Genomic DNA, 72,089 nt, shown 5'->3' with positions numbered 1-72,089 from the left:
GCGTCTCAAAAGAGCGCTTCGCTTGCATCCCGCGCGAGGCTGGGGTTCCTTATCCTGAACCACGTATAAAGCCACAGGCGGTGTTGTACTGCAAAATCGACTCGCACTCCGTTTCATAACTTAGCGTGCAACGCTCCCTAAGAAAGCCTGTCTTTCGCAAGGAAGGTATCTTCACTGCGGCAGCATAGTCCGTAGCCTGTTCAAAGCAAAGGACTGAAAACTCTGCAGTAACGCTTGTAGCGATGATTAAACTCTCCGCATTACTGACACAGCAAGTATAACCTCACGACAAAGCATCATGCGGTATTGTCTGCCCTCAATTTGCTGCTTGTGTTGCTTCAGCACCGTTGCATGTCAAATATGAAACGGAGGTTAAACCATGGACGGCTAAGTCGAGGGACAGATGAAAGGACGCCTCCTGATTTACTCGTTCTCTTGCACAGAAACCAAGAAAAAAGACTTGGAAGACGTGCTCCAGGAGAGCGTCAAGCGAGGGGCAACATTTTATAACCTACAGTAGATCCTTTACATCCTCCGATACTGTGGCGATTGCGTTGTACGAGCAAGGCTTTCAGTTCTTTCATCTCAGAGACGAACTGCGGAATCAATTCTCGAGCGTAGCGCTTCTTTGATTGAAGCAGTGGTGCGGATGCACCCACTTTGGCAGAACTGAATAATGTAAAGGCGATGAGAATGTCTTTCTCCGCCATCTGTTTTCGCTGTTTCGTCCACATATATGTTTAGTACAGTTAGTCAATCGGTTAGCTTAGTTTAAACTGTTTAGATAGCTAGTTATTTGATAGACAGTCGCCCAGCTCGTTAGTTTATTAGCTATTTAGTTGATCAGTTAGCAAAATATCTTGTAAGCTAGGCATTTACGCTTGTTTATTAGTAAATTTCTTTAGTCAGTAAGTTTTGTTTAGGTAGTTTGTAAGTTTGTTTGTTTGGTTAGTTAGTAAGTTTGTTTGTTTATTTGTTTAGTTAGTTTGTTTATTTAGTAAGTTTGTTTAGTTAGTTTTTTGTTTGTTTAGTTAGTAAGTTTGTTTGTTTAGTTAGTTTGTTTAGTTAGTCACTAAGTTTTTGTTTAGTTTGTTTGTTGAATTAGTAAGTTTGCTTGTTTAGTTCATTAATTAGTAAGTTTGTTTGTTCAGTTAGTTTGCTTAGTTAGTTAGTTAGTTAGTTAGTTAGTTAGTTAGTTAGTTAGTTAGTTAGTTAGTTAGTTAGTTAGTTAGTTAGTTAGTTAGTTAGTTAGTTAGTTAGTTAGTTAGTTAGTTAGTTAGTTAGTTAGTTAGTTAGTTAGTTAGTTAGTTAGTTAGTTAGTTAGTTATAGAATGGCGATGACGCATTATTGAGCAGAGCTGCAGTAGCAACCAGCCTCATGCATTACTGAAAAGCCCAGTGTAAGCAAGCTGACTAATGAGACGCTGGTGAGAATGAGACAGCAGTGGTTGAGCTGGTTGACAAAATAAACAGTTGTCTTTCGGGTTTGGACATATGCACGACACTGTGTCAGCCTGCCCGAAGACAATACACCAAAAAGAAAAGTACGAACACGCGTGTTGTTCAAGCGTATTCCTCTGAGGTCTAAGCAGAGAAGCCAGAGCCGAGGACATCTGATGTTTCCACTGATTTCGAGCTTGCGCTGCATTACACAGTGGGAGCGAAGTTCAATGAATACTAATTTCTTTGCATCTTTGATATGTTTGGTTCAGTTTCCTGTTCATGCGACTCTGCTCCCAAAAGACCGAAACTCTGAAACGTGCCTGTGCACAAGGCACTTCGAGGGACGCGCAGTATATTTTTCTAGTTCTGGACAGTCTAATAATACCAGTTCGCTGTTTTTCGTTTTTCAAGCGTTGCTGCCGGACGTAATAATGCGTCATTATCTGCGCTTGAGCAAACACAAGCGCAAACATGACAATGTATTTTATAGCGCATAAACTGCCTGCCTGTTATCATTCTCTCGTATTTAGGCACTAAGTAATATACCTTACACGAAAGTTTACAAACTAGCCCTCCTGAACGCCTTAGCATCCTAAGTTCAGTGATCATGCGTTCAGTTAAAAAAATTGTTTGAAATTGCAATTAGCAGAGCAGATAGGGCCAGCGTAACAAACAAACGTAAAACTGACGCGGTGACATTCTACAGCACTGTTAGAAAAAGAAAGAAAGCTTGCCCACGTATCAAGAAGAATGGCTTGCACAATAAAATGTTTATAGTTGAAATGTCACTAATGAAGTCAGAGCACCTGTATTTTTGCTTTATTAAAAATCCTGAGATAAAGCCAGAACAAACACGTCCTCGGTTGAACGATTGCGACCTTAATAACTGCGTGATCGAAAATTAACAAAATGTAGGGTGGGAAGACGCGTTTTGTTTTGTTTTGTTTTGTTTTATTCTCGGTCGGTAGGCATGATGGGGAAGCGCCGCCGTGCAAATATTGAGCGCCGAAATTAAAGGAGAACATTCCGACGCTTTGCGTGCTCTTCATTTCGCGGCTAGATAGAAACAAGCGAGAGATGCGCTGAGCTACCCATGGTCGCTGATTTTTTTTTTTTTCCGGCATAAGTCTGGCATACCACTCGCTTGTTTCGACCTGCTTTTCAACAAAATTTATTCATTGTTTTATCGCCTAGCGACTTTTTGAATTTCTGCTACTGCTTCTCTTTCCTGATGAGAAGAATTTTGAAAGAGTCATTGCTCCAGCTCGGCCTCGGCTTGACCAGTTCTGTTTTGCTATCTTTTGGAGCATCCACGATTTAGCCGAGGGTAAACGGCTATAGGGAGTTATCGTCTCAGCACAAGTCGCGCTGTTAAACCCCTGTCGCATCTAATCCCGTTAAGGATTAAAGAAAACAGGGCTTTGCCCCCAAGACGCGTGGTTGCGTCACTTTGGTTGCCTCAGTTCCTTCCTCTTACTTGCACAGCGGCCACTGCCTTCCAAGTGTAGCTTTAACACATCTTTCTGTTAGCTCTGCGCAATGCATCTAGTCGGAGCCTTCCAAGTTCAGTACATACATCAGCGTAACGCAAGCGGCCTGACCACCTCTTAATCCGCGGCTAATCTCTCTCAGTCTCAGATGTTAATCCTTCGCCTTCTCTGCCGACGCTCAGGCTTGCAGTGACAGGCGAAGCACGAGACATATGTTCGGCGGTCCACGCTGAAGGCGAGGCGAGCTCACCATGACAGCCACTGCTGATCTCCAGGGTAGTGAACTTTTCTGTCCAGAGTGGCGCAAGGTCTCGCTAGTTCATCTCTGGACTTCCCTGAGTTGTTGGTTAATGTTGGCCTTCGAGTGCTGCCCAGATAGGCCTGATGGGGTGTATTAGTCAACGCGTACAAATGGCGGTCCATTTAGTGGGATCTATTGCTTCTATTCTGTTATGCATCCTGTTGTACTTCGTGACACGAAAAAAAATTGTTGCACGGAGGATTCTTCGATGGCCATAGCAGGAGTACGGGTAGAAGAAATACGGTAGGTATTTTGGAGATAAAGTCGCTGAGCCAATTTTCGGCAGCATTAAATCACGAGTAACAAAATTCTTGTCCATTAATTTTTTGTTTTCACTTTCTCCTCATCTCGCTGTAAGCCACTTGTGAACCTAAGAATACATGTTCGAAACCAATGAAAAAATTCATGACTGATTAAACGCTAGCATACCATGCATGGGTATCTTTCCCTTTTATTTCTTTGCTCTATTCTCCATTTGGAGACAAAATTTCTCTTGCAGCACATAAGTACAACAGCTCGCCATCTCTTTGTTGTTGTTTTTTTCAACATTGAGTTTTGAATGTCTTTTTTTAAGAAAGGATGATTGGGTTAAAACAGAAAAAAAAGTCAAGAAAATCTGGACAAACGCTTTTAGTCATCCCGCCACGTGCTGCATAGCGCATAACAAAAAAAAATTACGGCGGAAATTTTTAATTCGCGATACACCCCGTTTATTTCTTTTTACAGTGAGAACTGGACGGTGGAACGCAAGAAGCACTCAATTAGTCAGTTTCAGCAGTACATAGGAAGAATAGGTCATTGGTTGCAACATATTTGCGCGCAATCTCACCGCGCAGTTTAGTTTTTTCTCAAATACGTAGTAGCGATGTTCGCTACTGGCAGCTGACAGATGGCAATGATTGCTGATATCCAGGAAATCTGGGCATCAGTTCAGACATTTCGGCATTATCTTCGTGCCCTTTCTCTAGCAGAAAGGTTTCGTGATACCCTTTTCATTCAGTAAACATTACTACTATTGCAGCGTTTTCGACCCGCCACTGTAGCTCATTTCATTTGGCATTCGGAATTCAGCTGCTGAGCCGAAGGTCACGAGGTCTAATCCCAGCCGGGGAAGGGGCAGTTAGAGTGAGGTGAAATTTAAAAATCTCCGTGTGCTGTGTGATGTCAGCGCACGTAAAAAAAATGAAAGGAGAAGAATTCATGCGGAGAACTGATGATGAAGAGATTTTTATGGCGCAAGAGAATTTCTAGCCAAAGAGCGCCATGCCACAGGGTATTTTTTTTTCTACTCAAGGAGGGGTCAAACATCTATTATTGCGAAGCAATACTACTTTAGGTCGCACTTCAGCCCGTTCCGTGGCAAGGCGGTGGTAGGCACCATTGACATTTAGCGTGACCTCGCTGCGTGACGTCACACCACGTGACCTAGAGTGACGTCACACCAGCTGCGCAAAAACGGGGCCCCGTCTCACGCCGTCGCGGGGCGAGGCGGTAGCCACCAACGGCGGACGCTACCGCAAGCACCGAATGGGCATATCTTACGACGCGGGGAAAATGGAGTGTTATCGCACCGTCGGCCCATCGATACTGGAAGATTTTGTAATGGGCACGCTGGTGAGGGAAATGTTTGTCGGCATACACGGATTCGACGGATGACTTCCTCTTAGATGATTCACTGTAAGCCGTAACACTAGCATAACCCAAGACTACCACCAGCCATACTACCAGCTGATCCGAGAATAACACACTATTGCTTCGCAATCACCAGGCTTAACCAAGCCAAGCCACGGCCGTTTTTCTTAAGCATTTCACCCTAAATAAGCCGAGCACCAGAACAGGAGAAGGCTTGTTCCCATTGTATCACCGGTGGGTGCCAGGTGGCACTGGGATCAAACCCCACACCTCCCGCATGCGAGGCAGATGCTCAGACCACTAGGCCACCGCGGGATCATGCAGATAACTCCACTGCGGTGTCTCTCAGAGCCCTTGTGCAGAGTCCGGACGTTACGAACCTCACAAACCACACCCACCACTACTTTTTTCGAACGTAACATGAATGTCGCTTGCATTTACCTGGTCCATACTGCCACCAGACTTCCGCCTGGTGGCATTCAAAGATAAAATATCCAATTCAATGCGTACGGCAAAAATATTTCCCTTCTATTTCCGGCACATATTCAGCATCATTTATAAACTCTAACCCTGAAAGACTTTGCATGCCGCCTCAACTTTGCCGATTTTAGGTCGGGGCTCTCACGAAAGTCTTGCGATGAAAGTGGCGTAGGGGGCGAACTAAAGTGAAGTATAGAACAGGAACCACAGCAGAGCACAGCACTCAGCCGCTGAAAACAGTCGCTGCTGCCTGCGGCATCTGCACCTGGCAGTGACGTGCGAGTGCGCGTGTGTACCAAATTTACCACTCTGTTTTTCAAGACTCGATGACAGAAGCGATTGGCCGCTTCCTGCCATTCAAAAAACGCTTTTTCGATGTCGCAGTGTTGCTTCTGTTACTAACAGGCGCTTTTTTTTAACATTTAGGCGCGGGCATCTTTTTTTTGTATATGCGCGAATATAATCTGATAATACGTTCGTCTCCCATTTTTTTATTTTCATGGCCCATTTTACCTTCCTCTCCCATTTTGATACACGCATGCTTTCTCTTGCAGGCATCTATGAAGATGTGACGTGACGGCTTCACCTATTGCAGCATATCTCAACGTCCACTGTCGCCTTAAAAAGAAAATTGTAGCCAGATCCACAAATTTGCTCTCAATTTTAAGAGTACGTGCGATTGGTACGCGCGGTTTTATAAGGCTGTAGTAATTTGGCATGGCGTCTCATTCTGCACCAAGCATCGCCAACAACGGGGGCAAACAAAAATTAAGAAGTGCTTTTACCCAAGAAGTCTTGTTTTGACAGCAAATTTCTACCTTGCCGACCGTGCACACCCATGCAGAGGTAGCTTTGACGAAGTTCATGTGTAAAAACTCAGTAAGTTTTGCTTTATATCTTGAATTTTTGTATTAAACCTCGTAAGCTGTGAACAAACTCCGTCAACGATAAAAGGGAGCAAAATGAAAGAGCGTTAAAGGGGAAGGGTGAGGAGGTAAACCCAATGAGAAAATAATTCGAAAACGTCCACTTCAAGAGAATAAAAATTAGTTTTACGTAAACTGCCTAAAATCACACCATGCTATTACGAAAGCCAAAGAGGTCAAATTATTTCAACCATAACATGAACCAAGCTTAATCACAAAATGAACAAGGAAGGAAAACCGTCAGGGTGCTCTGCAACGCTCCGACAAGAGAACTTGTCTTCGTCAGGGAAAGAACTCAAACCCAACAGTGCGGAGAAATAGTAAATGTAGTTAACATAAAGGCAGAAAGCTTAAACGTTAAGAATTGGCGGAAGAAGGTTGGACGTAATGGCCACAAATGCCCACCGATGTGCGTAAAATCCATACTACACGAGTCATTTCCCGGATTCTTTTAAGACTAGTTCGGTCACGATCAACACAAGATCGTCGTTGCTTATTCCTACCGTATATTTCTTCAGGTGATGTCACTTTTGTAACGTTCGTCCACTCAGGTAGGAAAGTCCAGAAGGCTCCAATGCAGCTATCTAGTGTTAGCGTATCTCAGCACTCCACTTTTCGAAAGTACTTAGTTTTTTTTTCTTTTTTCTATTGGTTGGCTCGCAAGCCAAGTCTCAGGACCTTCCGTCTTCTCGTTACGTTCGCCCCGTGTTCGTTCGACACTGAAAACGTGGAACGAAACCATTAGTGCGGGCCCTGCAAGAAACGTCACCGCCGCCGTTATTAATCGCCTTAGGGTCGCCGATCCCATTTCGTCCTTCCTGCCGTTGGTGCGGGACGCCCTGATGGATGGCATTCTTCGCTGGCACCGGACACGTCAGGTGCACGTGCCGGTAAAGCCGTTATATAACGTCGTTTCTGTTTAAGTCGCGGCGCTCTTGGCTTCTTGCAGTCTTGATGTTTTCCTTTTACATCACTTCGTGCCCTTCTTCATACCCTGTTTTAGTCGTCGGAGCGGAAATAATACTTTTTCGAATCAATCATACACCGAGCTGCAAACCTTTCAGCAAAGAAAAAAAAAACCTGGCGTGATCGCCTTTCAGCTGACCTCAGTCAACGTAGATTAATGCGGGCCGTGATAGCTGATGTTGACATTCGCAAGAAGGAAACTGCAGTGCTTGTCATGGCTTGTAAACAGGCCACCTGCACGATTCTTCCATGAGTGAGCACATTCGCAACAAATTTTCCAAGGCGGCCGCGTATATCATATCTAAAGCGCGCTCCTAGGAGTTCAATTCAATAAATATTTTACAATTACCGTTCCACCCGATGGTTACGTATTGAAGCGAATGACGCTGTCGTGTATATTGCAGTTTGTCATTAGTTTAGCACATAAGGCAGGACCGGAGCAATCTTCACTAAGCAGTGGGAGCCTGGCGATGGTCATAAGTCATGCATACAGCTGCAAATAAAAAATGTGGGGCTTTCAACAGTGTGTCCGGGTAAATTAATCTGCTATGAATTAGAACCCAGATAACAATCGCCACCGCTGTTCTCCATGTAGTACTGTGTATTAATTATCAAGCCCTGGTGATGGCTGTAAACTGAAAACAAACTTCTATATTTTCAAAAGACGCTTTCGTAGATGATGTTAAAGCACGCTTCTCGCGGTGTGCGATGTACAGTCTAGCTTCCAAAAGCCAACCAGCACCGAAGAACTTAAAGGTGAATTCAGCTTATCGCGATACGAATTCATAAACCTCTTCCCCAAGAATGGCTTTTCACTGCAGGGTGAACCCCTCGTGCAAACCCTTGAAGACCTCTTGGTCTTTAGCCGACCTGTAAAGGCTGAACTATTCAACTAGAAAGCAAATCATGCGGCCTGAAGACTTTTGAGCGGCAGTGTATGTGTGGTGCATATACATCCAAGCTCGGAAGATCTAATTTGACTACGTGCGGCACAAGCAAGTGGATAAAGCAGCCAGAAGGCTTGAGCTTTAGGAGCGCCTGCAGTGTAGAAAGAATTACCCTCAGCGGAGGGATGTGCAGGCGCGCAGGGCAATGTCTGGAAATCGCGAAACAGCTGCAGCCTTGGCGGCAGTAGGCGCTACGGAGCCAAGACAGGCTTGGAGGCTGCTTTAACGTTTGCGTCCTCTCTGGCTGTCTCTTAGGACAACACGTTACTTCCACCTGCCAGCAATGGCAGGTGACGTCTGAAGAGCTGTGCCAGAATTTCGCGTTAACGACTATCGTAGGCGTCTGTGAATTTTTTCAGAGCTGTTTGGATGCTTGAATGCGAGAGCAACGAATGTGTTATTAATATAGGAAGAACGTACATAACAGTCGGAAATACTGCCTAAATGTTTGTTCCAAGCACCTTTTATGCATGCCAAACCTTTTCGATACACCTTCACGGTCGCATTCCAGTGTTTAGGTTGCAAGGCAATACATAACGGGTGCAAGAAACATGGAAGTGTGGTTTCTCAGATTAAACACATCATCCGTACTCATTTTCAGGTAAAGTACTTCGTCCCACTTCGTGGAGGCATCCGAAAATATAAGCAACTTTTCAAATCAAACGCGAAGATATATCACTATAGCCTACAGCAGTTACAGGGTTTCAAACGTTTTGCAATAAACGACAAACCGTGCAACCCCTGAGAAAAAACCAGGATGGGAAAAAGGAGGCGCGGGAGGTACAATGTGCAAGAAAGGTTTTCTTGCAATCAACTCAACAACCACGCTACCAAAGCTAGATGCACTTTTACCAAAAACCCAACCCATGGATACACAACAAAAGAGAAAACTGTTGCTGCCGTCAAAATTTTTGATGCAAAAAAAAATCTTCTTAACTAGATTTCCAAAAATAAAATGAATGTATGAAACATTCATATGGCTCACTTTGTGGAAGGTGTGTCAGGAAGACGACCGGTGATGTTTTTTAGCCCGAGTCATACAGTTGGGAAGAGACATGCGGCTTTTTATACAGCCGCAGGCATTGTCTGTGTCACGCATCGTGGGCTGGCATTTTCGCAAAGACCACGCCGCTTGCATCTCGCCGTAAGCGAGCAGAAAATAGCGGCGGGAAGATGAAGAGGCGCAGAGAGACATCAAAATGCTCCAGCCTTCAGAGACCTTGGGGCGAAATATGGCCACGGCTGTCAGACAAGTTCCAGACCACCCTCCTCCGGTCTGAGCTGCGCAACAATGGAAGCTGTGGTGTCGTTCTTCCCCGTCGTTTTTTTTCTATTTTTAGAGATTTACTCAAGATCAATGAAGCTCATTAAATGGGCAAAATGAACTCGATTCCCCTCACATGAGGTAGGCGTTCTCCCCCAAAGCCACAGCAGCAGCTTCAGCTACGATAGTGAGCTCTACAGCACCGAGCACAGAAATTCAATGAACCAAAGGCAGGATGCAAAGTACTGTGCCCTTTGCTGCACTCAATTTTTCCCTAAGATACATATTTGTGTTATTACTAGACATGGCTGTGAGTATATTCGAACTTGGTCGCAATTAGTGGTGGGTTTTCTCATATATTTTTTTATCTTTCTCTTTAGTTGCACTGTAACTCTCAGTGGCCACTTACGTACGTCACCGCAGTTTCATGTGCATTGTTCAAAGCTACGCCCCCCCCCCCCCCCCCCACTCCAACTTGACTAGCACATGTAAGCTACATGGAACGAGAAATCGCATGACGCCACCCGGAACGCTGGACGACAAACGGTGGCGTCACAATTTTAATGCTATGTGGTCGAGAAAACTGGTGCTACATTGAGGTCGGATATAAGGGTACTCCCCAATATATGATTGTCTGAAATGGCGGTGCTTGGCTTGCTGTGTGCGTCATACGGCCGCTTGATGACGTCATTTTATTTTTCTTGCCGTAACTGGGATTCCCTGCATCATCTGCGAGTACACTAACACACACACGCCTCCGGCTTTTGTCTTGATGGGACTAACAAAGAGTGGGCAAAACACAGACAATAAACTCCGCCTTAGGAGTATGACGTGATAGCGATAATATATGCCCATGTATTCGAATTGGTCATTTTCTACTTTACATTCATTGATCGGTGGGGGTCCTAGTGACAATCCTGGCGCAGTGGTTGCGCCACGGCCCCTGCGATGGCAGACGCTGCCACCGGTGGGGCTTGTGCACCCACATTGCTCTTCCCGAGCAGCAACTTCTCGCGACCAGTGATTATAATTCAACACCCACCTGCCACACTGGTCCTTTTGCTCACAATCCGATGGGCAGTTTGCGATGATGTCACGTGGTCACGTGACCTCGGTGGCCCACTTAGGTTGCCGGAGCAACTGGTTGCGCCGACCGCTCCGGGTGCGAGGCTTCAAACCGTCGCCGCCGACGCCGGACTACTTTTTCTGACACGAGGGTACAGCGCCCTCTCGTTAAAATGCGGAGCGGAAATTTATCACTATTTATTTCTACTGAACGTCATGTCGAAAGATATACGAAAGAAAGCTCTACATAGTCAGCCTAAAATCGAATGGTGTGTGCATGTGTGCGTGCGTGTGCGTGCGTGTGCATGCGTTTGTGTGTGCATGTGTGTGCGTGACCCACGGTAAGGCACCGAAGGCACCGTCTCCTCCTGCAAGTGGCAGGTTCTACACTGCCGCATTACAAGATTGTCCACGAGGGAGCTCGCTTTCCAAAAACAAGATGAAACGAATACATGAAAAGCACTCACCATTTCCTGTTATTGGAGAAGGAAGCCCCTGGTATTGCCAAAAAGCCAGGAGCCAAAGTCCCACAGTTCTTGGCGTGTTATAACAGCACATCATGACGGCCGGCAGTTTCACTATCATACGTCGGTCTGTTACACTTGCTTGAGTCATTTGTTCATCGGGTGCTTTAGCTGCTGCGCGCCTCGTACCCGCCGTTAACTAAACCTAACAGCCGTTTTCTCTGCAGTAATGCCCATTTGTAGATTTTTTCCTTTTTTCGACGCCAGCTATATTTCTTGCCGTTTCGTGGGGCCTCCGGACTCTGCTGGTTACTCGCTGAAGTCAGTCCGGGCCAGGCCGCAACTTGCATTACGTCGCCCGCCAGGCACACGTGAAGTCCAGCAATGGGAATCAACAAGTGCAGTGCGCACGACAGCTGAAATCACGCCATGGCGAGGAGGAGCGACATCCGAAGCAGCAGCGGCGCGCTTGGCGTGACGTCATACCAGCTGTGCTATCACACTGGCACTGATAAGGCAGCAGCCACTGCTGTTCAGCATAACTGCATAAGGCTGCTTACTGCTTGTGCGCATGACCGTGAGACAAGTCCCAGCCGTGCTCGCCACTGAACGAGAATGCGATTTACGCCGAGACCAGACTGAACACCTCCACCAGATGAAAGCCGAGCGACGCATGCCGAGCAGAAGCCGACCGGCATAGGATTAAGGATCGAACAGTTCGAAAACGGCGTCCTGAAGACTTCCGCCAGAGGCTGGTATCTAAGCAGAATCAGAAAAGCGCTCATCCCATCGTTCCGCTTCGTCCGTGTCCATGTTTTGCGCACAAGCATCTTTTCCTCAACAAGTCCAGTAGCAAGTATACTGCTAAGCAGAATCTTTTAGACGCAGTTTCTTTTCATTGCAGTAGCATCATTTTTTGCGTAATCGTCGCATGCTAGCAAGCTCTGCATTTCTGAATCACTCCTTTGTGTAATGTCGTTTAATTATTCATTGAACATTGGCTCTGATCATAGAAAACATATAAAGCGCACTCAGGACAACGGACAAGGAAGACCAAAGAACACAAGGCATATTGGCCCTAAAACTGGGTGTTAAGAAAATATTCACGAATTTACAGAAAGTTTCAAGAATAATTTTTTTTTCTGTCTAAGGGTAATACAAATTCGATAGATAAATTGCTGCTTATTTTGTGCGACATTATCAGTGCAATGGACGTTTACGTTGTATGCCAAACACTATAAGAAGGAAAAGCAGGCGGTTCTCTCATCCTCCCTCGCGTGTCTTCGCGCTCATCTTTGCAATGGCCGGGCGAGACGGCCAGTGATACCTGAACCAACAGATTCGATCGGAAAAACGGCCATTTCTTCATCAGCAGGGCAACAAGTATTCCTAAGAGCATTTATGATTCATTCGATTTCATATATTGAAGTAGGTGACAAAAATATGGAGTCATTACTTCTGGAAAGTATCTGTGAGTCTGCCGTTGTAGTTTCATGAGAATGAACAGCCCCATGATGAGCTCCAGATACTATGAAACGATCGTTGAGTTTATTGGCAAGTGAAACCCCCACGTAATTAACTCCATTATTTTTTCGCAGTTAGGAGGGAAGATCCTTTTCGTTATTCCCTGCTATTGAATTAATACCTTGCCATATCAATTTGGTTTGAAGATACGTTTAGTTTGAAGATCAATTTGAAAGATCATATCAAATTGGTTTCAATATATTATGCTTTGTGAGTGCATAAGCGTTCTTTATAGTCAAATGTGCTTTGGTTGTGGGCACTTCAGCTGTTAAGGCTGTCACGCGCAAAAGCAAAAGGCGCTAAAATACGCTTTGGCTAATGGCGCGACAACTGGTGCTCTTGGGTGCTGTTTTCTACTTTAAATCGTCATTGCAAAAGGGTTTGTCGCACCAACCCCCGTCCAACAACGACCGCAAAACCGCCTTAGTTCCGCGCTCGCGAGCAACCAGCAAACGGTACTGATGTCGCCGCCTATCGGAAGCAACCATAGTTACTTGTTCACGTGCGTTTCCTCTGAGATCGGGGTAATGATATTTATATCATGCTTCGCGCAGCTTGTCATAAAGCTTAGCCGTATTGTTTGCTTCCAAGTATCCTGAGCTGCCAACCTCCCGGCAGGTAGGGCCAGACACTCGCTCAGATCAGACCCCTGTTTCTTTTTTTTAGCAGTGCGTCGCAATGCTGTTCAGGCTGTTGCTCTGTGGGCTCCGAAAGCTTTGACGACTGAAGCTCCTTGTGTCGACGAAACGAGAGGGCGCCACTAGATGCATTGTCTGTGGGGTGTGGGTGGCGTGCCTTAAATACGCTCTATGCATGGCTATCGGCACAATTCGCGCAGAGATGAGTTTGAAAGAGCAAGACTAAAAGAAGAATTTTGTCTGCAATTTTGTCTCTTTATGGAGATATTTGTCTTTCTACCGTAGGCATCAATAATCAGGTGTCTCGCATCTCACCAGTTCTTGGCAAAAAATGCCAGAAGGTGGCTCCTTTATGTCTCAAAGCCCGGCCGCATACATTAGCGACTTCACTGTAAGGAACATGGAGTGCTCAGAAAGAAAAAAGAAAACGAAACAAAAAATTACTGCCAACGTCGCTGCACTCTCTCCTATTTAAACGGGACACTCCTGGGCGCATTTACACGAAACGAGAATTATGACATTAGTACTAAGCTGTTTACGGCTCATTGAGCACACAGACGCCGTCCGCAATAAGAAAACAAGCTCGGAGAGATGCCGAGTCTATGTCCACAAAGCGACCAAAGTGATTTTTTTTACCATGCTAGGATGCGTTAGCATAGAGCTGGCAATTGATATTGGCCCTGCACTGCAGAGCTTTAAGTCCCCGGAATCCGCCTGCCATGCATGGTCGCCTTCAGAGCATCAAGAATGCAAACACTGACATGAAGAAGATAAAAAGCCTGCCAATCCTAAACAGCAATTAATTTATTTTAGAAACAACAAACACACTGAAAGATAAGTGCAGTTGCGAACAGTTGCCAATAGTGGGTTGTCAAAATTTCAAGAAGCTAAACACTAGGATGTCGTGTGAAAATAATATAAACTTGCGAAAGCAAAACGTAAAGTGAAGCGCAGACAGCGCTAGTAAAGAATGTATTGTTGGCTATTAAGGGGACAAAGAATACAAACTTAAGTTGGCCTGTAGCCGTAGGCTACGGCCTTCCAACGGCAAAGAGACGACGCTGACCGAAAATGTACTTTTATCAGTTAGACAAGACCCCGGCACCGAAATTTTTGCACGAATCCCAGAGGCTATGCTACAGCGCCAGCCACTTCAAAACGATTGAAGCCAGTCCTTCCCTGTGTACATGTCACGAGTTTAAATCTAGAGGCGGGGAAATTTACGAATTCAATTTTCTAAGCCGTAAAGGCACATCCCGCTGCCGGACATTTGTTACCGTACCCAGAAAAAGCCAGAGAACGAATTTTCACTGCCAGCATATAATTCGATGGAGGGGTCTTCAGGGTCCCTTTAAGTAAAACTATAGGAAAACGGGGGTAGGGGTGGGGGGGGGAGGGGGGAGGGGGGTGTTGTTTATCGATCTTCCATGGGCTGGAGCTCACTTTACCCGCCTCCTGGTAATGGGAGAAAAAAATGTGGTGCCAAGGGGAAGAAAAAGCAATAGTGGAAAGAGTGTGGGAATAAGGAGAGGGGGCACGCAGGAAAGAGAGCCCAGGGTTGAGGCCGGGTAAATAGATACAAGGAGAGAGAGAAAAGGGGGGGGGGGGTCCCGTTGTTGGTCCCGGAGCAGGAAAAACACGCCGTACTGCTGCATTTTACAAAGACAGCAGTACGGCGTGTTTTTCCTGCTGCCAGGTGAAAACGGGGTGAGACTGCATGGTAGCAGTCATGGCTGCGGACATGAAACAGGCTGCACGGTCAGTCGCGTAAGCCACGCAAGGAAGAGGGGTTGGGAAGCACGTGATGTTTGGCTGCCATTTGACAACTAACTTTTGCCAGGCCAGCTGACGTCTCTGCGTGCTGGGCAGGAGCCGCAGCACGCTTAAGAGAGCTCCTCGGGGAGCTCGGGAGACAGTAAGTGCCCTTGGAGCACAAATGGAACTGCCTGGCGTGGTAGGATGATGTTAAGTGAAGAGGTGAGGGTTTCGCAATGCTAGCCGGTGCCTCTGTGCATGTTGTTCTGACTTACTGAAAAAGTTCGGGCCAGCTCGGAGGAAGAACGAGTGTTCCATGTGAAGAACAATGTCGAACGGCGTGCACACAGAAAACCCGACTAAGGTAATAATAAGATACACATTAAAAGCACTTCTTTTAGGGGGACTACCTGACTGCTGCATAAAATTAAAGTATCTCAATCAGCTCGGGGGGGGGGGGGGGGGGGTCCTTTAGAATTTAGAGCCCTGTCGAAAAGCCTGCACACAAGAACCACCACTGAGACAAGAATAACCTACACGTCAAAAACACTTACCTTCAACAAAATTAACTGTATTCTGCCTGAAATTCAAGAAGCTCAGCCATCATGAGAGTCCTTTTCAAGAATGTGTGATACTGCCGGCACACAGAGAAGTCCCACCAAGGCAAAAATCAGCTACATACTAAAAATGCTTACCCTCAAGAAGACTATATGGCTGCCGAGATTTTTTACTAAGCAGTAGCAACTTGACGCTGCGAGAAAGCCGGTATAAGACCGGAACGTCGCAAGAAGACTTATGGCTCTGGGTGCTGGTGCTAGCCCCAGATTGAGTTTTGTCGGAAGCGCAGCGTGACGAGTTTAACTGTGAATATACATGTCCAGCTTTCTCGGGGAAAAATTTTAAAGATTGAGAAATTGTAAGACACAGCTATGAAACCATTGGAGGTAATGGCCCATTATTCTGATAAGTAGCAAAATCTTTCTTTTAATCTGTTTCCTTCGACCACATCGAACAGTGAAGACTGCATAGAAAACTAATGGGGAACTTTTTGACGATAGCAAAAACGTGAATAGAAGAAAAAATACATGACTGCCGTCGGATGAACTGCCGATATAATGATTGTTATATTGTAATCATACATTATATGAACAATTTACGTTCATAACCGGTTTTTCGCTCAAAAATGCTTTCTTCCAGATCTGCTGGGCATGTATGGGCCGCTGGAAACGGTCGTGGCATGTTGTACTTGCGAGGAGTACACTGCTGTTCTCGACGTGATTCTAAGATACGTGTTCACCACGGCACTACCTCTCAGTGATCCAACTTGTGTTTCTCCAATGACACGATCACATTACAATAACACGTTTGGGTTCATGTAAATATCATTAATCGCACGTGTTATCTCGACGTGACCTGGAGATAGACGTTTCAGAGAAGTTTCAAAGTAAATGTTTAGATGTGCAAGTCATCGGCAAGTTTATGAATAATCTTCCCAATGCGCACGGTGCACGTCGCTGAGACGTTTAGGCCAATCCTATAAGACATCTGCATACATTTGGAGCTGTTTCAAGACGTTTCAAAAACGTTGTGTGTGTTATAAGTTAGAGGTTTCGCTGAGTTCGTCACATCACGCAGCAGGGTGTAAACATTAGCCAGATTTATTTTTTCTGATATAGCCTAACTTCTGACAAGAAATAAATGTAATGCAAAGTGATACGATGAAAAGGAAAAGACACAGGCGGAAATACATTGACTTGTTTCACTCCTCTGCGGCTAAGCACGACGCTTTCTTTGAAGGTAAAGAAAGAGACGAAACGTTAGCACAAAGACCATCTACGTTTCTATACCTAAGGCCCCAAAAATTTCTCGCCTAAGCTGCCCAGCAGCTCATCTGTGATCTCGAAACTACCAGACTGCGAAGCACAACTGCAGTTCTTGTAACGAAGTCCTAGACGGCTCTAAATTTGTTTTATTTAGCTCTATACATGCTCTTTTATTAGTTTGTTTGAGCACCTCATCACCATATGTCAGCTCAAGGAGTAACGTAACTGTGTTGACAACCTTTTCAACATAGTCGAACAAATCAGTCGCATTGTTCCCACTAATTTACATCGTTTGATAATTAACAATAATTGGCTCACACATCCAGGGAGCCATTCGGGAGCAGAAAAGCCTGTTTCAACTCCATCCTATCCCTTGCCCTTTTTTGTCCTGACTGTAGGAACCAACTGTCGGGTTTGATCAACACAATCATCAACATTGCGCAAGCTCTGCTGATTCTCTTAACTTATCCGTCCGGCAATGTTACTAGAATCAGTTGTACTAAAAACGGGAAATTTCTGCTTAACAGCCAACTATTCCTATTCTTTCTTTTTTTTCTGGGGGGGGGGGGGGGGGGGGGGTCGTTGGGCAAAACGCCTCTCACTTTGCGGCGACGGCGACATATAGTAGTTCGTGGGGCTGGGTCTAATACGCTGTTTAAGTCTACCATAATTACAACGAACTGTCACAGTCGAGTAGAACCCCATTAGTATCAAAGCACGCTGCTCGCAACGCCCGGTCATTGAAAGCATTTACGTTGATCAGCCTCCGCGATTCGCCCTACAACTGAAATTCGCAACATATATAAGGCACCTATCTTCGCCAACCCGGTGTGTAAGGTCAGGAAAAAGAAGATTCTTTTTCCAGAATTAGAAAGCAACCTACAGGAAGATCCACCGAGTGTCACACACAGACACTATAATCTGCGAAGAACGGCAGCAGGGCTCTCTCTGTGTCCTCGTCACTTTCTATCTTGGTCTCTTGCACGGCGAAAAACTGTAGCCGATTGTCCGGGAACAACCGGCGCAGCTGTAGCTGTTTTTGTCTAGGCCGGGGTCCAGGGACGACATTCAATGTCGCGATAATCAGCTGCTGGGCGTTCGCCATGGTGACCAACTCGCAATTAGGTCAGGCATCCACGATGTCTGGCGACGATCACGGCTATCGCGTTCCGGCGATAGCCGCAACGCCCTTACGTATGTTTGCAGGAGGCATTCCTTATTGCAAAACTTAGTGGCCTACGTTGAGCTTCGACAACCACTTCTTCGTGGCCGGAAAGCAGCAGGCAAGAACGAGAAATGGAGCTAAGAGGCACGATTAAGGACGAATGATGCATGAACCACGATAAAAAGAAGTTGGCGGCGTGTATGAATAAAATAAAAGAAGGCGGGGTGAGAAAAAGCGCAAGAGAATTCGTGGGGCGATTTCACTCGGCTCCACGAACAACCAGGCCAAACTACAGCACCCTTGTGGTAGAAAACCGGAGTGCAGTATCGATAAATGGAGTCAAGAGACAAAGCCCATAGGACAGATGCTACCTGAGCCGCGATAAAAAGAAGATGGCCGCGTCCATGACAATAAAAAAAATTCTGAGAGCACTTAAGTCCGCTTACGTGAAGAAATGCAATTTTAAGCATGTGTTTTGAGGAAAGGAAAGATTTTTCAGGAAAGGAAAAGAAGCAGTAGTTCTCAGATCTCGACATCTCGATGGACACATCAACCGCGCCTTGAAGCAAGCAACTGAAGGTGCATATGCCATTGGTCCGAACCCTTGTCGCAAGTTTCACTAAGCATGCAGCTTAAGATGCACATGTCATTCGTCCGATTCCCTGTCGCTAGTTTGCCTCCAACTTGACTAAAACATGTATGGCATATGCAACTAGAAATGCTATAACGCCAATCAGGATGCTGTACGCCGAACGGTTGCTCAAAAATTTAAAAGTCAAGTGGTGCGACACCATTGCGGACCACATATGTGGTAAGACCTATCGCCACACTTGACCTCTGGCTCACTTGGAGGTCAACCGGCAACGCACGGCGAAATCGGCTTTACCTAGCGTATAGTGAAGCTTTCGCTCCAAAATAAAGACAAACTAACAGCAAGTCTGAGCTTTTGCCGCGGCAAAGCACACGCAGGATCGCCTTCGCAAGCAGTAGGCTAGTTCCAAAAAGCCACGAAAATCTTACAAAGTGATGTTGTCAGCACGTACACGTACAGTTGGCGACAAAAGTTTCAAAGACACATGAGCAGCAAACAAAGGCTACAGCTCTATTACTAGCCGTCGGATTGATACCACACTTGAACTCACTCACGTTATTTAATCAGTGTTAGTGAAATGATGTAATCATGGACCATCACAACGCCTATTGGCCTAAATCGCTTTCCGAGCGTTCTCGAGAGGTTGTCCCCGACATTAGTTTAGCCAAGCGTTCTCGGCGGCCCTGGATACTCGGCCGCGGAGAAACTTGACCGGGAGACGAGGTCGCTCTTGAAGTTGAAGTTGATCGCTTGGTCGCCGCCCTCGGCAACGGCACGAGAGACAAGAACTAAACGAGTTCATTACAATGTGTTTACTGACAACGCTAGGTGTTCATGCAGGACAAAATGATTGCCAGCACGCTTTTATTCGTGAAGTGTGGCAGTCCAGAAGTATAGTACAGACTAGACAGTAAATTTTTATAGAGATGAATCGGCACGGCTCTACAGCGCATTTTACTGACTCAGTCTCTTACATATCAATGGCAAGCCACTATAATGATGCTACCCCGTGCTTGTCTTAAAATTTTGGGTGAACGTTAATAATACAATGGCAAATAAACGTGGCACACGTACTTCGATCTATTATTCCGAGTTCAATGGATTCGACAAATAAAGCAGAACCACAAGAGATAAAGCAGTGAACAAGGAATAAAGCAGCAATATAAAGCAAGAAAAACATAAAGCTGACCCATATTCGCCCTATCGTAGTTGCCATCACCCTATCCTGCGCATTATGCTAGCTACTGTGCATGCATTCCTCTAAGACCCAGCGGACAATGCTGGAATCAGCCGACTGCCAAAGGGACCGTGTTTAATATTGTCAAATGCTAGCGTTGACTTTGGCACTTATAGCCAGTGCCGCTCTTGTATGTTGAAGGTAATGTTTTCCATAACAGTGTAGACGCATGACATTAATTATGTCTGTCTCAGGGCAATGAAAGAATCAGGCCATTTATCCTGCTTTTATGCGCTGACCGCGGAATTTTTTTAATCTTTTGAGAGTTTGTTATTTTGCCGGACCTTTAAGAAGGTACCGCAATTAGAAAAAATAATTGGTCTCGTGTTTTTAGGTCATCAGATTGTCTCATCAGTTGCACAATTAAATGAACTTCTCGAGGTTGCTCATAACATGGATGAAGCGCCGTTTAACACTGATGTACGAGCACTTGAAATGAGGCAGCGCTTTCTTCTGCTCGCTTTCAGAGGTTGACCAAATGCATACCTTCATTTTGAACCATGCATGAAATTACGGCCATTGAAGTCAATTTCTTGGTACTGAATATTTGGTACTAAAATTTTTACTCTACCCTAGTTTTCTTCCCGTGGTATTCTAGGGGTGTGTGTGCACAGTGCCTCCCCGTCAAACACAACCTCCCCTTTAAGGTGCAACTACCGTCTCGCACATGTGAAAGAAAGTAGTTGCATTGTGCCTTACTGCAATATGTACATAGACAACTCATTACTTACTCTGTACAGTTTTGGCATGTCGCTTTCGTCGGTGTGGGTAGGTCATTGTGCAGTCACCGAGACGTACTGTTACCACACTCGATCGCAGGAACTGCCTACAAGAACAAACACGTGTTAAACCATGTGACATGTCTTTCATATCTGGCTGTTGTTTCTGTAGGAGGTCATTTTTACAAGACACATCGTAAAACTGCTCAGCTGTGAATAAATAGACGTACTTTATTTGGTCCAAGGTACAACTGAAGAAAAACATTTAACAGCAGCTTAACGTGCGACAAGATGTCACAGTGTGACACTACGTGTTCGTTTTATATTTTCTGTTACACGAGTGAACTTTCGACAACCACTCAAGAGGAGCCATTCAAAACTCCATGATTATGTGATGTAACCGCTCCCCTTGCCGCTTTCAAACGTATTCATAATTTAAATGGGCATACAGAGGATAGACTTCGACTTGGAGCCACGACAACAAAACAGTGTGTTCTCTTATACCTTTCCCACAGTCTTGCTAGGGGCATTCGCTCAACACTGCAGTCACCAGTCCCAACAACACAACGCCACCTCAGTTTGATGAGCGATTAAATGTTGTTTTCTCTCCCTTGCCTCGTGCAGTTCTGTTTACGCGGGCACAAAATCTCCCGGAACGCGGCTCTGAAGTCCTTCGCCTTCCAGCCGTAAATCACAGGGTTCAGAGCCGACTTTCCGAAGAACAGACAGATGACGTAGGGCTTAACGTTGACCGCCAAGTTCGTGTTTGGCCCGACGAAAAATGGAATCAGTATGATCACGGAATAGGGCACGTATCCCAGGATGCACACAGCCAGCACCATGGCCATGGTGCACGCTGTCCTGACCTCTTGACGCACCCGGTGATGGGCGTCGCTGTTGGAAGTCACCGCCTTCCTCTGTTTCAGAGAAGCCCGGAACACGAAGAAGTACAGGGCAAGTGTCCCGATCGTGCCAATGCTCGATATGCCGGCCGTCACCAGAATGTAGACGCGCGAGTAGACGTAGCTGAGATCGCAGACGACCGACACGACGTCCAGGCCCAGAGGGTAGTCCCTGACATCGCCGATGCCCATATATGGCAGCAGGCTGAACAGTAGGAAGAAGATCCATACGAACACAATGTAGCCGACCGCCATCCGATACCTCATCAGGCGGTAGTACGATATGCCGTGTACCACGGACACGTAGCGGTCCACGGCGACGCCCAGGTGACTGAAAGTGGAGCAGGCCGTCGAGTACGTGGCGAACCAGTAGCGCAAAAGGCAAAGCCTCCGGCGGCATGACATTCGCTCGATGAAGTAGAAGGCGTCGTAAAAAGGGACGTTCAGGGCGACCAGCAAGTCGGCGCAGGCGAGGCTCAGCACAAAGTAGTTGGTGATTGTCCGAAGGCGCGCGCAGCGACACACGGACAGGATGACCAGGAGGTTACCCAAGAGAGCCACTACCGCGAGGGAACACTGTACAGCGGACACCCAGATTATGCTGCTGGCATTGTACTTGGCGGGGTTGCAGATTGTCCGGTTGGCCTCCATGCTCAGCGGGAAGGAGGTCCGCCTGTGAAGACCGCTCCGCGCCGAGTTTCCAGGCCGCTCTCAGTCATCTCGCCCTCACGTCGAGAGACACGAGTGGCCTCTGCGAGAAACAATAAAACACACAACTGTGGTGGCAGCCTTAACCTTGATTGATTACGGACCGTCCGGATAAAATCCCTAAAATCCCGAACAATAAAGTATGTTGTTGTTGTTTTTTGTCAACTCCACACTCGCAGCGAATCTTTTCGTGCTCGTTTCAAAAAGAGCAGATTTTAAAGCAACTGCTTGACTCCTGAAAGCCCGTAAACCCGTTCATCAAAGTAAACAGACATTGTTGATTGTGTACGCGTTGCCACCGAAAACAGTTTCACCACGTGACCTCGCGAGCAAGAAACGCACAGGGGCTTAGGCGATTCTGGGTTTTCATCTTGTAGTGGCTGAAGTGTAGCTTAGAGACAACTCAAGCGTTGTGTTTGGGATGAAAGCCCTCGAAACTTTTTCCACACGTGTCAGACAATCTGACGAAAGAAGAGCACATGCTTTGCTAACTTGCTAGTTGTGTTACTGTAACAATGTTGCGAGAGAGCAGATTTTACTGAAATGACGTTTGTTTTAGAACGTCTCTAGTATCATACCAAATCACCTGCCTGGGTGGAACTGCGTATCACCCATTCTTAGAGCTTTTGTATCTTCTCTATAAACTCGTCTCATTTCTCTATACTTCTGCGACAATGCCCCAGAGATACGCTGTCAACAGTATTTGTTGGACGGTAGTGACGAGAGAGAAGAATTTTTATTATGATCACACACACACACACACACACACACACACACACACACACACACACACACACACACACACACACACACACACACACACACACACACACACACACACACACACACACACACACACGCACACGCACACGCACACACACACACACACACACGCACGCACGCGCACACACACACACACACACACACACACACACACACACACACACACACACACACGTCATCAAGGAAAAACACGATCAAGCACTGCACAAAAATTTAGCGACACGTTCCCCTTACTTAGCTCGCAAAGGCCAGGACAAGTAGAAAGAAGGTGAACACGGGCGCTTGTTCCAACTTGTTGTCCTGTCCCAAATAAGATTATTATCATGTCAAAACAGCAACTTGCTCAACAGTCAACTCTTTTTGAAATGTGGCGAGAGACGCGAGATTGAAGGAAGGGCTGCTAAATTATTTCAACCACCAAAGGCGCTTTAGTTTGCGAGAGTGAACTCGCGTGTTCTGTTTATCCTCCATCGCGACGCACCAGCTGGCCGGCATTCGAACCCCGACATCGTGTTCAGCGGTGGAAAGTCACAGCCTTCTTGTGACCGGGACAGGCACACGTGCATACCGCAGTGCCTTGACTTCCAAATATAGCGTTTAAATTCGAAAATTCGCACTAGAGCATAACACACAAAACTTCAATTTCTGGCTCTTTGTTTTCTGTTAATTCGCAACGTTTTGTACCCCAAGTGGCAGTGCTTAGTTTTGGCAGCGAAGAGAGCCCAAAAATTACCGGGAGAGCTTAAGGAGCACTTAAGCATTTAAGCTCCATAGAATGTGGTCGTATCCGGCTATCTCGCCGCATTGTTTGCAAGTAGAATTGTATTGCGTTGGATGCATGTGTGCTAGTCTCGACGGGTTAAAGAAGGCTCGCGTCTGGAGCCGACGCTACCTTACCTCCTGGAATTTCTCGAGCTTTTTGTCTTGTGGCGGAGAGATCCTCCTTTCCCGTTTAAACTGATTGGTGTAGTCGTGAAAGGATACCAATGCATGGGGACTCAACCCGGCTCACTGCTCGGCTGACATAACCTCGAGCAATATTGTGAGTTAACTCGTTTCCCGTGTTCCTCGAGTGTGCCGGCACCCATATTAGTTCCACCCCTCTTTGGTTCCAGTTTTGATGTCTTAGGATTCGTTCTGCCTCCTGGGAGAGAAATATTTCGCGATCCAAAATCTCTCCTCTCCTATGTATTCGTCTTGGGTTGCGCTTTTTTTTTTTCATATCATGCCGCTTCAACTAAACGAAATGGCCATAATTTGCCAAAAGTACTGTGCATAAGCCAACGCCATTTCTGTCGTTCCGCTGCTGAGGTGAAATGCAAGTCAGAATTTTTGAACATGCACTTATAATCTCTCATCACAAAAACATCTTCGGCCTATGTTCTCAAGTCCCGCTGTTCTCTGTTCCCACTTAACGCCTCTCTAAATGTAAGGAAGATGGCTGGAACTAAGCCGGTTCGAAAGCGTTGTTTTTTAGGAAAGCCGGAAACTTGCACCACGAAAGTGTGCCAGTGCAAATCTGCCAATGCTGCTAATTACTAGCGCTTACTAGGTGCTTATGAAACGTGGCTGAAAGAAAAATATTTGTGACATTTCACACGATGTTATAAAGAGCTAGTTCTCTCGCCAAGTTTTGAAAAATTCTATATAAGCAAGTTAGTTGTTTTATTCGCAATCAGAGGGTTGCTCGACTCTGTGAAAATAAATAAATAGCAAATAAATAAGATGGCTCCTGCTACTCGGACACGGAGCAGTGAATATCTTTACATTTCGATTGCTATCTTTCTGAGCTACTAAGCGTGTGCTTGCTTTGTGTCAACATATGCCGCCTGAATTCGCTGTTTCAGCAGTCAAGTGCAGTGTTCATCAATGATACGTGAACAACACGTATCTGATGACGATTTCCCTCCTGTCTGAAGAGTCTTATTGTGACTGCGGGAAACGGGGCCTGCTTACGCTTGCTCCAATATACGTAGATTGAGCTGTCCGGCTGCTGAGGGCGCGTTCGCTTCGCAAAGCCGAGGGAATTTTTTTCGTACGATAACCCCGCAAACGAACAAGGGGCAACAAATGGGAAAAAAAAGCATCGGTGCATAGCTGAGCCGCCGCTCAACCTTGTTTTCCTCAAGTGAGAGATCAATCAAGAAGAAGAAATATACGGAACTCTCCACACCGACGAAGACATAACGCACTGAGACCAGCAGAGACGTGAGCGGAATGTTTACAGAAAAAAAAACGTTTAAATAAAAAACCAAAAGGCTTCCGCACTCAAGATACTCGCTCTCTGAAAACAAGCTCTTTCATGTAAACTTCTACGCGCGTGCACTAAACATCATGTTTGTTTGTTCGGTTGACTGGTTCCGCATGTTCGTACGTGTGTGCGTGCGTTTGTGTGTATGTGTGCGCGCAAGCGCAATCTGCGTTGTGTCAATTGTGGCAGCAGTTGTCATTGTGAATATACGTCAGGACACGCATACCCAAAACTTTGTTTCTGGTGGAAAATTTTGAACCCAAGCACCGCTGTGTGAAACCGCAGGAGCGCAAGCGCTGGCCCGTCCGAACAGGTTCGCAAAAACCAGCCCTTGTCGTGTATTTCTCATGCTATTGTTAGACACCACATTATTTATACACTGGCGCACTCACTCTTTCCAAGCATCGTTTTCGGCTTATCTTTTTTTTTTCTATCCGATAATGGTTTAAATGAAAACATGTCGCTTTCAACAGAGGCACCAATTTTTAAAAAAAAAACTTTTTCTTTTTTTAGATGCGGGTTTCGTGACCCTGCTCTTTTTTTTTTTTAGTGTTCGCAGTTTTATTCTTCCTCCTTCGATATATCCCAACCAGCCTTGAAATTACCATTGTTACGAGCCTGAACACCTGTTTCTACTCCCTCAACACCTCTTTTCCCTTGCTTCGAACTGTGTGCACACCTGCTTCCCTCGTCCTTTCCCGTCTTTATCCAAATCCCTCTGGTCTCGTGATTTATTCTGCATGAAAACCTCTTGCTCTCGCTTCTCCTGCACTCAGTCTCGCTAAAACCGTGCAGCGCTGTGGGAGCCACAGGGGGCGCGCCAGACAACTTGGGGCCGAATTGTTAATCTACGCTCGTAAATCAGACACACGATTGGCTGGCTCGACTACCTCGATCGTCCTGCGCACCTGGCGTCGACCAATTTGGGAATCAGTCTTTCGAGCAAAGTGCTTTCTGAATACGGCCCCTGGTTGGCTGGCAAGCCAGTCCTATGTTCCACATGCTGCGCGCTCTTTGCTAGGCGACACGTAGCGGTCCGTGCGCGTGGCACTGCGCTAAAATGGAGGAGAAGCCAGTGCAGCGCAAAGCTTTATTATACAAGACACGTCGGCGGCCCATCGGAGCGTACACAAATCGAGCAAAAGAGTAAGGCGGGCAACAGGATAGAAAGGACAAGAAGACAAGCGTGTGGAGGTGCCGAAATAAGAGATAAGAAAAAAAAACAAGAGGAAGTCGTTCTCTTGATGCCAACTATTTCCAACCTGCTCTCGGCGTACGAATTCAACGACCTCGCCCTAACACAAGGTGGACACTGCCCTAAAGAGGCGAGTGTGGCACACGGGGAATGTATATGGGCTCGGCAGTATCGAAGGAAGACGGAAACGACAACGCCCCCTCTCGCGAAGCCCAAACAAGACGAGAAGAAGCAGGCAAGAGAGACACTCGCGGGCGGCTGCGATGGGGCTGCAGCGCTACTCTGCAGCGGTACTCACGCGCCTTGCCGAGCCGTCCAGAAACAAGAGCCAAGCAATACGCCTGCCCGCTAGCGATATGTGCAAGGAAAGACAAGACGCGCTTGCCTGCTAGCGCGTGTCTCGTTCGCGTATACACGTTGCCTTGCTGGTGGTTTTGAATCCAATCCAATCCACGGAGCTGTGCTGACGTGTCTCGCATGGGCTCCCGCCTCGAAGCCACTTTTCGGCAGAAAGAGTCAGCCTTCGGGCTCGAATATTTTGGACGACATCCGGGCCATTGTCCAGTGCCTGCTGCAGCCGGATTTTGCCAATCTACGGACACCTAGGCATATTGCCGGCTGACTGCCGGCCTAGCCATCGAGCTCGACCTAGCTCGTCACCTCTCCGCCGGGAACTGAGCGCCCAGGGACCCGCACAGATGGAGTACGCCGTGGAAGGCGAGAAAATATCACCGTCGGAGCTCGAGGCCGGAAAATGGGAAACCATTCTTCGTTACCGCGACCGACAACGAGGCCTGAAGAATAAAGGGCCCGCATCAACCGACGACGAGCCTGCGCAGGGGCACGGCCAAGGCAAGTCTAATTCCAATTTTCCATCGCGAAAGAACGGGAAGAAGCTATTTGCACTCAGCAAGAAAGCCCTTCTCCCGCGCTTACCGACCGACGACTACAAAATCGTCTGCCGACCACAAGGTTGGAATCTGAGGGACTTTGCGCCCGGACTACTACTCTTCTGCGCCTGCGAGGTGGCCAGGCTGCCGTATGATACGGTGAAGAATGAAGACATTATCAGAGTCAATACGGCCAACAACACCTTTACGCTATGCACGCCCGATCGTCAACGGGCGACTGCATACGCCAATATTGAAAAACTGAACCTCCAAGATCAAACCTACAACGTAACGTCGTACGTGGCGGCGCCCGAAGACTCGGTAAAAGGGGTCATTTACAACGCCTACGCGGGAGACTCGCCCGAAGCGGTTCGCCAAGGCTTCGGAAACCGAAACGAAGGAATAGAAGTTGTGGATGCCCGAAGGATCGGGAAATCCAGAACAATACAAATCACCTTTTTTGGAAAGAAGCTACCCAGCCAAGTAATCTATCAGTGCGGCGTCTTTCGGGTCCACCCCTTCAGGGAGCAACATGAGGTATGCTACAACTGCAGGAGAGTAGGACACCGGGCCGATGTCTGCTACAAACCTACAACGAACCTTTGCCGCCGCTGCGGAGAAAATCACTCGCCTCCACCTGAGGGAGAACAGCCAACCTGCCAACCCGTATGCATCGTCTGCAACGGGGGCCACAACACAGGCAGCCGGAACTGCAAATTCCGGCTGATCAACAAGAACAAACAAGGAACGCCCCATGGCAACCAGACACCCAAGCAAGGGGACAACGACTCATCACTACACGGACACCAGTCTAGGCCCAGGAAGAAGGAACACGGTGCTACCGGAAAAGGAGGAAGCCACAGCCGGAACAACTCCAGCTCCTTCCCGCCCCTGGGGAACCCTGCAGGGAAAGACAAGAGGAGCTCAAGCCGCGGACGCAGCGATAGCCGCTCCAATAAAAAGGTGAGCTGGCCAGCAGAGGCCTCCCAATCTATTGACGCTCGAGAGAAGGAGTTTCAGATCCAACTACAATCCCGAGACAGAGAAATTGCCAGCCTTAAAAAAGAGTTGGCTGACATTAAACGCCTGTTACAAGCGCATCAGGTACAGAATGCCACTGCGGCTAGAATGCCACCCACCGCGTCCCAGGATTCGACCAATAATGCGATGGAAACAGACGCTATTTGCCACACTCCCTCCAACGCGTCCCAGTCTTCAGCCCATAACGCGACGGACACAGACGCCAGAATAGCAACTAAAAGACCGCATCCTACAAAAGAAGGCGAGGAATCCAAAAGAAAGGCCGAGGCTTCGGAATCCGACACCCCGCAGCCGTCGAAAGCGCCTACCAAACTCAGGGCAGACATCAATACTCTGTCAGAGAGAACTAGCGCTATATCAACAGAACAAGCTACCTTCCAAGGCCTCGTTACTACCAAATTTGCAGAGATAGATATTCGCTTTGCAACACTAGAGGGACAGGTATCCCAAATAGCCACCTGCATGCAGCAAATAATGGATAGGCTTACAACTATCGAGGCCCGCCTGCCCCCCACCGTGGATCTGTCCACGACGCCACAACCATCTATAACCCAACATGGCACCACGCCAAAAATTTGAAATTTGGCAATGGAACTGCAGAGGCTTCCGCCGCAAGCGGGCCCACTTGCAGCTCCACATCCAACAAGCACCGTCTGTTCCAACCCCAGACGTGATTGCATTGCAAGAAGCTAGCGGCAGGGCTACACTGCCAGGCTATAAAGCATATCTGCCACCTCATTATGATACTAGTAACGCAGCCGGCTCCTTCACAGCCACTCTGGTGCATAGAAATATCACCGCAATTCAACATTTTATAAATGATTCGGAAGAAGATTACACCCTACTTGAAATAGTACCAAGGCAAAAAGGAGGCTCAAATCTCTTCATCCTTAATGTATACAACCCTCCCAGAAACAAAGGCAATGGACTCCCACACTTGTTGATAAACACAGTAAAGCTGGCTGCTAGGGCTCAACTATTAATTGTGGGAGACTTCAACGCTCAACACCCAGCATGGGGATATACCAAAGCAACTCCGAAAGGGAACCTGCTCTGGCAAATCATACAGTCACTAGGGCTCACAACGCTAAACAACCCGAGCGACCACACACGCATGGGTAACAGTGTATGTGTAGACACATCTCCAGACTTATCCCTCTCTAAAAACGTCAAGGACGCAAAGTGGGTCAACACCGGGCAAAACCTTGGCAGTGATCACTTCATCCTTAGCATCACGTTCCCCACGACAAAACTTAAAAACAAAGCAAAAGAAATACGAACCACGGATTGGGACAAGTTCAGGCAACTTCGCGACAAAACAGCTCCAAAGGAGATCTCTAACCTTAGCGACTGGGTTATCGCCCTGAATGAGGATGTCAGCTCCACTAGCGTTGTGGTGCCAGTTGAGAAGGAGGAGCAGATTGCAGACTCAAAACTGTTACACCTGTGGCAGGCACAAAAAGGCCTCCAAAAACGCTGGAAGCAGCAAAAACACAACAAGCGACTACGCAAAAAGATTGCTGAAATCGAGAGGCGAATCGAGGAACATACACTTACTCTCCAAACACAACAATGGAACCAAATATGTGAAAGCGTCAATGGACAGCTCGGAAATAAGAAGACATGGCATCTTCTAAGACACCTGCTCGATCCAGAACAAACACGTCCCGTGCAACAAAGTCAACTGTACAGACTCATACATAAATATGAGGGTACAACTGAAGACCTAATCAAAGAGCTAGCAGAACGTTATCTAAACACGGATGATAGTACCACACAACCAGACTACCGGGGGACTCCTAATCCAAATTTAGACGCAGACATCACAGACGCAGAGGTCTGGTACGCAATTGGAAAACTGCGGACAACATCTGCGGCAGGACCAGACAAAGTTACAAATAAGACTCTCAGGAACTTAGACGCAACGTCGATCGCGGCGGTTACAGACCTTATGAACAAATACTGGCATGCAGGCAACATACCACCAGAGTGGAAACACGCGAAAATCACTTTTATTCCTAAAGCGGGTAAGAAACTCAGCACTGAGAATCTACGGCCAATTTCATTAACTTCATGCCTAGGCAAACTCATGGAGCATGTCATCCTCAATAGGCTCCAAAACTATGCGGAGGACATGAACCTCCTACCTGAAACAATGTTAGGATTCAGGGCCCAACTATCTACCCAGGACATTCTCTTGCAGCTTAACAAGGACATAATTGAAGCTGACGAGGGAACAGGAACGAAAGCAATATTGGGTTTAGACCTTGTTAAAGCTTTCGACAACGTCACCCACAAAGCCATCTTGACAAACTTGTCAGAAATCAACCCCGGAGAAAGGACGTACAACTACATCCGATCCTTCCTCACTAACAGAACAGCAGTGATAACGGTCGGAACAATAGAGTCTGCCCCAATCAAACTAGGAAGTAAAGGAACGCCACAGGGCTCCGTCCTGTCCCCTTTCCTTTTTAACCTCTCCCTCATCAAAATTCCCCCCAAACTGGCACAAATACCAGACCTACATCACACGTTCTATGCAGATGACATCACACTTTGGGTAACCAAAGGATGCGAAGGCTACATAGAAGACACACTCCAAGCAGCAGTGGACATCATCGAGGCATGCGCATGGGATTCTGGCCTCACTTGTTCTGAGCAAAAATCTGAACTCTTCGTGATCCGTCGTAAACAAAGCGGTAGGCGTACCACGACATCCCCCCCGCAAATAAACGTCTATGTTAATGGACGATCTGTCAAAGAGGTACAGACCATGAGAATACTGGGGTTGTATTTACAAACAAATGGAAAAAATACTGACACACTCACTAAGCTAAAACGCACGGTAGAAGCGACGGCGCGATTACTCCGCCGCATAGCTAACCGCAGACAAGGGGTGAGGGAAAGAGATTTATGCCGCCTAGTGCAGGCCTTTGCGCTGAGCAGGATACTCTATGCCACCCCTTATCTGAAATTTTCGAAAGCAGAAAAGGACAAATTGGATAGCATGATACGGCAGGCCTATAAGGCTGCGTTAGGACTCCCACTAAATGCCTCAACCGAAAGGCTTATGAGGTTAGGAATACATAACACCTACAATGAACTGAAAGAAGCCCATTTAATGGCTCAAACAGCGCGATTAGCCAATTCCAGAACTGGCAGGAGTATTCTTACCAGGCTCGGAATTAACTTTCAACCTACGAATAACGATGCTAAAGTAGACTTACCCCGCGCCTATAGGACGGCCCTACTAATCAAACCACTCCCCAAAAACATGCACCCCTTACACCATGAGGGTAGAAGACAAGCACGAGCCAAAGCCTTGTATAAGAAATACAGACAGTGTGCTACAACACTTTATGTAGATGCGGCAGAATACAAAAATACCAATGCCTTTGCAGTTGTGGTTGTGAACGAGAATGGTGACCACATCGTCTCGGCGACAATCAAAACGAAATCCTCTGAAACGGCAGAAGAGGCGGCTATAGCCCTCGCCCTAGCACATACCCAAGGGAGCATCATCCTCAGCGATTCCAAAATGGGTATCAATAATTTCGCTAAAGGGCGAATTACAAACACCTCCCTTAGAATCCTTAACGCAACCAAATTCTCACCAAATTATTCCGAATTGATATGGGTCCCAGCCCATTCGGGGAATCCGGGGAACGAGGCAGCCCACAATAAAGCCCGAGGTTTCGTCGACCGGGCAGTGGATGAGTCTGGCTCCCTGAATTTCACGAAGGACTCAATGATCACATATCATGATCTCACCAATCATTTTAAACTAGAGAGGAGAATTTTCCCCCCTCCAGACAAAAGCCTTACTAAAGAACAAGAGGTTACGTGGCGTCGTCTACAGACGAGATCGATACGCACCCCATCACTCCTCGCGCACATTTATCCAGATCTTTACAACCCAAACTGCCAACACTGTGGCCAACGTGCTACTTACGATCACATCCTGTGGGACTGCAAAATAGAGCCACCTCCGGGTGATCTAGTTACAGCCCCTTCTCTCGAGCGGTGGGAGACCGTGCTGGCTAGCTCTGACCCCAGAACGCAAGTTTTGGCGGTGGAGTGGGCTGACAAAGTCGTCGAGGGCTATGTACTCTCGACCACTTAACGCGACTTCTTGCCAAGCTCTTCCCGGCGAATAAAATGTTTTACAATCAATCTGGTGGTTTTTCCTAGTTGACGTTTGGAGCGGAAGTACGCGGATTTGAGCCACCAGCAGTACTCTGATGACTGCCGGTTACTAAGTGTGATATGCTTTTTGTTTCCATCCTGGGCGATCTTAGCTTAACATCGTCCCGAAACCGGTGCAAAGTTAATTGACGCCGAAACTGAAACCAAAAAATAAGACGCAACGCATGGCAAAATTAACACGATTCTCCATGTGCTATAGCACCCATCTTGTTCTACTGCGCAAACACACGAGAGACGGCTCGGAGAAGTGACACACCAGAAGCACTTTTGGCGTCTCTGTTCGCGTTTTGTCAGAATCGGAAATCAGCTTACAGTCTTGAATAAGTCTTGAATAAGCTTACAGTCTTGAATAAACAGCTTGCCAAATCTTACTCTTAGGCTGCCGTAAGGCTTCTTTCGCTGCTAGCTCGCAGAGAGTTGGAACACCTCTCTAGCATGTGTTTGGGGCTCGAATAGCGTTGCAGAAGTCGCGAAGCACCACTGCAATGCTCTTCCACTCGTTCAAATAGAGACGCACGTATTGACTAGGCTTATACGTCGACTCCCAGTAGTACCTCCAAAGAACCTCAGTGCGCAAGGCTGCGTAAAGTTTTCAGGAAAACATTTGTCAAGGTCACCGTGCGATGCGTTTTCGAGATTGATTTTACTCTGTCCATGTCTCTTTGCAGAATTAATCAAAACATAGATGGTAATTTATACGTCATAAACTGATCTCGAAAAGTTGGTGTGCGCAACGCCGCTTCACCTTACGTTGTGATGTCGTGGATACTATGACCTCTAGCACTGGCACTGGCACAATCCTCTGTGCATTTCCTTCGGGTCCAAGTGAGTACCATAACGAGATAGTACTGCTCTTTGCCGCACATAAGGGATCTGTAAAGAATCCCTCTTTTATGACCTCTTAAGCTCCTGTGCTAGCCTATTAAGCCCCGGCGTAACGTATACGTGCTTTGAATGTGTGTATCGTGCCGTTGGCTTGCACTCGGTAAGCGCCTAACGAATACTAGCTGTGAGGCGAGTCTGCGCACGTGCCCCTGGAAGGCGTCCAATGATGGAAACCGGTCGGGTAGAGAGCTGGGTATTTCGTCACAATTTCCAAGCCCGACTTAAACGCGATGCGCGTTATATTTCTCTTATATTGCTACTTGTTGCTTCTGGTTTTCCTGGGTCTTTTGTCACGCGCAAATGAAAGGTCTTACAAAATCTTTGAGTCCGTTTTTCTTCTTGCACTGCATAGAGAAATATACACGGATATGTGATGCAATGACAGGTGGTCTCTTTCAGCCCTGGCTAACGCATTATCTAAGCGCATACGAACAGCAAGTAATATTTGCTTTGAGGTTGAATATTATCCTAACACTTTTGTGCCCACATTACGTACGAATCAACAAATAAAATTATCACCGCCACATAGTGCTATCTAATGACACCCAAATTTAAAACAGAACATAAAAAAATTGTTAGCGCCAAAAAAATTTCAGAGGTTGGTATCAGAACGGGAGCTAGTGGAAATGTAGTCCGTTTTATATAGATTCTTAGTTGTGCAAAGATCAACTCGAATGCCGCTAACAAATTACAAGGCCCGGAGACATTAAGCAATCATTTATCCAACAAACTTCTATTTTTCAAAAAATCGTTGTCAGATACTTGATGAGAGAGCATGTTGTTGAACGCTGGCTGAAAGTCGCAAATTCGTGTCCCCTTTTTCTTCACATACCTTTCTCAAACGGACTCCAAACATAGTGACATAAAAGCGCTGACTATACTGATAAAATGTTGACATCGATTTTTTTGTGACAGTTCCATGCAATAAGGACACGGCATGCAAACAGTACGTTGCGAATTCGCAACCCTGAGCGTTAAAGCATTAAGCAAACTATGCCTGACTATGAATGAGGCTTAAAAACTATTTTGAAAATTCCAGCAATGAAAATACCGGCGCAGACACGTTAGTTGCAAAGCTGTAAAAACTAAGCTGGTCAATTCCATTCTAACGCAATCTAAAGGCGACTAGAATTACTTCTGTAAACTAGAAACTTAGTTCAGAAAAGACTTTCAAATTCGCATGAAGGGAACAGTTATTGCTAAACGCGAAAATATCGGCCATTATCACAAAAGACCGTACGCACTAACTATAATCCGCCAGCCCGTTTGTCAGCTCTAAATGTTTCTATCAGCGCTCCGTACGTCAAAATCGCTTACCAAGTCGAATTGCTGACATATTGTTCACGACAACATGATGCACTCTTGAAAGTGCTGGCAAAAAATACACTAACTCTGCAACTTTTACACGCAGTCATCCTGTAATTCTTAGCAGGCTTCAGAGCTATATGGACGTGATTTAATCGCTGAGTTCATATGTAAAGCACCTATCTTTCATACTTCGCGTTCACGCCGATGATTGTGACAGCTCAAATGATCACAACCACAAGTCCATAAAACATAAGATTCCGGGAAAATTCTCGCCACAGCTGCGTCTTTGCTTCCCGTAATTCGCACCCACACTTCCCAATGTGGGTCGCTGCAGTCAGAAAACACCTGTTAGGAAGTGTTGTTTGGCTAAGCGCTACGCCGCGTTTACCTTGTGCCTGGTCGCCGTTGATAAAGTGCCTGTCAACACCCGGGGTTTGCGCTTGGGCAAACATCCTAGCGTCCCGGTCGAGTGCGTAGCCGAGATGTCGGCTCACTCGCACCCAGAGCTAATGAAAAAACATGAGCTCCTTTGAGGCAGGCGCAGGTTACCGTACAGCGCGTCGTATTGCAGGTAACACTGTGCTTATACATAGTTGGGCTACCTTGTCGCGTGGCTCACGAAAGCTCGTTGGCACTGCGCATGACTGACCTCAGTTGCGGTACAGAGAAGCCCAGTTATGCTTCCTGTGAGCTCAAGCACCATTAATACACGCAGCCGCTTTGCAGAAACAAAGAAAAAGCACTGCGCAATTGCATCGATGTCAGTGCAATACCCACCCCGTATAGTGCTAATATCGGCAGCTTTAATACTTATAGTGTTCAGACCAGTTTTGTTACTACCCGCAGTGTCGACGCCCTACCAACTTGGCTCAATGTTCAATGTTGTTACACTGATAAGAAAAGACAGCGGGTTTGATGCATATATCTTTACAGAACAAAACTAAAAAAACTCTTGAGATGTAGTATTTCGGCGCATGCTAAAGAGCACACGGGTAACTATTTATAAACAAGAGTCCGGCATACGCTATATGACGTTCCTTGTGGTAGCAGTTGGTTCTGGCGCATTATGAATGCATTTGCGCTCTGAAGCGCTTTCTGAACGAGAAACAAAATAAACAACTATCGGGCCTTGTTTTCAGAACAAAATTTCAAGTTGTTCTGCAAGATCTCTTGACATTGAACAGGCCCACGCCTAAACTACGAAATGCCACACAGGTGTGAATTGCAAGAATAACCGTGTCGCCATACAAAAGAGAATGAGCGAAGACCGAGGATGAACTGCACCTAATTACCCACATTCAGGGTGCCAGGTGTACCCGCCTCACGCTCCTAACCGGTATTCGTCCTCAAAGTGAAAGCCCTGTTTAACCCCCGCCAATGATTTACGCATGCCACAGTCGAAGACAAGTTCTCTTGTCGAAACGTTGTTGGCTCGCGGTCTGAGGCTCTTCCTTGATACTGGACGTCTCCTTCTGTGTTGTCAACAATCCTATCCTCCTACCTTTCTCTACCGAGCTGTTAGTAGGTTGTAGTAGGAAACACTGCTACAAAGGCTTAAATACCTTCAACATGGCCCTGTAAATTACGGACGCTCGCACGCTCAGTTGAATATTAAATAATGGTTGCCGGTGCCACGAAGATAAGCGATACGGGCCCGTATTTATTATTTACCTATACATATAGTTACAAATCGTACCCTTGCCGAGAAGACAATACGCAGTTTGCCACCATTGTCAAACAGAGCGTTACAGCACTGCAGCACAAGACAGGACAGGACACATCCAATCAGATCGCACTCTAATCGAAATGATGTTCGAGCGCTAAACTGAATATTAAATAAAGGCCGCCGGTGCCACGAAGACAAGCGATATGTGCCGTATTTGTTATTTACCTATATATATTTTTTCTTCGACTGGTCCGAAGTCGAAACGTCAATGAAATCTTATGTTTTTCATCGTGTGTTAGTCTACTTTATTAGTCTACTTTATAAGTGTATAACTTCTGGATAGTGCCTTCGTCGCAACATCTATTTGTATGTATGTATGTATGTATGTATGTATGTATGTATGTATGTATGTATGTATGTATGTATGTATGTATGTATGTATGTATGTATGTATGTATGTATGTGCACCACAGCGCCATATATATATATATATATATATATATATATATATATATATATATATATATATATATATTAGCAGACAAGTTAAAGGAAATTAGGGGCCCGTTTGACAAATTTATGAAGGGAGCCAACTGTGACCGAAACCAAGGTGCATAGGGGAACGTTAATTTTTTTTTAATGTGTTATGCTTATCAGTAGGATAATATTACTTAGATTAATAAATCGCTTAAAGAAAATTACTTATAAAGCAGCAGAAAAAACAACCCTGCCGCCGGTGGGATCCGAACCCACGACCTCCGAATATCGCGTCCGGTGCTCTTACCAACTGAGCTACGGCGACGGCTGTCCAATCTGCTGCTCTCGTGGGTATTTATGTTTACGTGTATATATATATATATATATATATATATATATATATATATATATATATATATATATATATATATATATATATATATATATATATATATATATATATATATATACACGTCATACGTTAGAAGGACGTGCTTCTTGAGCGCGTATTGAATACTTATATCACGCACACCATGTTGTTTTGAGGCACGCACGAGAGCAAAGAGCTTTTCAGAAGTCTTACAAATAATTCGGGCAACACAGGCGCAGGCGGTCGACGGGTTTGAAGTACTGGCGGCTTAAATTCATGCGTGCTTATCATCGTTCACGCGAAACTAAGAGTCAGATCGTAACGGATACCAATTGTCATAACGGTCCACTCCAAGTATGGAACAAAAAGATAGAAAAAAATGCGCCACTTAAGACAGCAACGAAGTAAAGAAAAAATAACTCGGTGACCCAACCGATCCGCGAAGACAGTAAACCTTCAATTCTTAACGAAAATGGACAGCTGCCCGGCATACAAGATGGGCGTTTATTTGCAAGGAAGCGAACCATTTGTTACGGCAGTGAAAGTTAAGGTGCTGGACATAAACAATGTGATCTTAACAGAGGTTGGCCTATGTTCAGGAAGCACCAGACTGATTTGAAGCAAATGCAATTAATAACCGGCAACACTTCGGTTAACGTCATGCGCTGGTAAGTTTTCTCTCTGGATTCTTTTCTTTTCCTCAGTTATTTTCCTGTTTTTAGTGCCTTCAGAGCGTTTAAAAGTACCTTCAGATGTCAAGTGCCAGGCTCGTCAAAACTGCGCCGAAGGGGGCCAGAGGTACCTGCTTGATATTAAATCGCTATCCTATAGTAAGAACTCGCTTGTGAACATGCCGTATGAATTGTGCGAGATTTTTAAGTGCACATACATACGTACACACGTACATACGTACGCGTACGCGTACTCACACGAAAGCGTGGTTTGGGCAAACGAAATCACCTGCAGCCTTGACTTGAAGGCCCCGCAGTAGCGGCAGGCCGATATGTTGGCGGCGGCAGCTCGCACCGTCCAGTTTGCCACTGGCTGAAGCAGACGAGAAACCACCACCCACACATCGTTCTGCCGCTGGTGCGATGCCGTCGAGTAAAGGCTGCAGGTTATTTCGTTTGCTCAAACCGCGCTTGAGGGCAGCACGATTTTAGTGCGTAAGTGTGTTAGTCACGTGGTTTATTTTGTATTTCGTGGGCTTTCTTTGGAGCTGGGAAAAAAAGACACGCGTGAGGCTTCCCTTATCGTAAATCAAGGAATGGGGATTTCTGAAGATGCACGACAACTCTTCAAAAGCGATTTGTTGTGTAAAGTCAATATTTATTCATTTAAATAAGTGAACTTGACTACACTATTATTTCATTGCGAAACAAAACATCTGTGGTGCGCAAGATGGCTGTCACCAATATGCAATTGGTTTCACTCGCCTGTCTAGTAATTTATTTTAACCCTTGGCTCAATTTAGCTGGGACAACCGGAATGTATGTGTGTGTGTGTGTGTGTGTGTGTGTGTGTGTGTGTGTGTGTGTGTGTGTGTGTGTGTGTGTGTGTGTGTGTGTGTGTGTGTGTGTGTGTGTGTGTGTGTGTGTGTGTGTGTGTGTGTGTGTGTGTGTGTGTGTGTGTGTGTGTGTGTGTGTGTGTGTGTGTGTGTGTGTGTGTGTGTGTGTGTGTGTGTGTGTGTGTGCGCGGGGGGGGGAGGAACTCAACAACCACCGCAACCAAGGTGCAAAGGGGGATAGTTTTTCTTTTTAGTTTGTGCTGTTGATAATAGAAGAATAATGCTGTGATTAATCTGTAAGACGACTAATAATAAGGCAGAAGGAAAACAACCACGCCGCTTGGGGGATACGAACCCGTGACGTCCGAATCGCGCGTCCAGTGCTCTACCAACTGGGCTACGGCGACACTTGTCCCATCTTCTGCTTACGTGTGTATTTATGTTTTGCCCGAAACCAAACCTTGAGAGTGTTCACCAGCGCCACTCTCATCGACAGCGGCGGACGTAATACAGGATGGACGTAATACATCCTGTATTACCACGAATCGCGAAAAGTCATAGAACGGGGACAGCGGAAGCTGTGCGAGAACCCACTTATGCTACCTATGGCATCAAGGCCGCCACGACCGAGACCCCCGTTAAGTTATTTATCAGACAAAGAAAGGAATAATGAGGGCTTCGTTTGACATACATAATGAAGGAAGTCAACAGGCACCGAAACCAAGGTGCATAATGACATGTTTCTCTCATTTTTGTTAATTTGTGGCGTTGCTAATGAGAGAATATTGTTGCGATTAATCTCCCATTACCAACGCCACAAATTAACGAAACGAATATAAGCATCCCTTTATATACCTTGGTTTCCGTGGCTGTTGACTTCCTTCACATGCATGTCAAACGAACCCCTCATTACCCCAGCCTTTGTCTGCTATATATATTTAAACGTAATTGCGTTGACACACGGTGGAAAAAGGTCTTTCTTTATTCTAACATTTCGTCCTGGGTCTGGCCTTCGTCAGAGTCTGACGAAGACCAGACCTTTACCGAAAAGTTAGAATAAGGAAAGTCCTTTCTCCATCATCATCATCAGCCTGACTACACCTACTGCTAGGCTTGCCTCACTAGACAGGGTTCTAGCGTTAAACGTTGCCAGGTTCAGGTTCCAATGGCGGCCTGTCCGGAGCCAGAAATTCTTAGCAACCTCCGCTGCGTCACAGGTCTGACCGCCGCCGTGGTCAGTTGCTCCGCAGCCGCTGGGAACTGAGTGCCGAGGGTTAATTGGTTTGTTCATGGAAGGTTCTGGCCAAGTACTGCACCAGGGTGGCCAAATCCTGCTCTGGTGAGGGAGTGCGTTGTCGGTTCTCGTCACCGAGATCCTGATCTTGGTGAATAGAACCGACAACGCATCCCGCAACCCAGGCCTGCCTATGCAATTCCATCAACACGCGGAGTTTTTTTTTTTTTCAAACCCGGTGGAGAATTGCGCGGCACAGGGATTCGAACCCCGGTCCTCTTGCACGCGAGGCGGACGCTGTACCTCTACGCCATCTACGCTGCTGTTAACTTAAACTCCATCGTGTCTCAATTCAATTACGTGTATGTTCTACCGGATCCATCCGAGCTTCACCCCCTGCTTATGTACATACATGCATGCATACATACATACATACATACATACATACATACATACATACATACATACATACATACATACATACATACATACATACATACATACATACATACATACATACATACATACATACATACATACATACATACATACATACATACATACATACATACATACATACATACATACATACATACATACATACATACATACATACATACATACATACATACATACATACATACATACATACATACATACATACATACATACATACATACATACATACATACATACATACATACATACATACATACATACATACATACATACATACATACATACATACATACATACATACATACATACATACATACATAGCCTAGATACCACCTGACATCGAATGATGCGACAAGTGCCATGCGCACTAGCGCTATTGCCTTCCGCCGTACATAAAATTTTGAAACCATGAGCGCCTGCATGTTTCTGGTTCGCTTTATAAGCATGCCTCATGAGTTCAATTGGCTTTTCCTTTAAGTTAGGCTGCTGTCATGATTATATTATCAGCTAATTTTCTACGTCTGTCATATTCTGGACTCCTGAAACTACGTCTTTAGGCATGGTTACGGTTTGGTAAACAGGCTTGAAGACTCCTCTCTGCTGCTTCTTGATTTGTCTGCACAGCATAAAATACCGTGGCATAACCGTGGGATGTGGATGAAAATTTTCCAAGGTCAGGGCAAACGTTGAATGAGGTGTTTTAATTAACTTCTGGTCACAGTGCTTTTCGTTTTCGACTGCTGTAACACGTCAGCAAACAAAACATTTGCAGCCATTTATCCGGAAACATTGTAGATACGACACATATGTCGAAATAACGTGCGTGTACGAATATTACGTCATTAGCGAGTCCAGCCTGTCCTTGCAGTGTTTCTAATTTATTTTTGTCATGAAAGCCACGCTACCTTATTTTGTTCCATTGCGTGCTATTCCGTCTATTAGAGAATACTACTGTACACAATCTTCTATCCTGGGTCACAGTAGTTCTGTGCACGACATGCAGTAAACAGTCTGAAAGAAATAAACATGTTCGATGCCTCGAAATTAACGGCGTTGCTCCATTCAACCGTCTTCGTAGGACAATAGTGACATTGAGTGCTGGAGCAAAACGACAACGGTAGACCGTTGACCAAGGCAGACCCGCAGCTTTCGAAAACAGAGCACCAGCGTAAAAGTTGGAAACACAGAACAGCAGTGCACAGGACAGACTTTTACGCTCGTTCAAAATTGCGAATTCGAATCACTAACTATCCCAATTATCTCCTTTAACGACCCGCAACTACACAATAATCGGAAACGAAAACGAGTGGACACAGTGAGGACACAGTGTGATTTTTTGAGTGCGCTAATGAGTTGTCTGGTCACACATCATACCAGTCTTCGTTCCCACCTCTCCATTCCCAAGTGCAGAGTAGTAGTTCGGATAGTTAACGCTCAGGCCGGCCTCGCTAACCCTGCAAAATTAGTCTCTCTTTTCCCCCAGGGTTTGAGTGGCCGTACAGCTACTCCTGACATCCCACATTAACTACAAATCTTAACAGACATTATTTCCTTATTACATATCTACTGAGGATTCCTCGATATTGCCTTTTGTGCTAACATCAAGCTCCGTTCGAGATGGCCATGAATTCATCCTTGTGCAGCAATTCCTAGTCACAACAGTAACTTGACTCGCAAAGGCAACGTCCTAAATTTCAGGATGATCTTACGGTCGACACATAATCTAGGGGGAACTGCTTTAAGATGAGAAGATTAGACAAAGGCGAAAAATTGGCCGCGAGACAATGAAAACTTCTAATGAGAAAGGAGAAACCGGATGCCTTACCGGGCAGTAGTTGTAAACTGATGTACGAGTTGGTCACCCAACACACTGCTCGTTGTCAAATGTGGAAAAGCGAAGCACTACACAGTGGGAGATGTGCACACGGCATCGCATGCCTCCTTGTAGGTAAGCGCGCCCGTCAATCCGGGACCCGGCCGCCCGGGTGCGCCACGAGTACTCCAAGCGCCAAGCGCGCCAGCCGCACCGGCAGAGCGCGCCCACTCGAACACGGCGAGCCGACCGATCGCCACTTTCTCCCTCCTTTCTTCTCTCTCTTCTCCTCCGCTCTGGAACCTGTTTATATCCTCTCTCTCTCTCTCCGTAAGACGTCACGCGACAGAACAAAGCGCCGAAAACTAAAGTAAGGCAGTGACGAAGAGAGCGCGCGAAAGAAGACGCGGATAAGCCAGCGTTCGCCTAAGAATGGACGCTTCCCGTAAAGCAGCGTAAATTAGGCGCGGTGCAATATTCGCACGGCCGACCTTGGCCCCGTATTCGACACGCGTTCGCCACGCCCACTAGTGGCAGGCGAAGGAGCCGGTGTCATGTGTGGCGATAAGAAAGGCAGCTGATGGGGCTCGTATTTCCTTCACGGAGTCATTCGATGAGGGGTCGTTTCTGCTACGCAAAGCCGAGTCGACGGCCGCTCGATCAGCATATTAGGCAGGACTAAACATTGCCACGAAGACGAGAGAGAGAAAGAAAGAGAGGGTGTGTGTAGGCAACGTTCGCAGAGCCAAACATGATTTATTCAGCCTGCTCGTGCCCTTCGCACGAACAAACAACTCGCTGTCGACACAGCAGACGGGCCCCAGCTAATACGAAACAGTCCGGCTGGACCGACACTGTTTATGCCAGGCCGCGTTGCCGTCCACTGCGTCGGCAAGTGTCTTCTTACTTAATTAACAATGATGAAGGACAGCGTGGGACATTAAAGTTTTAGCAATAAGCACTTTCACACTTATGGCACGCAAAACTACAGACTTTAAAGGACAACTCCGATGTTTTTCCTACCTCCTCGGATTTTACTCAAACTTTGAAGGCACGTTCTCTGTACTTTTCTGGTCCTCTGGGCCAAATTTTCTAGCGTGGCGATGTTTTCTTGCAATGAAAATAAATTTTTAAGTTCCCTATTTTGTGGCTTCAATCCGGAAGGCTTCTACGCGACACGTTGTATGTGTGACGTCACTGTATGCACGGCCGTCAGTATTCGCTCTGCGTTTGTGGAAGGACAAAATCTGAAGTTAGCTTTTGATCATTTCAGACAAATAGTGACCCAAACTGGCCCTTGCATTCGCCAATTTATGCAATCAAGGCGAACACAGTAAGTTTTGTGGCAAATAGTACCCGTGACATTACAGGTTGACCTACCTCGATGTCATCGTATAGCTGAAACTCAGTTTCGGTTTCAGTTTCCTGGTTCCTGCTCTTTTAAAAAACTTCTTGTGCGTAATAAGGGAGTACTTACTCGTTGGCATCCACCCAAGTGCAAACACATGGCTAAAAAGGAACGCTATAAAGCTTTCTCAGAAGCTTCGTAGTTAAAGGAAAACGAGTAATTACTCTCTTATTATAAATCTGTTCCACCTTGGGGGATTCCCCTAAATATTTGACCAGCTTCTTTTACGTATTTTGAAAAATGTGTTTTTTTCTTTGGGGGTGGTAGCGGAGATCTTCGACAAAAGCAACCATCAGCATTTAGCTGAATCACCAGGTTTCCCGCGTTTCAGTCCACGTTCCGGGCTGGCGAAGGAGGTCGTCCTCAGCCTCTGCGTTCCGCTGTTTTCACAAGCGGTCCAAAAATCACTGGCACGCGGAAAAAAAGAGACACTAAACTCTGTTTTCCTAGCTTAGAGGTAAATGACGCAGCATGTTCAACGACGGCGTTCAAACATTTCAAAGCAGCGCCCGCATTCATCCTTAGCGGGCTAACGATGGTCAAGGGCGCGGCGGGGAAAGAGTTAATGAGACAGGAAAAGATTTAAGTACCCTGGCGAGAATCTAAGTGGGTGTCCTCTATATGTGAAACGGGGACGGCCCCGCCAATGGCAGGTGCCCGTTGAAAAGCTCAACAAGGAGCCGTTTCACGAAGACGTGTTTGTTGTCGCAAGAAGCGCGGCCATCGGAGGAGTAAGTGAAAGCTGTTTCAGGAATGCTTTATAGGTTCGAGGACAGCCGTAATGCAGCACGGCAAAGACTAGCCGGCTATCTGTTCGTCTTTTCCAGCTGCCAAGAAACGTAGCCCTTTTAGTGATTACTTAGCTCGGCATCGTAGAGAGTGCTTGGCGCACCTCGGACGCCGACGCGTAATCCGAAGGATGACCTATTAACTGAGCAAAGGCGTGTCAGTTCTGAAAAAGGCGACCTCGTGTCAAGCCAGCTGCCCATCGCAAGGCCACCGCAAGAGACTGAAAAAAAAACTACAATAAAAATCAGCGCTGCTCGGAGTGCGAGGCGAGTATAAAGTCGATGTGGCGTTGCATCACTGGGGCTGCGCACCGAAGGAACTGATGTGTCAGCTGCAACATGGTAGCTTGAGTCGGCAAGAGTGAAAATATTTTACCGGGCTGATAAAGCGTGCATTTCTCTCAAGCAGTCCGAGTTCTTTTTCTCCCGAGAGTGAAGCAGCAGCGGGGATATTGACAGCTCCAAGCGGTACACTTCCTCCTAGATTAAATTTGCTGGCAATGGTTGCACGACGCTCCCTCTTGACTTGTGTTAGGTTACCTCACGTGAAATTCTTTTTCTTTCTTTCCTTCTTTCTTTCTTCTTATCTATTTATTCCTTTCGTATTTCTTCTTTTCTGTATTATTCAACCCCTTTTTCTTTCTTTCTTTCTTTCTCTCCTTCTTTCTTTGCCTCTTTATTTCTTTCTTCTATTATATCTTCCTCGCTTTCGTTCTTTTTTCACTTCTATATCTCTTTTCTCCATTTGTTAAATTCTTCCCTTCCTTCTTTATTTCTTTTTTCCTTCGCTCTCGTTCTTTCTTTTGTCCTACATCTGTATTTCCCTCTTTCTTCTTTTCTATATATTTTTATTTCCTTATTTTTTTCTTTCTTACGTTGTTTCTATCTTCATTTATTTTATTTTATTCTTTTTTTGTATGTGCATATTTGAAAAGGAGGAAGTGTGCATGCATACATGCTTGTCGCGCGCATTACTGCGAGCGTGCCGCAGAGAATCATAGTGCAACAATGTAAGAAATATCCCCATTGCTCATAGACCGAACATGAGTAAGTACGTCCCTGAAAAAGAGTTAGGCAACAAGCTGAGAGAATTATGGGCTATTCGGGCTATTATGGGCTATTAGGAACGCCTTAATGGACTGCTCAAGGATTGAGCTAAACCACCAGGATTTATTTGACGTGCCCTAAGCGCTCTACCACACGGTCGTCTTTTTGCACTCTGCCCGGATGTGAATGCAGCCGCCGAGGCCGAAGTCGACCTCACGACTTTGCTCGCTTGCTGGGACCAAGAACCAAACCCCATAGAGTATGCGCCAGTGCGGCGGGTTGTGCTGAGCTGTTTTTCCTTTCCGGCTTTAATATTAACTATGTACGTATTCAGTCTATAAAAGAGTCGGGAGGAAACACAAGCGGTGAACTCAATATACGACACGTAGTAGTTGCAATTGCACTTCTGCTAAATTTCTCTTTGCATCGTCCAAGACTAACATTTCACCTTATTCTGTTGTCACCTGATAACGTACCATTTCTCGCATATACAGTTCTCCTCGATATCATTTTGATTATCTCTAAGCTGCGGTAGCTTTTAGGAACCAAACATCCCTTCTTATGCATTCGTATGTAAAAAAGCATGCTGTCTGCACATACATATACGAGGTTCTTTTTCTCCATGTATTTCTAGGTGGCATAATCCAATATTTCTAAGCCTTTATACCGATAACAACATCTTCTAAAAAATGCACTAACTTCTCTTCCTATCATTAACGAAGACCAACCACTTCTCGGTTTCCTCACTACCACCACGCATGTGTCTCATATAATGTTAAAAGTCAATTGAGGTCAATTCAGTACTGGCATCAGTGGCGAAAAAAAAATTATTTACATGAGGTATTAAGATTGGAAACGGAAACGTAAACGGTTTTCACTATAGGTTGATTCCTAGGTAAACCAGCTTAAATAGTCAAAGAATTCAGCACTAATGCACCTGCAGCACTTCAATTCATGTACCTCTCAAAAAGGACGGTTCTTCAATCCCGTTTTGTGTCACTGAGGGCAGGTAGTGGCAGCTGATCCGGATCATGAGAGGGAAATAACTAGAAGGATAGGAATGGGGTGGAGCGCATATGGCAGGTTCTCTCAAATCATGAATGGCAGTATACCAATATCCCTCAAGAGAAAAGTGTACAACAGCTTTATCTTGGCGGTTCTCACCTACAGGGCAGAAACGTGGAGGCTAACGAAAAGGGTTCAGCTTAAGTTAAGGACAACACAGCGAGCTATGGAAAGAAAAATGATAGGTGTAACGCTAAGGGACAGGAAGAGGGCAGAGTGGGTGAGGGAACAAACACGGGTTAATGACATCCTAGTCGAAATCAAGAGAAAGAAATGGGCTTGGGCAGGGCATGTAATGCGAAGACAAGATAACCGCTGTTCCTTAAGGGTAACGGAGTGGATTCCAAGAGAAGGCAAGCGTAGCAGGGGCGGCAGAAAGTTAGGTGGGCGGATGAGATTAGGAAGTCTGCAGGCATAGGGTGGGCACAGCTGGCAAAGGACCGGGTTAGTTGGAGAGACATGGGAGAGGCCTTTGCCCTGCAGTAGGCGCAGTCAGGCTGACAATGATGATGATGCACCGATCTAAAACAAAAGTTACAGAATCATATCTTGCACGAAGAAAGCACGAATAGAGAACCGCCGAAGGATGCGATATTTACGTCATACGGCGCAAGGCAAGGACGACACGGTGAGATGAAAAAAAGGGTCATATAAGTCTGACCTCCCGAAGAAAAATATATGTTCTACACTTCTTCTATTTAGCGTTTTAGATATAATTTAGCGGAAGATGAAAATGGCGAAATAATTTTTGCGATACCACAACACTGACGCCTCGTTACATTTGTCATGGACCTTACTTCTTACTTTTATACGACCGCGGTACATTGATTTTTCGGCAAAAGCGAACCAACCGTATACGTTCTATGCGAGAACTCGACCCATTTTTCGAGCACCCTCGAGACTACTGTAAGACGGGGGATATGCTTCTTTCGTAAAGGTGCGCTTGTTTGTGACCGGAACAATAAATTCTTCTCAGACTGCTTTTTTTTTTATTCGGTTGTTAGCAAGTTTTACACACGAAGAACTCTAAAGGAAGAAAGATACCACTTTCCAACAAAAAAATCCCTGTCGAGAATTTGAGAGTACCATGTTTGGTTCGATTGCGAACGCTCTCCTTTGTCTGATCCCTCCCCTCTTTCCTTTCCTTCCTGCTTCCTTTTCCTTTGGGACGCGGACAACCTCTGGCGAGCCACAAGATGGGCGGCGTCGGCGCGGGCGATGACGTCCCAAGCATAGATACTCGTGGAGGCGGTTACAGGTAGTACGCTGTCGAATGGCAGCAAAGGATCGCAGCCAAACAAAAGATGAAAAGGGGAAAAACCTGCTGTGTAGTGAGGTGTGGAATTGTATGCGAATATCACGAATGGGAGGCTAAAAAATGGCAATGGCTTAACTTGGCTAACCCTGGAATTTAACGAAAAGCAAGGACGCTTGCTAAGCGTCTGAGGCTCGCCCATGACTCACGACAGCCGTTCTATATATACTCACGCGACCAGGTGGCTATGACGAGGGATCGCATGGTCTTACGACACCCCCATCGGATGTCATCACGGGGCTTCACATCATCCCATCGGATGTCCTTAAGGTCAAAGGTCGACCCAGAGGTCACCCAATGTCAGTGGTCAGAGGTCAAAAGTCAACTAAAGGTCATGGGTCCAGACGGGTCTGTGGACGACTGTGCTACCAGGAACAAATAAAATGCGAACAAGAGAACGGAAATACGAACAAAAAAACGCAATCATTTTGGTTCCTGGACAGGAAGTACTCGAGAGGTTGATTAACGCTTCTGAAGTACATTATTTGGTCCTTAGAAAAGAACATAATCGGGACTAGTAATTGGCTTCCCCTGGGTAGGATCTCATTTTTCTATTCGAGCTGCAATTGTGTTGTTCGTATTACATTAACTGCTTAAGTCCGGCAGTTCTTCCTTCACGCCATACAGTCATTTATCAGAAGAGAAAAAAAGTATCTAAATTATAAAAATATCTAATCAAGTGTTTCACACCTTTATTTATTTATTCAAGTACCCTAAATGCCCCAGCGGGCATTACATAGGGGGAACAACAGTAAAAACAAAGCAACACAAATTTGCAATAAGTACAAAATTCTTTGGCCGGGAACATCATGTTTAAAAGCATCAAACACTCAAAATATAAAGGCACATGGCAACAAACATTCAAGTTTTCTTAGAAAGCAGTGCTTCAACAGAAATGCAAACCCGTTCGACTACTGCCTGCGCAAGATGCTCGACTTCTTCCCGCGCTTAGCAGGGCTGCCTACTTGACTTTCAGGCTACAGACTGGTTAACATCCCTGCCTTCCCTCTTTATATCTCTCGCTCTCTCCAACCCTGCGCCCTCCTTTCACCGAATGGCCAGTTTTGTTACTGTTTTCGTTGTTGTTCTAACAATAAATGGCACATACCCACAATGTAGGATCGGCCAAGAATCGGGGGGCCACCACGTGGCAGATCGCAGCGCCGCTTCATCTTTTCTCGACCAGAACGGTTTTCATGAAGAGGACAACGTTAGGACACTGCCGCGAGCATAGTGCGCGCCTCGTTCACGCGTTCACAAGGCAGCCTTCCACGAGCTCCGTAGGCTTCCGCGGCCTTTTAACGTTCCTCACCGGTTCATCGGCGTCGGCTATTGTTCCCGTCCGCCCGCTCCTAGCCTCGCCTCTAGACTGTCATGTGGACGGAGGACACGGGAGACGATATTATCTCCATCTCCACGGACAACCTGCAGCAGCACCGACAGATGGTACCCGTGGCCGCCCAGCCGCAGTCGCTGACCCAGAGGTTCCTGAGCAGCAAGTTCTCCATCGTTCTCCTGGCCACTATAACGGTGCTGTTCGCCGGTGTGCTGCCGTTCGTGGCATTCCGCGCTGCCATCCTGAGCAGCTCGTACGCCATCTCCGCCGCCAATGCGGCATCTCGAAACGCCAGGGCCACCAGGTGCGTTTAACGCGTATTGGGTTCTGAAATTAGGAAACTGTCATCGCCTAAGGACCCAGATGAAGATATCCGTACGTACCGCATTGGTCAAAAATTGCCAGTCCAGGTGCTGCTTTTCGTCGGTATATCCTGGCATTTAAGATACCGATAAAGTTGTCAAGGTTATAATAGTTTAGAACGATGCCTCTTGTGCCCTCTACAGATATTTTGAGCTTCAGGGGTGTCGTACCTGCCTTACTGCGCTGCTCGAAAGCAGACCCTGTGGCCTGAAAACTTTTGACCGACCCCGTACATGTTGTCACGCACTCGCAACTCTTCCACGCGCCAGCCGGCAGCAGTAGGTGCCTGTACATGCACATTTCACCATGGCCACTTATATTTAATGAATTCGAATATAGGCATAGTCATTAAGTCAAGCAGCGCAGTGACTAAACCGGCAGAGAAGAAGAAAGATTAGACGGGTTCGCACTGCCGAGTGATTTTTATACTTCAAAAACAGTTTTCCTACATAAATGGATATCAGGTGGAGGACAACGCCTGGTCTTTTAATTCCTCATTATGTGTCCGGTCTCTCTGATATTTAATGCCTTGAACACGCATCATCTTCGCCCAGTTTCGCATAAATTCAGTACAAGTGCCTCGCTATGAAAAACAAACCGCTGTCGTCTGTACAGGCTATGCCGTAAGCAATGTAACAGTCAGAAGAATACTTCGCAGTCTTATCAGGATGAATAGTGCGCACAAGACACCATTGTCCATGAAAACTCAAAACCTCATATGGAAGCAAGATAAACTGTGATGGCAATTCATTGTCTAACGGGCATCTCATAGCGCCACGAACCTTACGTTTCATTTTAGCTTCACAGAGTGTTATGTTGTTTCAAATTCACGACTCATGCACTTGCTCTTTGAGAATACATACGGTACACGACACACTCGTAATTTTCTCGAATCGTTGCAATGATCTTGAAGGCCGCTGCAATGTACGGCGAAGCTTATAAGTTGCTGTCAACCATAAGCCGTATTCCGCTTATCGTGCGTAATTATTTTAGCGCCGTCCAGTTAGTGCCTCATTTGTTTAATGGGTACATGCTCGAAAACGACAACCCTTTGCTTTCGAATTCCTCACCGTTACGCATGTCATCGCCGGTAAAGGGACAACATGCAAAGTAGCGCTGATACTTCAGAAGAGTTAACTGATGGGCTAGTTGTTTTCAGTCATTATATTAATCTCATTTAGCGCTAAACCAGACAAAAGAAAGGAACAATTCCATCTTGTGTGCTCCTTTATTTTGTCTGGCGTGTGTTTTGCGCTAAACGAAATGAACATAATAGCGGTGATATCTGCGCTTTTTCGCCCTGCAGGACTGCCTCTTCATCTACGAACAAGATTGCACGCGAGGGCGCGAAAGCGTTCGACATTTCCGTGACACACAGTGGCGATCACCACCAAGCGTCACCTGAACACCACTCTACCCACCGAGCCAGCAGCAGCGGTAGGAGGCACGCACGCGAAGGCAAGGCGCTGCGCTCACTGCGCACGCGTCGACACCTTGCCGCCCTCGCACCGCTGGACGAACTGCTGCCTCAGGTCAGAGAGCTCGCCTACATCAGTAATGGGGCACTCATGCCGCAAGCGTGGTGTACAAGTTTCCACAGCCAGATCCCGCGATTTGTTAAAGTCGACTCTGCTGACAAGAGCACGTTACTACACTCCGCGAACAGTTTTTCTAGCAATGGAGCGGAATATAGGCAGCCGAAACGCGCGCTTTCTTTCGACACTGCGGAATACAGCCCCCTTTGCAGTTACTAGCTTTCTCTTAAAACATATTATATAATCAATGTTCGTTTTTTAAGGCATACCAACATTCAACGTAAGAAAGTCAAGAGGAAGCACTTCTCTTGATTGCAACGAATTTTCTAGGCGTGTCATGTTAGAGGAAGCTACACCAGAGAAAGGCCAAAGCTGCAACAGAGAAACCAATGCGCCAAGCGGCAAGGCGCACCGTCCTGCGGCCTAACTTATTGGCGGGTTGACAAGGTTAAGCACGCTCCGACCCTGTGCCCTTCCCTTCATTGCTTCAGTTTCGAAAATCAAGCCCCCATAAAAAAAGAGGGGGCGAAGGAAATGTGATGAGCCTCCCGCGCTCGGAAATGTTTGTGCACACAAAACATTATTCATGACTCAGAGGCTAAATAGAACAGAAAACAAAGAAGGCTCTACTTTGATTTAGGCCAAATAAACACCCGTTCGCTGTGCCATGCCAGCGCACGTTTTAAGAACCCCAGGAGGTCAAAATTAATTCTGAGTTCCCCCCTACGACGTCCCTCTGACCATTTGTCGCCTCGGGACGTTCCAGAACATAAATTACAATTTACAGAAAAGCAAAAATTCTCATAGAAGCGCCCTGCCGCATTCTGTTGTCTTCTGTTCAGTTCTCTCTTTCCCCGCCTTTATTTTTCTGAGCCCTTTAATCAGATTCGACCAACAGCAACAATGCTGGCGGCGCAAAAAAACAAGGGTTGCGCAAAATCCAGTTCGCAGCCCTACGTAGGGGCGTTCTTCAAATTTAATTGTTTTTCTTTAAAAGCAACCACGCTAAACCTAAGCATGTCCGCACTTTGTCACTGAATGTTCAATGTTTCTATTACCATATCTCGCAACTGCATGCAGGTAATGGAACACCCGAAGCCGTGCACCTCCGCCTCCTGCGAACGGGAGTCGCTCAACATCTCTAAGCAGCTGGATGAATTTGTGTCACCTTGCGACGACTTCTACACGCATGTCTGCGGTCGGTGGTCCAAACGAGTCGCCGTGCCCAACGGCTCAGCTACAGTCTCTGTGGACACCCTGACACAGGACCACCTCACCCACCTCGTGGACGGCGCCTTCCGGCGGTACTCCGAAGACCTGGAGCGAGTCGCCGACCTGTACAATGAGTGCCGAAGCCACAAGTCGGGAGACTTCGAGCGGCCGCTCTTCGATGAACTTGTGCGTGACTTCGGCAACGTGAGCTGGTACCTCAACATCCGAACCATGGCGAGCCGACTCCGCAAATCAGTGTGGCCCATGTTCGGAAACAACGGAGACACGAAACTATCGACGAGCATAGGCGTCTTCTACCGCACCGTCAACGAGCCGGCTCTTTTCTCCATCAAGCCGACCACGGACAGTGACTTCCCGAACGAGACCCTCGTTTCCATCGGCCTTCCGACTCTGGTCATGGGGTCTTTCAATCTGTCCCCTACGCGCGACAACTACAGCTACGTGTCCGAGGCGATGGACTTAATTCTCGGCCAGAGTAATCTGACCCACGGGATCAAGGTGAACGTGCTGAACGTCGAGATGACATTGGCCCGTGCCATGGCCACCGATGTCCACGAGCCGCCTCGTCTGGTTCAGGTCCAGGAGCTTCCGAGCGCGGGCAAGCTCAAGTGGGGAGCCCTGTTCCAGGCCATGATGGGAGAGAATGACACCGACTTCTCGTCGATGTACGTGTCAGTTGACTCCATGCGATACCTGTACGCCCTACAGGAGGCGCTGCAGGAGCTGCAGGACGTGGAGATAATGGCCTACTTGGGCTTCCGCACCAAGCTCGTCCTGGCTCCTCTGCTTCTGGACAACCAGTCGCTGTCCTTACTCGGATCACTCGCCGCGTCCCCGTAAGCATCGCTTCCCACTACGATTCAACGTCCTTCTTTCTAGCTGGAAATTCTGGTCGTAAATTTATTTGCCGCTGCAGTTGCCTGTCTATTGGGTAATATCAGTTGCATTGGATTTTATGGCGCATTGACAAAAAGAGTTATTACGCCCCCAAACACAGAATTAAAGATGGTGCCTTTTTTAAATAGTTTATGGTATCCGAAGTAAATGAGAATGTTGACGAAAACTAACGTAGCCGCAAAAAGAATAGCCTTATTTCTTGCAATAGTGCGCGATGTCGATGCAAATGCTCCACGTCTTTTTAGATAGTGTCACCAGGTAGCGCGGCGATTATGCCACTGCGCTATCTACACCCAATTAAACCGCGAAGATGACAAATCTTGCTCAGTGCAGATTAGCTTACAAAGCAAAAACGACGGCCAGCATTTGCGAGGCAAATAAAACGTCTACAGTAATTCGGCTCCAGCGCAGCCCGTCGCAAATTAGTAACTTTGTTCTCTTTACGCGCTACGGCACCGCTGATGCAGTCGCATGTGAACACACACCGTGGCTGTGTTTCCAGAAGGGACGACTGTCGTTAAAAATGCATAGCCGCCTCCGTTCGAGTTCGGGCTCGGGCCGGACCTCGACTTCGTGCTCGCAGCTTGTTCTACCATTTACTTGAAGGCAGATTCCCATTGTTTCCTCCAAGGTTTCCCGAGTGGCATCCGGTGTTGAGCAGGGAGCACTACTGCGTGCGTTTCTTCGACAAGTTCGAGCCGGTCCTGTCGCTGTACGCGGCTCGCGACGACGTGGGCCGCAGTCTGCGCCGCCTGCGGGCCGTGTCCCTGGTGGAGGCGGTGAAGAAGGCGGTGCTCGAGGAGATGGCCGCGCTGTTCCCCAAGCCGTTCCTTTACCACGTGGGCGGCATGCTGCGCGCGGCCAAGTGGACCACTCTCATGCCGGACTGGGCGCACTCTTCGCAGCGGCGCGCCAGATACATCGACTACTTCTACGCGAAGGTATATGCGCATCTACCTTACAGCCTTTGTCAAGGCGGCATTAACAAGGCCAACGATCAACTCCACAATCATCACTTTCCTTGTTTATATTTACTGCCCTGCTTTCCGGGCATCTTATGTGATGACCTGTGTAGTCCTTTTCGCAATGTTAATTTGTCGCCGTCAGCGTCGAACAGCCATTGCAACGTGTATCGTCCTGGCGAAACACCAAATGAAACCATAATATTCGCTTGAGTAATGCAGTCATCATTAAAACTAACCGCAGCATACATCCTGGATGTTTTCAGCGTCTAAATACCAATGAGCACATCCTACCCAGCGTGATCTGAAACAAAATTGTGTAAGCCGCATTTGCGTTTTCTTTATCCCCCATGAAGACAGTTTTTTTTTATTTTTCCTAAACTAATGCTTGTATAGCAGCGGTCAGTAAGTCATACTTAGCTGGCTTTTGTGTGCTGCCGACAACGGCAGTTTTGAATAACAGTGACTCGTAGTACACGTTGATCACCATATATATAGTTGCTGTGCCCTTAATTCATCAGGCAGCGTTGCCAGAATTCAACAGCATTGTGGTCAGCTAAGGATGATTGGCGCATAATCAGTGCATCCAGAACAAATTCTTCGACCTTGGTCATTCCAATAACTGTCAAATTCGAGGCTCGGAGCTAAGAACAAATCAATATTGCTCGTGAAAGTGCACTGAAGCCGCGCGCAAAGGTAATCAACGCGCTTCAGGCAAGTCGCGCAAGGTCTGGAGCTAAATTTGGCTAAAACCAAAATGCTAGGAAGCTTTTCGTTCTTGCCAGATTAGCGCTACTATTCCCTCTAGGCCTGGAGAAAATCAGTGTGCCTGTTTAGTTGTTCTTTTTTTTTATCACAGCAGAGCTACACAATGCTCATAGGCGTAAAATGAGGCATGGTTGGTCACCACCCACGTTTCTGAAATAGTGATTTTTGCGTTTACAAAATTGACGCCCGCAAGTGAGACATTGAATCTTATTCAGGAAAAAGCGAAAATTTCACATCACAACAAATATTGTTTGTTTTAATTTCAGCCTACCCTATTACCTTAAGCAATAAACTGTGCGACGTCAGTGCACGTAAAGGAACCCCAGGTGGTCGAAATTTCTGGAGCCCTTCACTACGGCGTCCCTCATAGCCTGAGTTGCTTTGGGACTTTAAACCGCCATAAACCAAACCTTAAGCAATAAAGCTGTACAGCGTAGTAATCCTCTGACGCGTCGCGCTCAAGGCGGGGCGAGTGCCGGTCCACCAGCAGCTCTCGCTGCTCATCAAGCTGAAGAACGCCAACCAGTACCAGCGCTACCTGACGAACGTCTTCTTCGACGCGCCTTGGACCGGAGGCCTGCTCAGGACGTCGGCGGCCGTCGGGGAGGACAGGGTCGACGTTCCGCCGGGCGCCTTCGACTTCTTCCGGGCCGACGCCGACGAGCCCTCCCTGGTTCCCCTTCAGGTTGCTCGGCTGGGACCGCGCGTCGCCAGCCGCGTCTACGAGTACGTGTTCGCCAAGGCCCTGGAGTTCCTCTACCACACGGGCCACCAGAAGTCGTGGGCACTGCTGGACGACGCCCGCTCCTGCGTGTGGAACCAGTTCAGCGACGCGTCGAACATGACGCTCCGCTCCGTGCGCCTGGGCTGGCCGTTGCTGGCGCACGTGCTGTCGGCCGCACCGTCCTTCAAGGCGTTCCTGGCCACCCTGGACGGAGAAATATACCTGATGGGCCTCGATGGGCTTTCGTCAGAGAGGCTCTACTTCGTCTACTACGCGCTCAACTACTGCGAGAGCAACGACGAGAACTTCCTCGCCAGGGTGATGGAGGGTGGCGACCGGCCGCCCGCCTGGCACATCGTGAACGGCGCTTTGCGCAACTTTCAGGGTTTCGCGGACGCGTTCAACTGCTCCGTAGGCTCGTTCATGAATCCCGAGGACAAGTGCGTGTGGGCATTCTGACGCGGGCCTTGCTTCCTCTACTCCATTTAGCTCTTGTCTGAGCGCTTTGTTTTTCCTTTTTCTGTTTCTTGCCACGCCTCGCACGTGCTTAGGCTAACTATGCAGATCTGACTGCTTGATGTACATGTTATGATGCCCTGTGCTAATGCAACTGTATTCGCTTAAACTGAAAGCAGACAATTACGCCGCTTCTGTCAACGTTCACATCTTGCACTATCTTACTGGAGTACGCCTTTAAACTATGATTTGCCTGTGCTTGCTTTACAGGTTGCTTGTGAACTAGTCACGCAGAACTAACACAGGCGACGCAAGCGTAAGGCGATATCGAGTACTGGTTTGTTAATATTGTTATCCGTCAGAAATGTCAGCGAAGAGCTTTTTACCCCTACGACACTCGCGGGAACATCGAGATGTAATTATTGCATCTTCATCTAGGTGAAACGACCATTTAGAGTTCCCCTCGGATTGTATTCGGGGTTTCCGCGAAACTTGTCATTAAACTGCACTTACGAGTATCATCAGTCTGTGCCATCAAATTGGCCTTTATACACAACTCTCCGCGTTTTTGTGGCGCGGTTCCAAAAGGTTTTCCTAAACATGACAATGCGTACGCGCGCCTTTCACAGAACCAATCTCGCAACGGCAACCATAGGAGACTCGAGCGAGCGTGGTTATATGGGCCGAGCATGGTTCCGAGTGAAAAAAAAAATGGCATCATTATCAGCATCGCTTAGAGGCTGCTAGTAAATAGCCGACGAGAAAGGTGTCCGCTGACGGCCACTTCACTTAGAGATGAACTAACTTACTGTACTTGCGACCACTGTACTTACGAATGACCATTGCGCTTACGTATGAACAACGCTGTGTCAATACAACAAGGTTAACCATCTAGTTTAAAGGTTTCAGAAATTGTTTCTTTAGGTAAAAACGCAACTTGGAATTTGCTTGAAATTCATGAAAATTTGCGTTGAAATTCCTGACGCCACTTCTCGAAGAGATAGAGCACTCGACAAAGTTACGACCCTCATTAAGTCTTGAAACACCTCTGTGAGGCTTATTATATAACTATTCGGCGTTTTAGAGAATAGACAACACAAACTGGCACAGGTTCCACTTAGTAACTTTATTTTGCATTGTCCTCTTCGCTTTTATGTGTCTGAGGGATTGTAATAAGCTCAGGCGTATTCTGGTTTGTGCTTTTCTGTTATGAAAGTAGAAATGACTAATTTTGATTCTTACAGAGTTACGACACTAGGCTATTTCATCGGTTCTATATTTTTGTAGAACCGAAAGGAATGGATCTTGTTAGGCCCGCTGGATTTAAATCTTAGTGCTGACTGAGCAGCATGTCACAAATGCCATAAAGTTGATTGACTGAGAAGAGTCTGCCATTAAACTGCAAGAAGCGTTGACGCCGACTAATTCGTAGTCGAAAAAGCTGCTTTTCCCGCGGTTTTCTCTCCAGTGCGATCGCTCTGTGTAGCCAGCTTTTGCGTAACTGTCAAAAGGCGCCAAAGGATGGCGCCAGCTGTCCGATGAGTGCAGGGCGACGTCAGCGACACGAGCAGACGACTTTCGCTGGAAAAGCGCGCCGTCCCGCTACCGGCCAGTGTGCTAGGCGGTCAATCCGCTCAATATTATCTAGGTCTGGGACAAAGCACGCGCGTCGCCTGCCGTCGGGACAGTGCGCGGTCAACTCGCTAGCCTGATCTCGGCACAAACCCACCGGCGGATTAAGAGAAGCAGCGACGACTGTCGACGGTGGTGGTACGTCCTGACATTTAAACCGCAAGCACGCATCCGCTAAGCTTCGCACCCCCACACACTTCACGTGCACCCTGGGGAGAATGCAGGTGTTTAATCTACCTCGGACACATTGCACCTAGTTCATTTTCCGCTTGGCTCGCTTAGAGATGACGCAGTCGCAAAATGAAGCACAATCGATTTGTCGAACGCTTCAGGAACCCAGACTGGCCGCCGCCGTTGCTTCTACGCAACAAGTACTTCCGCTTTAACTCTATTCACAGCACGATTGAAGAGCGCGTGTAAGTAGAGGGTATTTCGTGGTATTTCGTCGCACTGAATGCAGGTATCTTTTTAAAAGGCTATAATAGCAGCTGAGAGCAGATTTTAAGATTCAGTTTTTCTGCCTAATCGGACAGCTCGTGCAAGGATACTTTTTTACATTAAGCGGTAAATAATTCAACATGTCCAAATTAATATTTCAGTTGATCGATTGTGTGAAATGAAACACTACAGTAGCACGCTTTTCGCTCGCATATGCAAGATTGTTCAAACCCGCACAGGCGTCAGGGGACGCTTCTGAGCCATGAAATAGCGTATATACGACAAGCCCGAAGCTCAAAACCTGTGGGCTCTAAGTAGTAGCATCATCCTCATTCTTGATAACGTTGGTAGCCCTATACAGACTCTGCGAGTGCCCGACTATACTCCTAAAATGCATACCTCAGGGACCTTTGGCCAACCTTGTACGTGCATAAACTGCACGTGAGATCATTCTGCTTCCGGCTTCACTTCTGGGGTGGTGCGAAAATCTGAGTTGTAGTCGTAAATAGCACAGTGGCGTCTGTCTGCGCCGCGCGTATAGGTTAAGCTTAATGGGGCGGTATACTGTGCAAAACGGTTATTTCGTTCGAAAAGTAAAGCGTGGGCCAATCAAAGATGCTATTTCATATTATGTCATAGTTTGCATAATTTTCACTGTTCGAATCACCTCATCACGCAAGTCGCAGGGACGGCACGGAAGACAAGTTCCTTCAACAACTCGGATTGCTTTATGCGCTGCATTCATGGCGAAGCAAAAGACACAAACTGCAATGCATGTTGCGGTTACCTTCTAGATGCATTTTCTTCCCAGCCGCCGTGGTGGCTGAGTGGTTATGGCCCGAAAGACGCGGGTTCGATCCCGGCCGCGGCGGTCGAATTTCGATGGAGGCGAAATTCTAGAGGCCCGTGTACTGTGCGATGTCAGTGCACGTTAAAGAACCCCAGGTGGTCGAAATTACCGGAGCCCTTCACTACGGCGTCTCTCATAGCCTGAGTCGCTTTGGGACGTTAAACCCCCATAAACAAACAAACAAGAATTTTCTTCCATGTACAACAACACGTTTTCACACGTCAATACTATATCTGTCTTTGTACACCCTGTCAGCACCTGGCTCATGGCTCCTTTCAGGTGTAGAGTCCGCAAACAGAAATGGTAGCATCTGTTTAGAACACCCACGATTGGTTATGTACCGCAGAAATGCAGAGCTCCCACACACTAGCAATACGAAATTCTGAAAGATAAGTATATCCCACCTGTGAAATGTTAACTGTAGAAACTGGAACATCAATTCCCTAAATTCTAAGTTCACCACGTCTATCTCTTTGTCTGCCAAATTACGCGCGCTCCGTATAGACAGGAAGTATTCTGAGGAAAACAGCAGCATTTTGAATGTGCGACAGGTGATCGCTTCATAATTCTCTTTTCGCGTATTCACTATGGTATCTTCGTGGCTCGAAAAGCTGCAATACTTGGACTTCCACATTTCAAAGCCAGAATTATGTGGTATAAGTTTCTAATTACGCTTTCAAACTTTTATTATTCGAAACAGGAAACTGGGTGTTTCATGGAGCAAGCTTTACGTGCACTAGACCGGCTAAAGTGCACCTTCGATTCTCGCGATGTGCTTGGAAGCTGCGAACGACTCCGTGTCACTTACTCTTCCACAGGTTATATTTCAAGGAATCGTACATACAAATGCGTCCAAGACAAACGCATAGATGCCTGTTATGCTGCCTGAGAACAGACTGACGTGAACTGAATCCCAGATCTATTCAAATAGAATGAAGCTAGCACCAACCGGCAGACTATGCACTTGCACAGCATCGACGTAAAGGAGGTGTTGATGTCCATTGTGCTTGCTCGATCCATCATCGGGCGCTTCCTCAATAAGCACTCATCTATGCACGCGATACGTTGTTAGCGATTGGCGTGTTTCAAAACGCTCACAGGAATCCTGAACATTTACTCCACTCTCAGCCCTTGACCTTTCTTTGAAAGGTTACCAACAAGCCAAGAGCCTATTTCCGCGAATTTAGGGCTCGTTCGCACTTGGGCTTTAGGCTTAAGAATATCCGTGCGTACTCCGCCCTTTCGACTTCGGAAATTTGCTAACCGGTCTTAACACTAGAACAAGCGATGTTTGCGTGGTGCCATACCTTATGTGAAATTAAAAGGCAAAGACGCCTACGAAGGTAGATATTTCATGGAATTTCGAGATTCACCATTCGGTTCCTGGTTTTTGGCGGAAACTGCTAATAAATTCACAAGTTTTGTTTCAGAATGTGAGACCGGAAAGGGGTAAGCAAGCGTGCCCTTACCAATGCGAAGATTAAAAAATACAACTATTTGCACGCCTTTTTTTACTTTAGCAATGAAGAGGACAAAACATGCTTCTGTCTTTACTATTTGTACTTTTTCCTTCAAAGGGAGTAGGGTAGAAGGTTATGGAGGGTAATAAAATTTTTCTTCTCTCCAAGGGAATAATTTTCACCTTGAATAGGAAAGTTCAAGCTTAAGATGGACCTCAGATTTTACCGGGGATAGGCATCCTTTGAACTCCGTCAATCGGGCGCTTGTCGTCATCAGAAGTACAGCTCAGTATAAGGATTTTCTTACTTTTTGGACGTGCACTACTAGCTATGCAGTAAGAGTTAGCTCTTCTGCGGCCGTCAGCCTTTTCTGATGTTTCGCGACTCTGCCTGCAAAACAGAGGTCTAAGATATTCTGCTCAGCAAGCCGTGTACGCCGATCTGTTCTCTACTAAGCCGATGACCAGTGACTGACTACTTATTACTGCAGAAAGCTTCGGAGTTCGGCGAAAAGGTAATACTCTCAAACTTTTAGCCTATATTTCGCAGCTATGTTTTTTTTTTCAAATAATTCATTTGCCCCTTTATTATTGACAGCATTGCTATTTCCGATGCCATGACCAGGATCATTTTGCGGCTCTATTTCTATTACATTTCATTTAGATTCTTTTCGAACTTTATCCTTGTCTGAAGCGGCGCAGACGGCAACAATGGAATCAATTCAAAAGAAAAGAACCATTATACTATATCTTACAAGAGCCGAATGCCTGTTTTCGCTAGCTCTCAGCCTTCACGTCATATAAAGTATAACTATAAATGAATCAATCGTTCGAAAGAATTGTTGCAAGTCATCTTCTTTGGCAAACACCACTTATTATACATCGCGTTTAAAGCGCCATTTCATGAAAAGACGGTTATTACAAAAGGCTCGAAGTCGTCATGACGTCAGTTGCAAGTAGAGCCCGACGAACTCGCCTAAAACTGGCTAATTTGTATCGTTTCTTCTTGAAGCGGCACACGTAATTTGTTGTTTTTGATTAAAATGATTCCGTCAATTCTACTGCCGCCATTTTCTTAATTCTTGTTTTGTGCTGACAACGTGGTTCAAAACTAATATCCCATTGCAGCACGAGTTACGGCAACCATTACTGAGATATTTCTTCGTTCGCGATTTCAGTGGCCTTTGCTAGCTTTGGTGCATGTTGTCCAGTGAAGTTTTCTTCTCTAATTTTCACTGTAAACTTCCACACAAAGTTAGTTGAATTAAATATACTGCATCCTGCTAGTTATAACGTTGGCATATTCTTATGACCAGCGACAAAACAAAAAAAAACGATTATCAATGGCAGATGAAAAAAAAATGACATGTTGTAGAGCTTGCATTAGCATTAAATGTACGAGAGAGTTTCTGCAGAGTCAGTGCCATTGTCGTCGCCATCATCACATTAGGTCGTAGCCGTTAAAGGGCTGCCGTAGACGACTCTCTCTCTCTCCCCCCCCCCTTCCCTCCCCATTTTTCCATAGTAAAATGTTATACGATGATTACACATTCGTCGTCGTACGCATGATGAGCACTAGCTGGTTTTCCATTGCACTTTTGCAAAGAATTATTTTGTGTGTTACACTTTTGGGATTTATGATTGAGCTTGTCCGTGTGATGCCTACCGGTACCTTCGCGTTGCGAGCTAGTGCTCGAAAATCGGTTCTCTAGAACTTTGTTTGCATGTTGACGTTTGTCTGGTTTTAAAATACGCATTAACCGCTGGGAATATTAATGGGTGAGGTGCGTTTTCTGATTCAGCGCAGGGGATCATGGGAAAGTCGTCTGCTACCGCTACTTCCGGTTCCAAATTTCTCCCCCCTCTCGCTGGCTTCACAGCAGTCGCTGTGTTAATATCACTCGTTACATTAATTTACTAGCACTGCAACATCACTTATTGTAATGCATCATCGCAAGACCAACGTGACATCGACACTGCCATGCTTCGTCGTGTTTTTTCACACGAAATGCAACCAAAATAATGTAAATGGAAGGAGCCTTTCTAAGCGTACGCAGTGCGATGTGTTGAGACGACCTGTGCGCACAATGCATGTATGGATAGCTTACTAGCCCACCTGTGAGGAAAATGCATCTATCGCCTGCTAATCTGCGCACGTTTCAGCCCTTCGCTGTCATCGTAGTGCGGCGAAAAAACTAATATATAATGAACAACGCGTTAAACTAGTTCAACCGACTGCTGTGCATGCGCAGAGCAAACAGCCTACCCAGGCATATTATAACCACGAAAAAACACACCTACCTTTCGTTATTGTCAATTTCTGCGCTCAGGACGCGTTCATACGCTGCACGCGCAGATCTTACGGTGCTGCTGTGCAATAAGTGGTGTCGCGGCACAAACAAATGAGTGAATAAGCGAAGCTCGCATACACGGCAATTACAATGCAAAAGGCAGTGTGTACGAGAAATTTGGAACCGAAAGTAGCTGGCAGAGGATTTTCTTGTGGTTCTTTGCGTCCACTTCGGAAACGCACCTCACCTATTGCGCTTAAAATTTTTGATGACGCTTGATTCAACCCGTGACGTACAAACTAGAAATGACTCTGTGATCATACTTTCAAAGTGAATAGTGGCGTAACCGGCCTCAGGGATCCGAGGTTGAAAAAAAGGTCTGTGTCGACGCACCACAGTTTACTTGGATAACCGGTCGATAATGGGAATACATGTATTTCGTTTAATTTTTTCGTCCATTCGGTAAATATAAATGCTCCGTTTTCAGTTAACGTAGCGTCTTTGTTGTCATAAAGCCGTAATAAATAGACACAGGTCAAGTTTAATTTATCCTCAGTGTCCCTTAACCCCCCTGGGTAGCAAAAAGCAATCCTTTCCCGGAAAACAAGCGGTGACGAGTTGTAACTTTAAGTTCATCGCCACTGGAGAAGCTGAGAAGTCTGGGAGTTCCTTTTCCTTTTTTTTTACCTACGCTCTGTCCCCAAGAAGAGCCAGGTTGAAGCGGAGTGCGATCACAGGTGGCGGCATCGAGCGATTCTTAGTTTTTTTTTTTTTCAGACGATCGAAACCACCCTGAATTCTACACGAGCCGGTCGTTAAGCTCCTTGGCGCACCCCTCCCCTTCTTTCTCCGTCTCTCTCTCTCTCTCACGTACAGACGCACGCACTCACGCGCGTGAGAGCGAACTGAGTCACTAAGTCGACGAAACAGCGAATCTCGACCATCGCTTGGAGTATAGTCCATCGCAGGTACTACATGCAAAGGTTGTACAGCATTTCTCAGAACTTCCTCTTATCTACTCCTGTATCTTTCTGGGCCTGCTTCGTTGACGAATGTACACGCGAACTGCTGGCGTAACAGTTCCCTCGCAGAGTGTCTTTCACGAATGAGCTCGGAAACAGTGTTTGGTCACGTCCGTCGAAGAACTTGCTGCTTATACCTATAGAGAGCTTTTACTTTTCGTATATGCTTGCTTAGCTTTTGTTTATGACGTCATTATCGACCACATTCGGTATCCTTTTAGCTACTTTTCCTCTATTTCTTCGTCTCTTGCTTTGTTGAATATTCCCGCCTTTAAGCTTTCAAGATTCGTAGCCTTTATTGTACACAACAAATGGATGAAAAAAAATGGTAGGAGGAACTCCACACTTCGACTGGATTTTTAGATTTCACGTGCACACGACCTTTATACATAATAGCAGCACACAAAGCGCATGCAACTCACAGGTAGTATGATATCATGTCCTGCTCAAACCTTCTTCCATATCCGAAGCATGCGCGTGCGCGGAAGGTGAAGCTCGTGTTCTGCATTTGTACCACTAACGCAACACTGACGTACTTCTGTCTTTCTATGTGACTTGGAGATGCCTAGCTTATGTTATTTTTTTTCTTGGCCAGTATTACTACCGTCGAGTCATCAACCACAACTTTAACAGTGGTTAGCCGAATGGCTGCCAGCGGCTGAGGACGTAGCCGTTGCGCTGTGCTCAGTGAGCCGCTCATTAATGAAACATGCAGTATGGCCAACACTGCATTCGACGAGCTGAGTGACGTGCTTCTTGGTACGAGCTTCTTTCATTGGTTGATTGACAGACGGGCTCGAAATTTGGTGGTCGAAATTTCCGGAGCCTTCCACTACGGCGTCCCTCATAGCCTGAGTCGGTTTGGGACGTTAAACTTCCATAAACTTATTGTATAATTGCGTGTTTGTAAGTGGTCGTATCGAGTGTAATTCCGAGTGGCATATTATAGTCCAGTCCGTCTCTGTTATGCATTTCTCGCGGCCACCGTACGCCTATCACAAACTACCCTCGATCATCCACGGCCTCCGGCGGATATTTCGTCTTTTTTGCGCGGTGCAGGAAGTCTGTCCCGCTTCGTCCGAATGTCATCAGCCCAACGTGTTCCGCGTATTGACGCGCCGCCTGGCGGCCATCGCTCTTACGCCGGCACCGAAGAAACCGGGTCGTGACCTGAGGCGCCCTGGGCGGCGGCCAGCAAAACAACGCTCCTCCCGCCACCCCACAGCGCGTGCATAACAGATTAGCCAGACAGCACGTGCGCCGCGATGACCACATCGTCGCACCGCGGCTTTTCGGAGCAGCATATTTTTAGCGGCGCAAGGCGGCATATGATGCCTACGGCAGAGCATGTCCGAAGCCTCAGAGAAGCGAGCACGGGTGCCGGTGACCGGCCCGTAGGAGCGAGCAAAGCCGCAGAACTAGATAAAACAGATAAGACAAACACCAGAGCTGGTGTTTTCTCCTTCTCTTGTCTCGTTTTCCGCAGCTCTGTTTTATCTAGTTCTTCAAAAATGTACCAACCAGCCCGTATTTGCCCTCTTCTGAAAGCTGCGGGCTTATGACGTGTGTCTAGGTGCAACGTTTGATTTCCAATAACATAGACGGGCGACATGATGATGTAAAGGAGTTATGTAAATGATAATTATGGAAAGAAAGGTGCGACAATTTTTTTACTAATTTACATAATTAAGTACCCTGAGGGTAATTTTCCAACACACGGTACGCACCTGAGCCGTGCCGTGAGGGAAGGGATGAAGTAGACAGTGATGAAAGTAGAAAGAGGCACCGTAGTGGAGGGCTCCGGATGAATATCCAGCACATGGGGCTCTTTAACGCGCATTGACATCGCACAACACGAGGGCGTATTTGAATTTCACCGTGGTTCAAATTAATTATCCCTGTCTCTATTCTCCCTTCCCCAAAACTTATCTTCCTTTATATCCTTTTTTACCCTTAAAAACACGGCAGTGGTAGAGGTCGGGATGACGACTCGTCACAGGTCCGTGCACTTTCATCCTACGCCTCCTCGTTAACTTAGGTTTCTATACGGACATTCATCATCATCATCATCGTTTGCTAAAATGTGACCTCGTGCGGAGCACTCGAACTCCACGGCCCGTGCGCTAGCTACTTTCTTCATGAATTTCGGACCAACTGGTTTAGAGCGTTTTTGATCATTTGCTACATTTCAGTGGCAAAAATCAGCAGCTATTTTCCAAACGATAGCTTAACCGAAGGAGCGGACACATGCAGGAAAACACACTACAGTCTAGAGCACTGCGTTAAAGTGTCGCAACTTGCTGCTTCTTTACTGAGTGCGGCTTCTGTGCTTAGCAAGCCTACCTGTCGAATTTACAGCTTGATGCCTTGCATCCCACCCATCTAACATGTAACACTTCGCACTTTGTGGGCAGGTTAAGCACCTTGAGATCATCTCTTCTCCTCACTATTTTTTTCCAGTACTCTCATTTGGAGAACGGTCATAGTTCTTTTTTTTTTGTCCATAAGCTTGGCTAAGCACAGCAACGATCTTTTCCGAGCACCCTAACGCCCGAGGAGCATGCAGGGTTTCCTTCTCAACCGTTTCTGACTTCAAAAGTCAGCAGTTTTTCGAGCTTTTTCTTCCCCGATATTGTAAATGCTCGCGTTGGTTATTCTATATTTCTGACCCCCAGGTGAGCAACGTTGTCAGAGCGTTTCTGCTAAATCTGTCAATCCTTGTTGAGGAGGACGTAGCCCTGAAAAATCGAAGAAGCGATGTGCAGAGTAGTCGTCCGACATGGAGAAGTAGACCGTGCTCTTTCTCCCCAGGGTACATCGACGCGCGCTCTCGCCCCCCCCCCCCCCCCCCCCCCGCCATATTTCTCCCTTTCTGTCTGCGCCATCTCGTGACGAAACTTCTAAACTACCCGAGACTTCCTACATGCTCACTCTTACGTATAATACGAACGCCTTTTCATGCCCCTATGCCGGAGCCTCAACGTAAAGAGGCGTTGTTGGGTTCCGCCTTCGCAATAGCAGGCACGAACAATCGTCCACAGCTCGCAAAGGTCGCCAGAGCCACAAATCAACGACCTTGAGAGAAATGACTGCGCCGTATACCGGGCCTGTACAGGATGCGGTATGGCCGGCTTTGAGGGAGTAGCGCATTTTCTTGCGTGTGTGCCCTCGTTAGCCGTTCCCGCCATTTCTTCATTTTTCTCACTCCCTCTGGGTCTCGACGCCTCTTACGATCTCTCCGCCCCTTTTATTGCCTTTCCCCCTATGAATGCGGAAACTATGTGAGGCCGTTTCTGCTTTATTGAGATGCGGTTGTTTACGAGTGCTTTTTGATGTTGTTTGTTGGGGTCTGTTTATTTGTTTGTTTACTAGACGCAACGACTACATCCCGTGCACTCGAAAAGCCACCTATCACGAATTTCGCCTACGACAAGGTCGTGCCTGACTACAACAACGAGGCATCTTGACCAGCCACTGTAACCAGGCCGTAGCCGACTTTCTTGTTCATTTGAGCTACAGTAGTTACTGCGACCTCGATAACAGTAATTACATCTCGAAACACGACAGCGTCGTAACTGCCTCGCTATGCTATGATCGATATTACGAATCGAGGTCAGTGCTGCAGTAGACCTTGTGAGATAATAGCTATTTTTTTTTTCGGATGAGTTATGAGAGGACTACTCGACTGATCGATTCGGACAAGCACAGACTACCTCTGTTAGCTTCTCCCGTCAGAACCATAAAACATGGTTGCATTATGCTAAAGCATGGCATTAAGCCAGAGCCAAAAGTTTCACGAAATTGATTATCGGCGGCCGCTTTGCGCTTTCTCATTCGTTTTGTTCGACACATCCAAGTAATCAACAAAATCAATTTAGTACGTAATTTCATTCAGAGATAGTTGGCGAACAGTTGAACGTAATAACTCTTCTCCAACAGAAAAGGAATGCAATCAGACGAAAGCAAATCAATTATAATCGACGTGTACTGTCCTAAGCTTTTTTGGGGGCCAGAGATCTCTCGAAGCCCACGCCATTACCCAAAAGGTTCTCCTATGTCGGGAATCATGCTTTTGTGTGACGTCACTGGTCATGCTACAATGCATCTAAAGTACTGTATGAAGTACAGTCGTACTCAACGGTGTACCTCCCAGGCGTAAAATCTGGCTGGCGCCCACTTTTCTATGCATCGAGGAATCAGGTTGTTTAAAAATGACCAATCCAAGCAATGACAGACACCATAAAGTTCCTTCGTACAGTCCCACTTGCACGATATGATGTTGGTCGGAACACATTGCCTTGCCATAAACTTAACGCTTGCAGTGACTCAAGTCCGGCTTTCTTGAACATCACTCCTAGTTGAGGGACCACTGTGAAATATTGTAAGATACTGTTATGAGAGTATATTGATGGGAAACCCCCTGATGGAAAGAAAATGTTGCTTTCAAAATGCGTCCTGCGCTCGCACCAAGTAGTTAAGCGCGCCACTGCAAAACCAGTTAGGTGTGTTTTTGATAATGAATAGCAGAAAACTTACAGCGTCCCAATGGGAGACCTGCGGATGTATTAACTGTTATGGTAGAATTTTATAATATGCAAAAAATTAATGTCATAAAAAAACTCCGTTTTAGAAAGGTACTTGTCCAGAATTTCTTGGCATGGTAGCAGGTTGCGTTGCGTTGCAGACCATACCGAGCTCGACTTTGCGTGATGTTCGTCAAGCCTAAACAAGTCGAAGGCAGTGGGTTTCAAGCTGGCGCCGGAAATTGCGTAGTCAGCCTTCAGTTGATCCGCGCTAAAGCTTTACAAAGATACTGAGGCGGAGGGAAAGAGAGAGAGAGAGACAAACTGAAAGGCAGGGAGGTTAACTACTTCTGAGGCGGAGAGTCCTGCCCACTCTCAGGGGCTTCAACACGGCACCAGTGGCGACACATGTGCCCTGCAAATAGTCCAACATCAGACAGGGCTACGAGCACTCTGGATTCTTAACTTTCGAAGAAGACTGTAGCTGCTGTTTGCTGCATTTATTCGGCACCGTGCCGCGACAGGGCATGCATAAATAGCACTCTACCGAGTTGAGCTATGTTTGAACCGCCTGACTGCCACTCTCTTCACTGGTTGCTATTTGGGAACTCGTTCCTTCATCGACTATGTATATAGCCACCTCTTGCATCGGCGTCTCTCTAGACGCATTACGCATCGCCAAAAGCTCGAGCTGGGGCGTTTAACCGACCTCCATGGGATCCATCGCGAATGTTTCAAGCGTTCAGGGGAAAGTTTTACAGCATGTGCGTCTGAATTTCTCTTTGTTAAAAGATAGCTAGCCTTGAAACGAACATGCGGACTTGTGCCACTTGTAGAATGGATCAATTTCGAAAGTTCATTCCGTGTGAGAAGTGCTTGTTCGTCATACTGAGTTGTCATGATGTAACGATGCGACACAAACTGAGACAGTGTTAGTACGTGGCTCAGAGAGCAAAGGAGAGATTTCCAGCAGATGAGCGACCGTTGAAAGTAACCCACGCGCACAGAACTGGAAGTTCCGCAGGTTTCGAAAAGCTTATAATCAGGTGTTTCATTAATAAGAGTGGAAGCGTGATCCGGAACACTTGAAGAACGATGCACCCAAGAGCCGAGGGTTCCTCAGCGCACCGTTCTCATTGACGTTTTCATTGCTTTGCTTATGTTTTTACTTATATGTGTATGACATTTTTCTTAGAGACAGTATGTCAGAAAAAACGAGGCCATAATGAACAGCTGGTAGCTCGCGCACAACCTTATTTGTCTCGTCCGTGCCTCTTGCTGCACTTCTTATTCCCGATGCACGAGCGCGACCCGTCGTTTGTTTTTGTTTACCTACGTACTCGTGTCAAGGAGATCCATGCTGCTTTCGTGGGTGCCTTCCTCCTTCCTTCAGTTTTTTTTTTTCGTGACCTCCTCACCATTATAAGGTGACCTTCATTGTGTTGCTGAAAACCGAACGTCACCATTGCCTAGCTACATCGAACTACTAAGTAAGAGAGGACGCTAATGTAATGTAGTTAACGTATTTTGTGACACCCATGCCGCATGGGCATATTAACAATCTTGAAGAACCCTTACTTATATGTAGCCGAGAGTTACTTCAGTTCTTCACGAGTCAAGAAATATAATTACTGTGCTTTCTCTAACTCCCCTGTTTTGTCGCGTGCCGCTCGTTGCAAGCATAGATCAAGATATTCGCGTTTATTCAGGTTACCTGCATTGATCTACCCGCATCAAAACATTGTAACGCTGAAAGCTGTTTCCGGAGTTTACCCAGCAGGAAAGAAAACAATACAGGCTCTCATCATAAAAAATACTTTTACCTGTAAAATAAAAGCGGACGTCCATCTGCTGCGTGCCTAGGCGTGGCTTGCCAAACACGGAAGGTTCTGGATTGATCCGGAATGAGAACCTCGCCACAGTGGTACTTGGCTGTCACTACTGTATTTGCATGGGGAAGGGAAAAAAAAGAAAAAGTAATAAGCCTCGCGACGTTATCGTCGCTATAACGAACACACACACGCACTCATCGTCAAGCGACGCCGTCGCTAACGTCTCGGCATTGATCCCTGAGCCCCGCGATCGGTGCAGAGACGGTGCGAGGAGCGTGTTGAGTAAAAAGAGGGGGCCCCGAGTCAATGGTGCCTGGCGACGAAGTCGTCGTCGCTTCGTCGCATGCGATGGAGTGTCACGCGACGGTGTTCAATGCACCCAGCTGTGTTCGCCGCACCTATACATGCGCCCACGCGTTGCTGTTCATTCGGGACAGCCCGGACATCGTGCGTCAGTCGACGCCGTGCGCCCATTGGCGTTACCCGCCAACGCAAACACCCATTCCGTTCGCAACGCGTTCTGTCCGCGGGCAGTGCTAGGGCGGGGACTGCAGCTCGCTGATGGCGCTGGAAATGGCACTGCGCCCCTCGACGGGTGTGGAGGTTGCGCTTAGAGGTTGCGCTTAGAAGGGTTGCCCTCACACCTGCCGTCACTCGGAAGTGGCCTCAATACCAAGATTTCTTTCCTCGGCCTGGGTGTCCGATATGTAAACGCGAGGACATTGAAGCCGACATTCACCACTTACTGTGGGACTGCCCTGCTGTCAAGCCTACAAGGATCCGGCACCTGATGGTAGCGAGGATTTCACCAAGCAACCCTGCTTCATACATTGCCTGGACGCAGGAACCGTACCATCGTTCTCTAATGGACTTCATCAAATCAGCTAGCCTTTTTTCTATTAATTTAATCACTACTACATATTTCATCACACCTTCACCCATTATTGATGCCCTGAGGCAATAAATCTCGCTTAAAAAAAAAGCACAAGCGCAGGCACAGCGAGCTTGATGGTATTACGTGTACGGCATTGCTTTTACTTCTTTCTTCTGTTTTTTCGTGATGGATTGCGTCTGAGACATGTTGTGAGCAACTCGAACTGAAGGATGACTGAATGACGGTCTCCGAAAGCCTGGAACTCAAAGAAGGGTTCTCACGTAAGTGTTCTTACCTATGAGTGAAGTCATTGCTCCTGAACTCATTGTGTCCAGACCACATTCAACCCTTTCTTTATTATCTGCAAAGACATGCAAACTAGCCAAGATTTATACTATTACTATGTTCAACCCTTATCAGCACACATGTGAGGTCCCAGATATTCGCACACGGTGTTCTCTGGCAAAACTGGTCTTCTACAACCTAAACAGCCTTCTTAAAAACTAGAAAGAATCAGAAGGCTGACTTTGCGGCTTAGTTATCGTAATCTTCATCAAGCATAAAACGACAGGGCATGCTGCAGTGAGAGGGAATACTACAAGGAACTTCTTCCTGGGGTCTGACAGCGCATATTTGTTTTTTCTTCTTCTCTCAGGTCGAGGGGATCAAATAATGGGCGCCGGCCGGAGTGCGCACTCCGACGGCTCTCCGGCACAAAGTCCCACCCCGCTGCTCAGCGAGCGGCGTCTCCTCGAACCTCACGTCAGTGGCGACCACGGCTTTCCGGGAGCGAGCCTTCTGACTCCGAGCCCCGTCCGCCCTCCCATCTCGTCGCCTCCGCCGCGACCTGCCGACGACTCCGTGATACCGTCGCCGCCGACTTCGGCCAAGGCGTCCCGCGTGCCGCTGGTGAGGACCACCCGTGTCGCGTCCTCGTCCGGCGAGCGCCGCCACTCCATGCGGGCCGACAGCCCCATGCCCAAACTGCAGGCAGACCCCAGAAGACCGAGCGACCCCAGCGAGGAGCAGAAGGCTCGCAGTCGCGGCGAGCAGCAGCAGAGCGAGCTGGAGAGCCAGATCAGGGAGATCGAGCAGATGACGGACGGCATTCTTGAGGACATCGAGGCCGAGAACCTGGGAAGCTT

The 72,089-nt window shown here is 46.8% G+C and overlaps 3 protein-coding genes across 3 annotated transcripts in view; 2 read left to right on the top strand and 1 right to left on the bottom strand.

Moving 5' to 3' along the window:
- Positions 1-20,642: 20,642 nt before the first annotated feature.
- LOC144098520 (somatostatin receptor type 4-like) lies at positions 20,643-42,316 on the bottom strand. Its single transcript, XM_077631225.1, has 2 exons — positions 42,139-42,316; positions 20,643-22,084 (listed from the first exon to the last, which is right to left on the bottom strand). Exon 2 carries the CDS (start codon positions 21,982-21,984, stop codon positions 21,022-21,024), a length of 963 nt encoding a protein of 320 aa, XP_077487351.1. The 5' UTR covers positions 21,985-22,084; positions 42,139-42,316; the 3' UTR covers positions 20,643-21,021.
- A 6,807-nt stretch (positions 42,317-49,123) lies between these two features.
- On the top strand, positions 49,124-56,038 carry LOC144096959 (neprilysin-2-like). Its single transcript, XM_077629766.1, has 5 exons — positions 49,124-49,389; positions 50,755-50,980; positions 52,064-53,052; positions 53,745-54,054; positions 55,307-56,038. Exons 1-5 carry the CDS (start codon positions 49,124-49,126, stop codon positions 56,024-56,026), a joined length of 2,511 nt encoding a protein of 836 aa, XP_077485892.1. The 3' UTR covers positions 56,027-56,038.
- Positions 56,039-57,652: 1,614 nt separating this feature from the next.
- LOC144096958 (uncharacterized) overlaps positions 57,653-72,089 on the top strand; it is a 20,376-nt gene continuing 5,939 nt past the window's right edge. Inside the window, exons 1-2 of the mRNA XM_077629765.1 lie at positions 57,653-57,793; positions 71,600-72,089. The exon at positions 71,600-72,089 is cut by the window's right edge and continues 210 nt beyond it. Coding sequence (XP_077485891.1) covers positions 71,617-72,089 — 473 coding nt within the window. The 5' untranslated portion in view covers positions 57,653-57,793; positions 71,600-71,616. The remainder of the gene's footprint in view (positions 57,794-71,599) is intronic.

Source organism: Amblyomma americanum, chromosome 7 (assembly GCF_052857255.1).
Source record: "Amblyomma americanum isolate KBUSLIRL-KWMA chromosome 7, ASM5285725v1, whole genome shotgun sequence".
Lineage (NCBI taxonomy): Eukaryota > Metazoa > Arthropoda > Arachnida > Ixodida > Ixodidae > Amblyomma > Amblyomma americanum.
The sequence above is the reverse complement of the archived record's forward strand: the minus strand, read 5'-3'. Positions and strand labels throughout refer to the sequence as shown.

Coding starts and splice junctions, on each gene's coding strand:
- LOC144098520 (XM_077631225.1), bottom strand. CDS start 21,984: ATGGAGGCCAACCGGACAATCTGCAACCCCGCCAAGTACAATGCCAGC.
- LOC144096959 (XM_077629766.1), top strand. CDS start 49,124: ATGTGGACGGAGGACACGGGAGACGATATTATCTCCATCTCCACGGAC. Junction 49,390..50,754: donor CGAAACGCCAGGGCCACCAG/GTGCGTTTAACG, acceptor TTCGCCCTGCAG/GACTGCCTCTTCATCTACGA. Junction 50,981..52,063: donor TGGACGAACTGCTGCCTCAG/GTCAGAGAGCTC, acceptor AACTGCATGCAG/GTAATGGAACACCCGAAGCC.